The sequence below is a fragment of the Amborella trichopoda genome, chromosome 3 (assembly GCF_054954075.1).
Source record: "Amborella trichopoda isolate Santa Cruz 75 chromosome 3, AtrichopodaSantaCruz75HAP2 v2.0, whole genome shotgun sequence".
Classification (NCBI taxonomy): domain Eukaryota; kingdom Viridiplantae; phylum Streptophyta; class Magnoliopsida; order Amborellales; family Amborellaceae; genus Amborella; species Amborella trichopoda.
In genome coordinates this window covers 23,633,276-23,705,364 of record NC_142338.1, presented here as the reverse complement: position 1 = coordinate 23,705,364, position 72,089 = coordinate 23,633,276, and the positions used below count along the sequence as shown (strand labels likewise).

Sequence of the window (72,089 nt, the reverse complement as noted above, 5' to 3'; positions counted from 1 at the left end):
GGTTCAGGATGATACTCTTTGAGAAAACATTAGAGTGCCAAGGATGAAGATGCTTGCTCGATGAAGGTGGAGCAGGCAGGAGGAGGATTGAGTCACGAGATGGGCCAAGTCCTGGGCGAGGGGACGTCTGTGATGGCCGCACGTGTGCACCCCTTAAAGAAGAATTACGAGAGACTTGGAGTTCATCCCGGAGTCGTGCAAGTGATCTAGCTGTAGGAGGCCGAGAGCTACGAGCAGGTGTCTGTAAGAGAACAGGTGTAGGCCTGCCCCTTACAGGGTGAGCGTGTGTGTGCATAGTAGGAGGATGAGGAGGTCATCTGCTGTGTACTCGGGTTGGCATAATGATGGCGTTGCCCTGAGCAGTGAGATGCATGTGATCAACATGCACAGGATCTGACCTTAGAAGGTTCTATCTTGGACATAGACTCGATGTAACAGACGGGTTGCCCTGAGGTGAGACTTGAGTGAGTAACCCACGAGCCTATCAGTGTGTGTGAGGAGTGGAGACGGTGGGGTTTCCACCTCGATGTGTTGAGCCTTTAAGAATAGAGACCAATGGTGAAGAAATGTAGGGGGTAGCCTTATGGTGATCCATAGAAGGAATGGCCACTTGTTAGCCTTTTGCAAAAAGGGACTGGGCAGCCTTCCGACGTACCTCAGGAACACGACTGGCAAGTGACTTACCTGTGGCTCAGTGCATGCTATGTGGGGCAACATATGTGCTGCTAATGCAAGGCACCTTAGTGGAGTGAGATGGGGAGTGAGGGATTTTTAGGTCCTGCCTCACACCAGTCCAGGTTAAGACCTGGAAGCTAGACAAGCACTCTTTACTCAAAAGAATGGTTGAGAACAAAGCTGAAGGAACTTGTTCCTTAGGGACACTCTCGAATATAGAGATAAGAACCCGACTCGGATAAATGGGTTACAAAACCCGCAAGCCATAATAAAATGTGAAAAGATAATGAAAGTAGATAATAGAAGAAGAAACTACCCAAACGAGAACGATCTGACTAAGGGGTAGTAAGTCCCCAATGCAGTCGCCAAGCTGATTAGGTTTCTAGATCTCGCCCTCCAAATCCTCTTGGGATCGGGCGGCACGCGTCTCGGGTTTCGGGAGAAGACCCAGGATGTTTTTGAGATCGCTCTCTCGAGAACATCGTTCGAGAATGCGGGCAGGTATTACCAACCAGTGAGAGAGGAATTTAAAGGTGAGTTCAGGACATACTCGGGCTGGCTCACTAAGGCACCCTCTTAGATCACGAAGAAAGTCCCCCCAGTAAGAAAATTGATTCGGAATCGCCTCCCTTGGCTTATATTCTTCTTATGTTCTGCAATCACATAAATATATGACAAAGGTCATAAGAATTGTGGGTCAAACCTCACCATTTTCCTCTTTGATGAACGTAAACAAGCATGCGCATTCAAAAAGAAGAAGAGAAGAAAGACATGGGAGAGAAGAATTCGAATGAACGAAGGAATAGAGCGGTGACGAAGATGGTGAGTAATTAGCCTGACGTGGTAGCAAAACGGGCTCAATAACTAAGTCCGGCTCACCGGATTACTACTAGGCGTCATTACCATTACTAACTAGCTAGGAACGATGGTCAGTCTGTCGTGGCAATAAAGCCGGCCGAGTAATCCTGGCACAACAACATTACGGCTAGATGACAATACTACAATGAGAGGCTAACCTCAATCTCTCTTAGTCGAAAGAAAGAGTAGTAGAATGATGGTTATGATGAAGTAAGAGCAGATGGGAACAAAAAAGAGAGAAAAGAAAGGAAGAGAAGAGTATGAAAGATGAGAGAGTAAAAGAGAGAGAGGGAAGGAAGATGCAGTCGAAACCAAGCATTACCGACTGTACTAAAAGGAAGAGAGAGAGAATGCAATCGGCGTTAGGCTTTTCCTACTGTGTTATACAGTAGAGGAGAGAGAAAATGCAGTCAGCGTTAGGCTTCATCAATTGTGTCAGAAGAAGAGAGAGAAATCAAGTCGACGCTAGGCTTCACAGACGGTGACAGAAGAGAAGAGAAGAAAATCCAGCCAGCGTTAGGCTTGCGTCGGTTGTGATGGAAGAGAAGCAAGAGAGAGAGATTGAGATGGAGCTAGGCTTTACTGACCGTGAAAGAAAAGGAGAGAGAGAAATCGAACCGGTGTTAGGCTTTGTCGACTAGTTTCAGAAGAGAAGGAGAGAGAGAATCCAACCGCCTCTAGGCTTCTTCGACTGGCTTCAGAAGTGAAGGATAGAGAGAAATCTAGTCGGTGCTCGGTTTTGCCGACTGTGACAAAAGAGGGGATAGAGAAATTCAACCGGCGCTAGGCTTCACCGAATGTGACAGAAGAGGGGAGAGAGAAATCTAAAGGGTGCTAGAATTCACCGACTGTGATGAAAGAGGGGAGAGAGAAATCCAGCCAGCGCTAGGCTTCACCAACTAGCTTCAGAAGAGGAGAGAGAAAAAATCCCACCCTGCACTGAGAATGAAAGAAGAGAAGAGAGAAAAATCCCACCATGCGTTGGGAATGAAAGAAAAGAAGAGAGAAAAGAGATATAGAGCTAAGAAGAGAGAGAAAAGAAGTGATAGATATGACGAGACAGAGAAAAGGAGAGAAGAGAGATAGAGACAAGAAGAGAGGAAAGAAGAGAGAGATACGAAGAGATAGAAAGAGATAGAGATAGAGATGAGAAAGAAGGGAGGAGAAAGAAAGAGGGGAGGAGAGAGAAAGTTACCTGTTTGAAGGGTACCGACCCTTTTTCTCTCTCTAAGACATACCCACAGGCTCAAGCAAGACATAATTTTATTGATTGATCCAAGAAGAATGAATTCATCCTTTGTACAATGAGGCAGTGCCTATTTATGTAGAATTGGGCTAAAACGTGGGTGTACGCCCAAAAACTACCTGAATTTGAAGATAATTACAATTTAATTGAATTTAAAGAAATTCTAAAAGTGGTTGCAAAAGGATCGTTTTTTCCCTCCCTAACAATGTGTGGAATTTCAGAACAATCCATGTTGCTACTCGAGAACTTGAATGATCTTTCTTGGCTGACCCGAGGTCGATCTGATGCCCATTTGATCGAAAGATTGTTGTTTTCTTGTAAGACTCGGCATGGCGATCATTTTGATACCAACTTCGAGCCATGAATCATGTTCTTGAGCCATGATCATGAGACTTGAATTTTGGATGAATCTTGAAAAGTTCAGATGGATTGTGTTCTCATTCCTGATGTTTCTTCATGACTTCTTCACTGAATGACACTGAGCATGCCGTCACGATCACGTTGCAACAAACACAACTCGATTTTGTGTACCACATATCGAATTATTCATCTTGATGAGACGAACACACTCACCAAATTTGGGAGTGATCTGACTTCTCACAAGTGAGATATAGGCCCCGAAAGTGACTACCCATGACTGTAAAAACAATAACTTTTAATGTTGTTTTGATGTAGAGTGGCCACATGAAAATAGTGTGTGGATATCCCTTTTCGGTATTTTACCTGTAACTTTGTCATGGAGTGCTCGATTAAGCCAAAATTGATCCATAAGGGTTTTTTTAGTGTACCAAATCTAATGACGGTGGTCCCACAGTTGTTTGACGCACCAAAAGTATGGCTCTAGTTACAGGGTCCATTTCAGGGTGCTAGAGACTGATTTCGTTGAAATTGTTTCTTTGTGTTCAAAGCCTTAGACATGTTTGATCGTGATAAAACTTGGCAGGTGGTTTTTTGAAGTGCTAACGAAGATCTTGACCAATTTTGGGGCATTTTTGAGACAGTAGGGAATTTCCACTGTTTTATAAGCTTTTATTGACCTGCTTCCTACCAGGGACCAAGGTGCTGAAAAATACGTTCAAACAAGGAGACCCTTAGAGTTGGGTGCCCTGAATTTTCTGATCGACTTCATAATCAGAATGTGCAGTCCTCTGTCTTGCTTGAGCTTTAGACTGCGATAGAACTCTCTCCCGAACTAAGATTGGGGTCGACATTGACTTGTCCTCTAAGAACATGAGATGAGCATATCCATAAGATGGGGCAGCGAATGCAAACCTTAGATAGGGGCTAACTTTGGCCGCTGCCTTGGAAGTTGAAGAACTTCATCAATCATCAGGCCTTGTCCCCAAGCTCCTTTGTAGGCTCTAGAGGCACAGATGACATGATGAGGCTAACTGACGATGATACTCTTAGGGAAAACCTTCGAGTACCATGTCTTGAGATATCCATCGGGAGGGCAGAAGAAGAGGAGACCGACTCTCAATGTTATTTGGGTCGGGAGAGGGCAGTGGCCTAGGAAGGTGGCTTGTGTACGCCCCATGGATAGCATTCCGGGTGACTTGGGCGTCAGCCGGAGCACGAATAGGTGGTCTGGCCTTAGGAGGCCGAGAACTGCGAGCACATGTTTGTAAGGAAATAGGTGGAGGCCTGCCCCTTACAGGGTGAACAAGTGTCTCGATATGTTGCGTCTCTAATCATAGAGACTCCAGGTGGTGTAGGAATGTAGGACTGGCCAGCCTTCAGGCTTACCCACCGAAGCAACAACAATTTTCTTGCCCTTTATAGAAAGGGACTAAGCAGCCTTCTGGCTTACCTCGGCAATACGACCGATAAGTGAGTTCCTATGAGTGGTAGCAGATGTACTACTAATGCAGGGTGCCTTGGTGGAAGTTCCACCAGGGTAAGGAGATGGGGAGTTAGGGACTTTTAAGTCCCTTCTCACACCAATCCAGGTTAAGACCTGAGCGCTAAATCTTAAGTCTTTCCTCAAAAGAAAAGTTGGGTACGAAGTTCGAGGAACTTGTTCCCAGGGGAAGCTCGCAAATACGGGGATGAGAAAATCCCCTATCCAAATGAATGGGTTAAAGAACCGGGAAGCCATGGGGTGTGTGAAAAAAAAAAACAAAGGAGAAACTAGCCAAAAAAGTACGATCCGACAAAGGAGTAATAAGTAGCCAGTGGAGTCGCCAAGCTGGTTAGGTGTCTCGATCTCACCCTCTGAATCTGGATAATCTAGCATCCCAGGTTTCAGGGAAACCCGGGACTTGAGATCGCTCTCTCGGGAACCTTACTCAAGAACAATCGATAAGAGAGGAACTTAAATTGGGTTCAGGACTTACACGGGCTGGCTAGCATGGGCGCCCTCTTAAATCAAAACAAGTGGGCCAAAAGACCCCACCTTGTCTTTGGGCGAATGTACACAGGCATGCACATTCAAAGGAGAAAAGAGGAAAGATGATGAGATGAGGGTTGAAAGAAAGAAGAAGAGAGAAGAAAAGAAAAGAAAGTGATATTTGATCGGGTGCCTAGCCTAGCATAGTGGCTAGATTGGCCTGATGATTGACCTGACGTGGTAGCAAGATGGGTATGATAACGTAAACCGGTGCAGCGACAATACTACTCAACGACAAAACACGAACACCAACCAGTCTGGCACAACGGTTAATTCGATGCGGCAACAAGACAAGCAAGGTAACTTAGACCGACACGACGACAGTACTGCTCGACGACGAGACTATTATGACAGTGCTAGACTTGTCCCTTGATCAAATGAGAGAGAAAAAAGAAAGTAGAAAGAGAGAAAGAAGAGAGATGAGGGGGGCATAGATAAAAAGAGAAGGGGAAGAGAGAAAAGGGGAAGAGAGAAAAGAAGAGAGAGAAAGGAGAGAAAGAAGAGAGAGAAAAAAGAGAAAGAAAAGATAGAAAAAAGAGAAAAAAGAAGAGAGAGAAAAGAGAGAAAGAAGAGAAAAAAGAGAGAGAAAGAAGAGAGAGAAGAGAGAAAGATGAGAGAGGAGAGAGAAAAGAAAAAGAAAGCATGGACGACGATGAGCTTCCACCGTCCACGGTAGAGGGAAAAATACAGCAATAGAGAAGGGAGAAGAAAGGAGAGGAGAAAGAAAGAGAAGGGAGAGGAAAAGGAGGCGAGAAGGAAGAAAAGAGGAAGAAAAAAGATGAGAAAGGGAAAGAGAGAGAGAGAGAGAGAGAGAGAAACATGCGCAGTGCTGGCCGCTGCCGTGAATATTTGAGAGGGAACTGAGAGAGACAGAGAAAAGAAAAAGAAGAGGGAGAAAGAGAGAACAAGAGACATGCACAACGATGGTCATTGCCGGCCATGTTTGTGAGGGAGGTGATCGAAAGAGATAGATTAGAGGAGGAGAGAGAAAGAGATAAACAAGAGGAGGAGAGGAAAGAGACATATGAGAGGAGACAGAAAGATAGAGATGAGGAGAGAGAAAAGAGGAGGAAAGATAAAATTACTTTCATCGAGGGTACCAAACTTTTTCTTGTCTCTCCTCTCTCTCTCTCTCCAAGACGTGCTTACCAAACTCAATGGAAAAGCTCAAACTTTATTCATCAATTAAAAGTATGAGGGGGGGGTCAGGGAAAGACCCTTTACAATGAGGTTCAGCATGTATTTATAGAATTGAGCCCAAACATGGGTGGATGCCCAAAAAATATCTCCATTGATGATAATTACAATTTAATTAAATAAAAAAAAAATCTAATAATGGTGTAAAATGACTATTTTACCCTTACAAAATAGTCCCTACTGCTGCCCTAGATCTTCCGCAGATGATCTAGGGTTGCTCTGGTGCCCATTTGTCCAAAAGCTGATTTTTTTCTTATAGGGCTCGGCATGGCGATCGATTTGATACCAACTTCAAGCCACAAATTGTATTTTTAAGCCACGATCATGCGACTTGAAATTCATGCGAATCTTGAAAACTTTCGATAGATAGTGTATTCGTTCCTTGATGTTTTTCCATAATTTCTTCGCTCGTTCACACTAAGCATGCCGTCACTATCGTGTGGCGACAAACGAGGCTGGCTTTTGTACTCGGACGAAGATTTTGTAGTCTTGGGTTTTTGGCATGAATCTGAATTCCAGCAGTCAAAATTTATAGAAACTTTGACACGCTCGTGTGTGGAATCCGACTGCTCATCACGTATGGGGCAGACCAATGGTAGCCCCGGACCTTACGCGCATGATGGAATTTGTCACACCCCAATAATTTACAGTACTGTTATTCCTGAGATGTGACAGACAAAACATATATACATCTATTGGTAGGACAAATTTACAGTGGCGAGGTCTTACAAAGTAAATAAAGAAAGCTAGCACAACAACAGTATCTTCCAAGGTTGATCTTGACTAGCACTCAAAATGAATCCGCAGTTATCCTGAAAAAATGTTTACCATAGTTTGATGAGTTTGGCTACTCAGTAAGTGATCATCATAATCCTAAAAATAATCATGATTGAAAGATATCAATATTTTCCAAAATGAGATCTATTAACAGAAATGCATCAACAGTTTCACTTTCAATAAATGCATAATTAAGTATAATCCGAGTAATTGAAATGCTTATAACACTTTTAACAGCAGTACATAATTCAAAGGATTTCACAAAATACGCTACTGGCGTCCCAAGTAGGTCACCTATATACCCCATCAGCGTCCTGATGGGTCCATTTAATCCCTATCGGGGTCCCAGATAGGTCCACTTAATCCCTGCTGGTCCACTTATATCTCACCGGCGTACCGGATGAGTCCACTTAATCACTATCGGCGTCCCAGATAGGTCCACTTATACCTCACCGGCGAACCGGATGAGTCCACTTGCATACGTAAATTATTTCTAAATCTCTTTAAACATTCGAAAGCAGCAATATCATGTACTCAACATATCACTGAAATCATACTCAACATATCACTGAAATCATTAATATGAATTTCGCTTAAACCATTAATAACAGTCACTCTCTATAACATTTCAAAAATAACCAATCAAATATTTTGGGCTCAAATTTAGAAAGGTAGCAGTTTGTAAAGGCATTCTAGCATAATTGCCAATTTAATATGTATAGAAAAACGCTTATATAAATTCAAGAATACGGAATTATCACAATATATGGGATATCAATCCACAAATAAACATTTCACAACAATACTATAATCAATTGCAAAAATGTCAATTTTTTTAAATAATAAGGCAGTCATTTGCACATGAATTTTACAATGTCTAAACATTCAGAACAGTAGAAAGAAATATCACAATTTTACTAAAAGCCGAAATATCACATTTATTTCTAACAATAAACAAGAAAAATAAATAAATTTATTTTTCTAATTTACAGCATTCAAAATTTCTAACATAAATAAAATATCACAATTTTTATTAAAAAGATTATTTTTCAAGATAATGAGGTCACGTGCGCATAAAATTTATCGCGCCTAAAATTCATGATAATAAGCAGAAATAATTATTTCATTTCATTTTTAAAAAGAATGGATTATTTTTCGAGACAATGGGGTCAATTACACACAAAACTTATAAAATAAAGATCCTGGAGGGAAATATCACTATTTATTAAAAACAGACTATTTTTCAGGAAGACGATGTCACTTACTCACAAATATTTGAGAGGGAGCTTCCGATAAAAATTCGGTTCGAGAGAGGAGTTCACTGTGTTTCGACTAGAGAGAGAGAGAGATCTCAAAATTTTCTAGGGTAGGAGTGCTCACCTCCCCTATTTAAATTCTTATAACATATTATTATATTATGTTATTACGCTCTACCTCATACCTGAGGTGTCGCGTTAAGAGTCTGCTTTTAACATACGAAAACCACGTCCACTAAAGGACGTGGAAAGCAGCAAGCAGCAGCAGGCAAAAGCAGCAGCAAGCAAAAGCAGTAGGCAAAAGCAGCAAGCAAAAGTTTAAACCGAGTGAAATTTTAGGATTGTTACATTCTTCCCCCCTTAAAGAAATTTAGTCCTCTAAGTTTGTGTACCTGATTACTGAAAAAGATTGGGGTATTTTTCTCTGATTTCGTCTTCTCGTTCCCAAGTCGACTCTTCTCTTGAATGGTACTGCCATAATACACGGACCAAAGGAATCTCCTTGTTACGCAACACTTGCACCCTTCTATCTAGTATCAAAATTGGCTGCTCAATGAAGGATAGGTCCTTCCTGATCGGTAAAGGTTCATATTTTAAGATATGGGATGGGTCGGGCTGATATTTTCGTAGTGAAAATACGGAAAGACATTATGGACATTTGCCAATTCGGGTGGTAAGGAAAGTCTATAAGCGACACCTCCGATTCTTTCCAGGATTTCAAATGGTCCGATGTAACGTGGGCTCAACTTTCCTTTCTTGCCGAATCTCATAATGCCCTTTATTGGTGAGATTTTTAGGAAACCTCGATCACTTTCCTCAAATTCAAGATCTCTCCTTCGGTTATCGACATAACTCTTTTGCCGACACTGATCTGTCCTGAGCCTTTCACGAATTAATGTTATTTTATCTGTGGTTAACTGGACAATTTCTGGCCCTAAAAGCTTTCTTTCACCAACCTCGTCCCAACATATGGATGACCTGCATTTCGTTCAATACAGGGCTTCATATGGTGCTATCTGAATACTGGCTTGGAAGCTATTATTATAAGCAAACTCAATCAGGGGTAAATGGTCATCCCAGCTTCCTGTAAGGTCAATAACACAGGCCCTCAGCATATCTTCCAAGGTTTGGATGGTCCTCTCCGATTGTCCATCAGTTTGGGGGTGAAAGGCAGTACTAAAGGTGAGTTTCGTCCCCATGGCTGACTGTAGTCTAGCCCAAAATTTAGAAGTAAACCGAGTATCCCTGTCCGATACAATACTGACAGAAACTTCATGCAATCGCACTAATTCCTTAATGTACAACTGAGCCAGTCGATCCAAAGTGTACGTCGTGCGAATCGGTAGAAAGTGGACAGCTTTGGTCAACCGGTCCACAATGACCCAAATGCTATCATGTCCTGAATTTGTTCTAGGCAAGCCAGAGACAAAATCCATAGAGATGTGCTCCCACTTCCATTCTGGCACGGGTAAAGGCTGCAACAACCCAGCGGGCCTTTGATGTTCAGCTTTTACTTGCTGGCATGTTAGGCATTTAGACACAAATAGTGCTACATCTTTTTTCATATTATTCCACCAAAAGGTTTTCTTCAGGTCCTGATACATTTTAATACTTTCGGGATGTATCGTACAACGAGAATGATGTGCTTCTTCTAAGATAGCTTTCTTTACACTCTTATCATTCGGGACACAAACCCGACCTTTGAATCTTAGCAAATCCTCACTACATATAGAGAATTCATCTCTCTTTCCATGCTTCACCTCTTCTATAATTGTTATAAGCTGAGGGTCTTTCTTTTGTGCCAATAGAATCTGTTGGATTAATTGGGGTTCCGCCTTAATATTGGCAATCATACTTACCACACCATTAATGGATGGAGTTGGATGCCAATCCACTATTTCCTCTAACAATCGCATTTCTTGGATCATTAGATGAGCTAAGACTCCCGTAGATTTTCTACTTAGAGCGTCGGCCACAACGTTAGCTTTTCCTGAATGATAATGGATTGTACAACCATAATCTTTTAAGAAATCCATCCATCTTATCTGCCGCATATTTAAATCCTTCTGAGAGAAAAGGTATTTCAAACTCTTATGATCCGTGTATATTACGAATTGCTCACCATATAGATAATGCCTCCATATTTTCAAAGCGAATACTATTGCAGCTAGCTCCAAATCATGAATTGGACATTTTTTCTCATATTCTTTCAACTGTCTGGATGCATATGCCACTACTTTCCCATATTGCATTAATACACAGCCCAAACCTTTATGTGAAGCATAACTATAAATCACAAATCCCCCACTCCCCTCAGGAATAGTTAAAATAGGTGTTGAAGTTAATCGAACTTTTAGTTCTTGAAAACTCTACTCACATTCACTTATCCACTCAAATTTGACATTTTTCTGTGTCAATCGAGTCAATGGGATTGCGATTCGAGAAAATCCTTCTACAAATTTTCTGTAATATCCTGCCAATCCCAAAAAGCTTCGAACTTCAGTCACATTACTTGGTTGTTTCCAATTAACAACGGCTTCAACCTTTGAAGGATCAACTGATAGACCTTCCTTTGATATGACATGTCCTAAAAATGTCACTTGTTCAAGCCAAAATTCACATTTACTAAGTTTGGCATACAATTTCTTTTCTGTTAATATTTGCAATACCATTCTTACATGCTGCTCATGTTCCTTCTGATTCTTGGAATAAATTAAAATATCATCGATGAATACCACAATAAATTTATCCAAAAAGGGCTTAAAGATCCGATTCATCAAATCCATAAATGCAGTTGGTGCATTGGTTAATCCAAAAGGCATGACTAAAAATTCATAATAGCCATACCTTGTTCTGAAAGCTGTCTTGAGTACATCTTCACTTTTAATCTTAAGCTGATGGTATCCAGAACTAAGATCAATTTTTGAAAACACTTGTGATCCTTGTAATTGATCAAATAAATCATCAATTCTAGGTAATGAGTACTTATTTTTCACTGTCACTTGGTTCAACTGTCTATAATCAATACACAATCTCATAGTCCCATCTCTCTTTTTGACAAACAGTACTGGAGCACCCCAAGGTGACACACTGGGCCTGATAAAACCTTTATCTAATAATTCTTCCAATTGTTGTTTCAGTTCTTTAAGTTCTGCAGGAGCCATTCTATAAGGTGCCTTAGAAATTGGTGCTACCCCTGGCAATAATTCAATTTCCCTGTCAGGTGGTAATCCAGGCAATTCTTCAGGAAAAACGTCGGGAAATTCTCAAATAACCGGAGTGATATCCAAATTTATTTCTTCCTTCCTATCTTCTTTGATATAGGCAAGAAAGCCTTGACACCCTTTTCGAAGGAGGCGATTAGCTCGAATACAAGAGATTAAATATGATGGGGAGTCTTCTTTGACACCATTGAAGTAAAATACGGGTTGATTCGGAATACTAAAGGTAACAATTTTCTTATAACAATCAATACTTGCATGGTATGCAGAAAGCCAATCCATGCATAAGATTACATCAAAATCTTGAATTTTCAGGAGTATTAAATCAACCAACAGTTCCTTTTCTTCTATCTTTATTACACATGATTTGTACATTATATTGGTGTTAATTGAATCTCCTATCGGTGTGGCTACCTCTAGAATGTATTCTAATTGTTCTGGTTCTACCTTTAAGTGGAATGCAAAGTGTTGTGACACAAATGAATGAGTAGATCCAGGATCAATCAAAACATGAGCTACTTTTTGGAAGATAGTAAGAGTACCTTGGATCACTGATTTTGAGGCCTGAGCGTCTTGCTCGGTAATCGCAAATACTCTTCCCTTCATCTGAGGCTTTGAAGCTATCTCTCCCTGCTTTGGAAGCTGTTGTGTTTGTAAGCTAGGACATTATTTAATCTGGTGTCCCAATTTTCCACATTTAAAACAAGCTCCGGTATTCCAATAACAAGGGCTTGATCCATGATTTTTCCCACATTTTCTACATGGTTCTATTGCATTTTGAAATGGCGAGGGCCTTGGCTTCTTGTTTGGCCTTTCAAACTGTTGTCGATTAGATGATGTAGGTCTAACATGACTGTTCTGATTTTTCATCTTTTGGTAATCTTCAAAATCTTTTTCGACAATTTGGGCACGATCCACTATTTCAGCATAAGTTCTTAATTTCAAGACTGATATTCTACTTCTAATAGCTGGCCTGAGACCCCATTCAAATTTCTTCACCTTTCTTGCCTCATTGTTAATCATATGTGGTGCAAACCTGGCCAATTCAGTAAACTTGGCCTCGTATTGTGCTACTGTCTTATTTCCTTGGATTAATTCTAGAAATTCCATTTCTTTTTGGTCTCGAATAACATCTGGGAAATATTTTTCATTAAATGCCTCTAGAAATACTTCCCAAGTCAAGGTTTTATTTTCTTTGACCAATACTCCTTTTTCCATTCGCCACCAGTGTTGTGCCTCACCTTCTAACATAAAAACTGCCAAGGCCACCTTCCTATCATCAGGATATTCCATAACCTCGAATATTTTTTCCAATTGCATAATCCATCCCTCGGCTTCCAGTGGGTTTACAGCACCCTTAAAAGAAGATGGGTTTAATTTCTTAAATTGTTCGATATTACTCCCACCATTTCCTGTAACTGGCTGCCTGGGTGGATTGTTGTTTTCCATCTGATGTTGCATTAGAGCAACCATATTTTCCAAGGCTTTGTGAATTCCTTCCATATTGGCTTTAGCTCTTCTGGATCTTGACTTTATCCCGGTCTGTACACACAATAAATGTGATTTTAAATACATTCTTTTTAAATTTCCTAAGGATCTTAAACCTATTGCTCTAATACCATAATTGTCACACCCCAAGAATTTACAGTATTGTTATTCTTGAGATGTGACAGACAAAACATATATACATCTATTGATAGGACAAATTTACAGTGGCGAGGTCTTACAAAGTAAATAAAGAAAGCTAGCACAACAACAGTATCTTCCAAGGTTGATCTTGACTAGCACTCAAAATGAATTCGCAGTTATCCTGAAAAAATGTTTACCATAGTTTGATGAGTTTGGCTACTCAGTAAGTGATCATCATAATCCTAAAAATAATCATGATTGAAAGATATCAATATTTTCCAAAATGAGATCTATTAACAAAAATGCATCAACAGTTTCACTTTCAATAAATGCATAATTAAGTATAATCCGAGTAATTGAAATGCTTATAACACTTTTAACGGCAGTACATAACTCAAAGGATTTCACAAAATACGCTACTGGCGTCCCAAGTAGGTCACCTATATACCCCATCAGCGTCCTGATGGGTCCACTTAATCCCTATCGGTGTCCCAAATAGGTCCACTTAATCCCTGCAGGTCCACTTATACCTCACCGGCGTACCAGATGAGTCCACTTAATCCCTACCGGCGTCCCAGATAGGTCCACTTATACCTCACCGGCGAACCGGATGAGTCCACTTGCATACTTAAATTATTTCTAAATCTCTTTAAACATTCGAAAGCAGCAATATCATGTACTCAACATATCACTGAAATCATTAATATGAATTTCACTTAAACCATTAATAACAGTCACTCCCTATAACATTTCAAAAATAACCAATCAAATATTTTGGGCTCAAATTTAGAAAGGTAGCTGTTTGTAAAGGCATTCTAGCATAATTGCCAATTTAATATGCATAGAAAAACTCTTATAAAAATTCAAGAATACGAAATTATCACAATTTATGGGATATCAATCCACAAATAAACATTTCACAACAATATTATAATCAATTACAAAAATGTCAATTTTTTTAAATAATAAGGCAATCATTTGCACATGAATTTTACAATGTCTAAACATTCAGAACAGTAGAAAGAAATATCACAATTTTACTAAAAGCCGAAATATCACATTTATTTCTAACAATAAACAAGAAAAATAAATAAATTTATTTTTCTAATTTACAGCATTCAAAATTTCTAACATAGATAAAATATCACAATTTTTATTAAAAAGATTATTTTTCAAGATAATGAGGTCACGTGCGCATAAAATTTATCGCGCCTAAAATTCATGATAATAAGCAGAAATAATTATTTCATTTCATTTTTAAAAAGAATGGATTATTTTTTGAGACAATGGGGTCAATTACACACAAAACTTATAAAATAAAGATCCTGGAGGGAAATATCACTATTTATTAAAAACAGACTATTTTTCAGGAAGACGATGTCACTTACTCACAAATATTTGAGAGGGAGCTTCCGTTAAAAATTCGGTTCGAGAGAGGAGTTCACTGTGTTTCGACTAGAGAGAGAGAGAGATCTCAAAGTTTTCTAGGGTGGGAGTGCTCACCTTCCCTATTTAAATTCTTATAGCGTATTATTATATTATTTTATTATGCTCTACCTCATACCTGAGGTGTCGCGTTAAGAGTCTGCTTTTAACATACGAAAACCACGTCCACTAAAGGACGTGGAAAGCAGCAAGGAGCAGCAGGCAAAAGCAGCAGCAAGCAAAAGCAGGCAAAAGCAGCAAGCAAAAGTTTAAACCGAGTAAAAACTTTTGAAAATAGTGATGGTCCCCAAGGACCATCATACTCAGACAGACCATCACCTATTTAAAAGCATCTTTTTTCCTTTTTTTTTTTTTTTTTTTTTAAATTTTAGGATTGTTACAGAATTGGTCTCGTGTCTATCCCATGCTCGAGCGTCGTGATTTGGTCTCTCAAGCGAGGCGTGTCGCTACTTTCTTCACAAATCGACAACTTTTCTCTAGCGTTTCTCCACGCTCGGGTGTTGTCACGAGGCGTGCCACATAGCAAAACACTCGTCTTGATGAGACGAACAAGCTCACAAAATTTGAGTGAGATCCGACTCCAGACAAGTGAGATATGGCCCGCGAAAGTCACTGCCCTAGACTGCAAAATCAGTCACCATTAATGGTGACATGGGGCATGGAGGGCGCACGGGAATAGTGTGCAGCCTACCCCTTTTCGGTATTGTCTTGGAGTACCTGATTAAGCTGAAACTTGACCCATAAGGGTCTTCAACCGTTTCGAATCTAATGGCGATGGTCCCACAGATGTTTGACGCACCAAAAATATAGTTCTAGTTAGGGGGCTCGTTTTAGGGTGCTAGAGGCTGATTTTTCCGAAATTGTTTCCTTGTATGCACTATCTTAGACATGTCAGATTATGAAGAAACTTGGCAGGTAGAATTTTGAAGTGCTTATGAGCATTTCCACTTGTTTTGGGACAATTTTGAGACTCTCGAGAATTCCACTGTTCTTCAGGCTTTATTGACCGGCTTCTTTTTTTATTCCGTGTCGGGGACCTAAGGTGCTGAAAAATGTCTTCAAACACCATGGTGAGCCATTCCATCGTCCATACTCACTGTCTACTAGTGGGTCACCGCTTATCCATCTTCCATCCAAGTACAATCTATCATTCACAGAGGGTCTCGTGCCATCACCCCAAACTGAGTCAAACCACCACCATACTCATCCCTATGGCCTCCACAGATTGTCATCCATCTTCGTTATGGTCCAATTGTATGACCCTAAGCTATAGTGCACATCTTGACCGCATGACATTAAACTGCTTCTCAACGGTCCAACTGTATGACCTTAAACTATAGTGCACGTCCTGACCGCATGACGATAAACTGCTTTGCTGAGGTCTCGGAGGCATGACCTTAAAAACGCCCCCACAAAAAAAAACGGGCATGGGGAATGCCATGAGTAAAAATGACGGACGTTCCTGGTCACCAAACCATGAGTAAGAGAGTTCCGTAAATAAAAACAGGGCACGGTGAAAACCCGAAAGGGCACCATGAGTAACAATGAAGAGAAAGGCAGACATGGCCGTCAGGTCATGGACAAAAGAACCTAAATAAAAAGGAGGTTGGTGAAAACCGTCTCTACGCCACTGCTTCCCCTGTCCAAGTGAAAACCCGAAAGGGCTTTCAGACTAATAAGCAAGTTGATGTAGCATTTGCCACCATAGGAGGCTTCAGCCGACATTTCAAGAAAAATTCTCGATAGCAGAATGCCCTGTTATCGGGACTCAAAAACAAGAGCTTCAAGAAAAGTCCGACAGTTTGAGTCCTTTCATGAAAGGACCCAAGAGTCAAAAGAATCGCTGAGATGGCAAGTTAGGCTCCATGCTTTAGGACCCCATTCCCAAGAAGTCAACCAAAAAACAAGAAATTCATCGTGATAAGCCAAAGACACTTCTACATGCAAGAAACTGTCAAATCAAGTCAATACCTACCCACAGAAACCAGGGTGAAGCCAATCGAGTCCGCCTCACCAAAACCTTTCCCTAGATGGACCAGACATTCGGTGTACACCAACAAAAACCCCCGGCTGGGCTCAATAGGGTAGGATCAACGCAGGTACTCTGCTTGTCAAAGCTAACCTAGTGTAGCAACAAAATGCCCACAAAGGGCTCCTTGGTTGTCTATCCAAAGCATATCTCCTTTGATTGACCAAGAAGAAAGCCCTTAAGAAAGGCCTCCGACTATCACACAAGCTTGGATTTTGACCGACTGGGTCTACAAGCCCTTAAACAAGGCCCCCAGTTGTTAAAACCAAAACAAAAGCGTCCAACGGGGTGTACTCGTTAAAATCATCCCTCCATATCCCACACAGACAAGCAACTCTCAAATCAGGTCAATACCTGCCTACAACAACCAGGGTGATGCCAATCGAGGCTGCCTCGTCGAAATCCCTCCCTGGCCAGACTAGACATTCAGGGTATACCACAAAAAACCCCCAATTGGGCTCGACAAGATGGGGCCTACAAAGGTTCCCTGATTGTCAAAGCAAACCTGGTCTAGCAGCAAATAATGCCACCAACAAGAACGTTGAGGGTGATGACTTTAAAAGCATCTTATACATCCAACATGGGTGAGGACTTTAAATACATCCTTTAAAAGTCTCCACCTCTGGGGTAAGCCATCAAAACCCTCAGCAGTTTGAGTGCCTTGGTCACCCCTACTGGAAACAGCTTGCATGAGTATCCCTTTGACGTTCATGTGATCTGGTGACCAGGAAGAAAACTGATGTCAAAGGAACAATTTTGTTCAGAATGTTGTACTTCTCGCTTCTCTCGAAGCATGACATTCGACAGGATAAGCTGTTTGAGGTCATTTTTCATCACTTGTATCCTCGATGCAAATAAGGAGAGTGTAGTTTGTGACCTAGGTTTGTAGGTACCAAAATGCTTGTGGACAACAGAAGTCGTAGGACAATAAGCACTGATCCTGAAGTGGAATTTTTCATCAGTCTCATAATGGCCCAATAATGTGCAATAACGTGGCTAAAAGTCTCTTAAGAATACTTGTCAAGTTTCGTCGCAATCCGACAAGTTTAAGGTAGTGCAGACGATAAAACAGTTTTGGGAAATCTTGCCTCTATCATGTGGGAAATGGGCTTTGAACTACAGCACCATTATCGAAGGATCAAATGGTCTCCAGACCATCGCCATTGGATTCAAAACAGTCGAAAACCCTTGTGTATCAATTTTCGACGTATTGGGAAGCTTCTGGAGCAAGTTATAGCAATTTACCTACAATGGGTAGGCTATACACTATTATGGTGCGCCTTCGGCCAACCAGTTTCCATTAATGGTAACTATGCATCACCAATTCGGATACAAAATTTACAAGGTCATATCTTCTTCATCTCGGGTCAGATCGAGCCCAAATTTTGGGAGCACGTTTCTCTCATCGACCCGATCGATTTGATATGTGGCACGCACGGTGACATGGCCGGAGCAGGGAGAAATCGAAGAGAGAAGTTCACCCGAAAAAACCCAAAAGTTGCAAGGAAATTCCAGCCATGCGTTTCACCTATCAAACTCCCATATCACAACGCTCACATGTCCGATCGACCTTAAACCAAACCCATTATGAGAACGAGGTCAGAGGCTTCAACTGAGTCGAATCTCGCTCATGATGGACGGTCAAATTCAACGGACAATGAGTTCAAAGTTGCTACAATTCCAGCCACCGAAATCCAAATTCCGACCAAAGTTTCCCAATTTGGAAAATGGTCACCCCACACCAAATCGAGTCGTTCTTTTTGCAGTATGATCATTGCGACATGTTCGTCATGTTTCAATGAAGAAATCAGCAAAAAACATCGAAAAATACGATGAATCTTGAATGTAATATTGTACATTTTTCCATGTTTTTACCGCGTCAAGATCATTGTGTAAAACTCAGATACATGTTTCGAAATGGATACCAAATCAATCGTCTCCTCGAGCTCATTAAGAGTATGGTATTATTTTGGTCGGATGGTAACCAGAAAGGTCTCGAATGAGCCATAGAATGTTGGCATAAAAAAACAAGGACAGATTTGAAATTTTACAGATTGATGGGACAAGGATAAAATCATCATTTTGTCCTCAATTTTTAAATTTTTTTTAATTTATTTAAATTATAATTTTTATCAATGAGATTAAGTTTTGATTATGCACCCATGTTTGAGTAAATTTTTTATATATACATGTATTGACATTGTATAAAAAACCAACTTTGGCTTAATAAAAATTGCATCTTTTGTTCACCGTTAGGTCAATTTGTGGTTGGTACCCTTGAGCTTAGAGTAATTCTCTCTCCTCATCTCTTTTTAGCCCTTCATTCTGCGCTCTTTCTTTATTTCTTCACTCTTTTTTCTTTCTTCCCTCCGTCTGGCTCCACACGACGGTAGTCAGACACTTCTCTTGCTTCTCTTTTTCTTTTTTTTTTCTCTATTTTCTCGTTCTCTCTTCTCTTTTTTCTCTCCTTTCTTTCTCTCTCCTCTCTCTGGCTCAACTGAGTATCCACCACCGAACGCATGTCTTTTTCTTAAAACCTTTACTTTTCCATGTTCCCTCGTGACCACCCTTTCCGTCTCTCTTCTTGTGCTCCTTCGTGTCTTCCTGCTCCCTGTGCACCTTCGCATCCATGCTCCCTGTGTACCCTCGCGTCCACCTTGCCGGACCCCTTTCCTCATCTCCACTGCTGTGCACCACCGAGCCCCCTCCGAGTTACTGTCGTGCGCTCATCTTGGTCGTAGCCTCTCTCCTCACAGCCGTGCCCTCAGCTAAACAAGCACAGTCTTCACTGCCTTTCCCTTAATCACTGCCGTGCTCCCTTAACCCTGTCAAGCACGCCCACTTCCCACTACGGAGCCCACTCCTTCACCCTGCAGTTCATTTTCCCTGACTTTAACCATCCCACCTCCTAGCATGTTGTTCCCTACTCTTCACCCACATGAACCACTGACTTTAACCATCCCACCTCCTAGCATGTTGTTCCCTACTCTTCACCCACATGAACCAGGCGGCAGCAGAGTTGCTATCTCCACCACCTTGCATCCCCCACCCTCCCGTTGTTCTTTCTCACTCTAAAAAAAAACCCACGAACCCCCTGCTCTTCTCTTCTCCAATTCCACTCACCTGCCCTCGCTATCCCCTTCACTCCACCCGAAATCAAGCAGCAGCCTGGCTGCAGCATCAGCTGCCACCATCTCTCCACCCCACACCAGTCACAACCCATCGTAGCCAGCCATCGCTCTCTCTCTAAATGAAAACCCAACAAGCTTCCAGCCATCTCCGCCTCTCTCTTCCAACATCCTTCACACCATTTCCGCCACCTCATGCAGCTTTCTCCGCCACTTTGCTGCTCCACCCTCCGCCACCGTCGTTCACCTCCATTTCCGCCTCCTTGCTGCCCCCTTTCCTTCATTCCCGACCACCTCTTCTTTCTTTCCTGCAACCAGTCCCAACTGTAGCCACCTCCTCTGCCCTTTTCGCCACACCTCCACACCACGCCGTCATCCTCCACTCTCTGTAACTCTTCCATCCCACCACTCCGTTTTCTCTCTCTGAAACCTATAAACGAACAACCCCCATTCCCTGGTTTTCTTTTCTTTGTTTCGTTTTCAATGTTTCGTTTCGTTCACCCCTCCTTTCACTCTATTTCGTCTAAGCTTTTCTCTCAACTAACTAATGTACTCTTTGCCCCTTTTTCATCTCACGCTAACTTCCCTTCTCTTCTTTTTTTTTTTTTTTTTTTTTTTTTTTTTTTTTTTTTTTTTTTTTCAACTAACTTTGTCTCACTTCACTCTATCTTATTCCATTGTATTGCATTCAATACCTTTATTTTATTTTATAGTACTTTACCTTACCTTATTTCATTTTATTTTATCTCATTTTATTCTACCATATTTTATTTTATTCTATTTTATTTTACTTTATTTATTTATCTTACTTATTTCATTTTACTTTATCATATTTTACTTTATTTACCTCTTTTATTTTTAATTTACTCCACCATATTTTTTTATTCCTTTTATTTTATTTTACTTCACTACATTTTATTTTAACTCCATTTTCCAGTTTAATTTTATTTAATTCATCTCTTTCATTTTCATTTCATCTCATTCCCTCTTACTCTTATTTCACTCTCGTCTCTTCTCCCTCTTTGGAAGGTTCAGCGAGAGCCAAGCTTACCTTCACCCCTTATCTTCCTCTTAGTTCATTTTTGTCTCTTCATTCTTTTGGAAGACTTAGCGAGAGTCAAACTAGTCTTCACTTCTCTTCTTTCTTTCTTTTGCTTGTTTGCCAGAGAGCAGGCTAAGCCTTGTGCTGCCGTGCCAGTCTTGTCGTCGAGCAGTTTAGCTGTCTTGCTGGTCTGAGTTACCGTGCCCATCTAACTACCGCATCATACTAGCCGTTGTGCCAGACCAGCTGTCGTGCCAGTCTTGTTGTCGAGTAGTTTAGCCGTCGTGCCCGTCTGAGTCACCGTGCCCGTCTAGCTGTCGCGCCAGGCCAGCCGCCGCGCCAATCACGCCGCTACGCTAGCCTAGCTGCCTAGCCAAACTTCTTCTCTCTCTTTCACCACTTTTCTCTTTCCCTTCATTGTAAAATATGTACTAAAAGTCTCGTGTCAAGGAGATGTCGTACGGCTGTCGAATTGACACAGACTTCATTATGTTAATTCTTTCATCTTCTTTTGAGTATATAGACATGTGTGCACTCACCTTATGATAACGTGGGGTCCTCAGACCCACTTGTCTGTACTCTAACATGTGTGTACGTAGGAACACAAAAAAACGAGTCAAAGGAGTTGAAGCTGAACCAGCCACAGGTATGGGGGACATTCTTCGTGATCTAAGAGGGTGGCCACGTGAGCTAGCCCGAGCGTATCAAGGACCCATATGAAGTAAGGCCCGCCTCATGACCCTAATTCCTCTTTCACCGATTCGTACTCCCACCCAAGAGAGCGGTCTTAGGTCTTGGGTTCATCTCGTGCCTAAAACCCGCCACCAGGTCAACGCGACCCAGAGGGTGAGATCAAGGCATCTAACCAGCGCTGTGGCAACTCACAAGCTTGTTGTCAATCCTCACATCAAGGCGGTAAAGCAGCCTCAAAGGAAGTTCCATCCGGATATAGCACCTCAGATTGTGGCTGAGGTTAACAAAATAGTTAAAGTCTTTTTATTAGGGAAGTCTTATACCTTAAATTGCTTGCTATTGTTGTATCAGTCAAAAAGAAGAGCGGACTGATAAGGGTATGCACTGATTTTCGCAACCTCAACTCAGCTTGCCCTAAGGATGACATTCCTCTGCCTCTCACTGAGATCATGATTGATTCGACTGGAGCATGTGAAACCTTCCCATTCATGGAAGGGTATTTCGACTACAATCAAATCAAGAACGCTCCTGAAGTCAAAGAGTTTAGGCCTTCAAGACCATGAAGAAGATATATTGTTACAAGGTGATGCCCTTTGGATTGAAGAATGTTGGCCACGACGATAATATTTGAAGAATATTATGTCAATGACCTTGTTGTCAAATCAAAGGACTGGTCTGCTCACCTCATGGATCTAGAAGCCGTGTTTAAAAGGTTGAGGAGACATCAATTAAAGATGAACGCCTTGAATTGCACCTTCGGGGTGAAATCGGGGAAATTCTTGAGCTTCATTGTGAGGCATTGAGGAATCGAGATAGACCTTACCAAAATACACGGCATTCAAGAAATAGCTCCATTGAGGAACCTAAGGGAGTTGAAATCTCTCCAAGGTTGGTTGGCATACATCCGAAGATTCATTCCAACTTTTCAGGTCGATGCAAGCTATTTTCTAAACTCATGAAGAAAGACGCCCCCTTTGAGTGGGATGGGTCCTGCCAAAATGCTTTCTAAGACATCCAGGACTATTTACTGAACTCGCTGATCCTCACAGCTCCTGTACTCAACAAACCACTCATTTTATATGTGACGGCTTTGGAGGGATCATTGGGTGCCCTTCTAGCTCAGAACAATGAAGAAGGGAAGGAAGTAGCATTGTACTATTTGAGCCGCACTATGATGCCAGCCGAGCATACTTACTCTCCCGTCGAGAAAATGTGTCTGGCACTAGTATTCGCAACTAAAAACCTATGACATTATCTGCTCGCTCACCCAGTGCATTTGATTTCTCAGCTGATCCAATTAAATGTCCAATGACAATACCAGTCCTTTCTGGTTGAGTAGCTTAGCGGACATTATTCCTTATGAAATTTGACATCATCTATGTCCCACGGAAATTTATCAAAGGGCAAGCATTGGCCAACTTCTTGGTCACTCATCCATTGCCTGAAGGGTCCCCTTTGAATTAAAACCTGCCTGATGAGGAAGTCATGTGCATGAACAAACTTGCCTCATGGCAAATGTTCTTTGATGGTGCTTCGCAAACCAAAGGCGCTAGAGCGGGTGTGATATTCGTTACACCAGAGAAGGGAATCTTACCTTATGCATTCTCATTAGATGAGAGGTGTTCAAATAATGAGGCATAATTCCAGGCGTTGATCATCGGTCTAGCATGGCTTTCAATCTGAACCTGAGATCTCTTGACATCTTTGGCGATTCCCAAGTGATTGTCCGACAACTGAAGGGAATATACGATGCCCACAAAGCATGAGCTTAAGCCATATTACAACACCGTAAGATACCTCTTGGGAAAGATATATGAGGCTATTCGGACCCATATTACTCGAGGATCAAATGTTCAGTTTGATGCACTAGCCAAGTTGGGAGCCGACATGATTATCGAGCCTAGAGTACAAGTTCAAATCGCGTACAAGAATGGCGATCCATCCTTACGATGGGAAATGAAGACTATGAAGACAAAGAAAATCTATGTACGGAGTTTCCCCCATACCCTCAAGGAGCTATGAGGAAATTGATCGAGGAACCTACCCTTGATGATATCGTTGCAGTGGCAGAGGAAATCCGACCTGATTGGCGTCAACCTTTCCTAGAGTACTTCGTCCATGGCCAACTCCCTGACGTCAGAAAAGAAAGGCTAGCCCTTAAAAAGCGAGCCACGAGATTCACCCTTCTCGATGATCAATTATATAGAAGGTCATATGATGGAATGTTGCTGAGATGCCTTTTGTACGAGAATGGACAAGCGGCATTAGAGGCCGTGCACAATGGAGTATGCAGCATGCACCAGTCATGACCCAAACTAAACCTTCAATTACATCGGTTGGGTAATTTCTGGCCCACTATGGCAAAGAATGGAGTTAAATACACAAAGAAATGTCATGCGTGTCAAATACACGCTGACTATATTCACCAAGCACCAAAACCGTTTCATGCCACTCTCATGGCTTAGCCCTTTTCTCAGTGGGGAATGGATATCATGGAACCCATTACCCCAGCATCAACAAATGACAATTTATATATATTAGCAGCCATTGACTGCTTACTGGCAAGATAGTGGCGCCTTTGTCCATCACCATATCGAGTTTCGGTTTGGGGTTCCGAATAGGATTATATCTGACAATGGGTCTCCATTCAAGAATGATCACATTCGCCAATTTACAAGTCACTTTAATATCGACTAGAGGTATTCGTCCATGTATAACCCAAGGGAAAATGGACAAGCCGAAGCCTTTAACAAAAGCCTTTGTCAGGTCTTAAAAAAGACCATGAAAAAGGGCCAGCATGATTGGAGCAAAAGACTCCCCGAGGCTTTTTGGACTTACCAGATGATAAAAAGAATACTACCTCAACAACCCCATATTCGTTGGTTTATGGGGCAGAAGAAAGATCTTTGAATACTGACTCTACAAGGCTCTCAAGATCCTCAACAAGCTCAACCAAGTCCTCCACGGGATCATGCTCTGACACCTCAAGGACTTTGGTAGTGCTCAATTCCTTCCCACAGTTGCAGTGACATCACCCTTTGGAGCTCCCTGCAGTACAATGGTATCAAAAGCGGCTTGAGAGGTTTGAATTGTAGCCTCGTCCGTGGTCTAAGTAAAGACCAAGCCTGAAATCTGACAGAAAGTAAGGAATAGAAACTCGACCAATTAGTTCCTGAAAAGAAAAAAAAAACAACAAGTTTTCAAATACTTGGAAGTTTGGTCCTATCAAGCCTAGTTGATGGGGCTGGAAGTCCTAACTCAGGCGGATCACCATAAGAGAACTCGCCTCTCTTCAATAGACCATGAACCATAGCAAGCCCTGCATTTACGTCAGCTTCGATGAGCAATGATGTAGCTAACGAGCCCACTTTCAACACAATAACTACAGTGGACAAATCAACCGCTAGAGGATCCTCCTCCTCGATACGGGTTTTTCCTTTTGCTATTCATAGTTCATCCATTGCAAGTCTAGCCTCCAAAGCAAGACTTTATGTTTTGCTCTAATCAGAAGAAGAGCTCTCACTTGACCATGGGAAAGGGTCAAGACCCTACAAGGCATCAATAAGCCCCTCTTCTCGGTCCATTGAAGTCTCCATTTTCTCCCCAACAACTGAAAAGTTTTCCCTAGGCACCTCTGAGTCTAGAGCTAGAGAATCTGGACAAGAGAAGGGTCTATTGTAATAACTCCTAGTTTTGCAGACTTCTTAGCGTCACCTTTTGATGAAGCCCCTACGTAAAGGGAGCCGCCCTAACCACATAATTCCTTGTGATTCTGCTAGGAATGGCCAGGCCGAAGTAGTCGATGGAGGAGTACAAGATGTTTCCCTAAACCCTTCAGGAAGGCTTGAGCTCTTAGCCTTTTTGGAAGACCTATTTGAAGGAGAAGGGTCGTCTAGCTTTCTCTTCCCTTGAGAGTCTGTATCGACAGATTCTAGTGCCTCCCACAAAATTATGTCTGATATGAAGGTCGTTTTGGCTAAAGGAGCAATGTCACGAGCCACACTCAGCCTCTCATATATTGACTTTTGGCTCGAAGCCCGAGCCCCACTAGTTTCTTTTGGATTGATGGAAGAGGGAGAATGTCCCTTCCCTGATTTTCTCACCACCAAGTTTCCTTGAACAAAAGGAGGGCTCGACCCCTCTTCTTTGCTCTCTCTTCTATGCTTAGATAGAGGCTAACTTGATGAAGCACTTGGACCTTTACGCGACTTATTGCCTGCGAGTTTGACTATTAAAAATGAGCCTGGCGAGGCCCACCAGAGCCTCTTATCTTCTTGAAGTCTCGAGACTGATGAGATTAACCCTAGGTCTTCGGTTTAGGAGTTAATAGATCATCAAGATGATGATAAAATGAGGCTCGAGTCTCTTAAATTATCCTTAGCGAAGCCTTTTGTCCAAGGCTTCGACTTGTCCATTTACCCTTTTATTGTACATGGACGAATACCTCCAATCGATATTAAATTGACTGGCCAATTGATGAATGTGATCGTTCTTGAATGGGGATCCATTGTCTTATATAATTCTATCCAGTACCTCGAACCGATACACAATGTGGTGGCAAACAAAGTCAGCCATTGTCTTGTCGGTTACTCTCTAGAGAGGGATGGCTTTAGATTAATAGTCAATAGCTACCAATATATATAAATGGCCATTTGCTGAGGCTGAGGTAATGGGTCACACAATATTCATTTCCAACTGAGAGAAAGGCCAAGTCATGAGAGTTGGATGCAACAGCTCCGGTAATTGGCAGATATAGTTAGTGTGTTCGTGGCATACGTGGCATCTCTTTGCATACTTAAATGCATCTTTCACCATAGTGGGTCAGAAATACCCCATCCGATGTAGTTGGTGGTATAACTTGGATCCGGATTGGTGCATGTCGCATACCTCATCATGCACCTCTTTTAATGTTGTTTGTCCTACTTCATGTGAGAGACATCGTAACAACATTCCTTCATATGACCTACTATGTAGTTGGTCATTGAGGAGTGAATCTTGTGGCTCGCCATTCAAGGGCTAGATGTAAGGATTGAGCCTTTTCCCAGCCAGAAAGAAATGAGCAGCAGGAAAAGTCTGATGGAGAAGGAGCACGGGCGGCTATGAGTTAGTGTTACCACCACTCATGCTATCGGTGACAGTGAAGAGAGAGAGAGGGCTATCGCCAACTGTGAAGAAAAAGAGAGAGCGCACGGCGAAGTGCACGCAGCAATAGGAAGGAGAAGAAGAAAGAGCATGATGCGATAGGAGAGAGGAAGAAGAGAGAGCACGCTGCAAAGAGTGCGTGGTGATCGGAAGGAGAAGAAGAAAGAGAACGTGGTGAAGTGCGAGTGACGATAGGAGAGAAGAAGAAGAAACATCGCGCGGTGAAGTGCGTGCAGTGATAGGAGAGAAGAAGAAGACAGAGGGCGTGGTGAAGTGCACACGGCGATAGGAACAAAGAGAAGAGAGAGAGAGTGGCAAAGTGCACGCGGTGAAAGGAAGGAGAAGAAGAGAGAGAGCATGATGAAGGGCGCATGGCGATAGGAACGAGAAGAAGAAAGAGCACGGGGCGAAGTGCGCATGACGATAAAAGAGGAGAAGAGCTCGTGACGAAGTGATCAAGAAGCATTGCCATGTACGTAGCGCCGGCTGCACAATGCCTGCTGCGGCACTATGACACATGGGTTGTAAGTTCCACTGTAGAATGCATGCTGATGTGGGAGCCACCAATCCATATTTTATTACCTCTTGACGCCACTTGGACAGCCACCCCACCCTCATTAGTATTTAAGCCTCCTCTATCACCCACGCCACTCACTCTTCCATCATCTCTTCTCTCTCTCTAAGGCAAGTTTGGAGAAATAACTTTGGAGGGCAGCCATTGTTGGGTGGGTGAGAGTTGTAGAAGGAAGATTGGAGAAGGCACGATTGTTGTTTAAGTAAGTGGATTTCTACCCTTTGCATCAAGTTGTATGAAGCATGAATTTAATCATGTATGAAGCAAGATTTAGCCATGAATGAAGCTTGAGTTTAAGCATGAGATGAGACATGAGGTTGTATAGAAATTGGGTAAAAGAATAAGATGGCATGAACGTATTTGAGCTCTATTTTTTCAGAAATTTGACATTCTTTGTATGAATTGTTAGACACTGTTATCATTCTATTGAGCCTAAAAATTTCTGGTCAGATGCTCTTGGTAGTCTAGTTTAAGCTATATTTGGTTTCATGTTCTTATCTTGGATGGATTGGAAGTTATGGAATAGGTTTTGGAACATGCCATGCTTACACTGTGATTTTCCAGAAATGTTACCTGCAATTGTGATGAGATTTTGACAAAGAAAATGACATCTGATTGGCCTAAAATTACCACGATTAGAAATATCTATGAGTCTATTTTGAGTTTGGTGTTTATGACTAGTTGCCACTCTCGATAGTTTGGAAGATGTACTTTATTTTATGCATATATGTCACTGTTAGCAGACTGCGATAATTTTCAAGAATATTAGTTCTGTTGAACTGAGACTTCGACTAAGAAATTGAAGTCAAAATGACACCAAGTCAAAGCCATTAGAAATATTTATGAGTTTATTTCATTGTTCATGTTTTCATCTTGTTCTGATTCTTCATGTATGTAAAGTTATAGTTCAAAATATTCTAGTAGGTCACTGTGGACAGTTTCAGTAAAATATAGAATCGATGTCCCTGATGTCATGGATTTTCACTGACCAAAATGTGTCCATTTTCTCCCAAAATACTGCCATTTGAGCAGTATGTACGTAAGCTTCAATTCACATCTTGAGAACTTTTGGAAATCTCTTCTTGATTTCGTGTTATGGATTAAGTTTTAAAGACATGTCACTGCCTTCACTGTACGACAGATTTTGGATTTAATGTCTCTATTATTTTATACTTTTGAGGGGCCAAACAAGGTTCATATGCTTTCAATCTACCCTATTTAAAAATATGGTTGTGTCTAGCACAAAATTGATTTTGGAACTATCTTTAAATTCCAAGTGAATTGAAAGTTATGACCCTATTTATAACTAGAGGTCACGGCTTGAAATTGCAGCCGTAACACTTATGGACACTATTACTATTATTCTGTGACACCAACATCGAGGTTCTATGACTGATAATGTTATCATGCGATACCGATACCGGCACCCTGTGTTTGTGCTACATGGTTTCTCTCATATGAATAATGAATACTGTCAAATGTGATATGAATACTGATATTTGAGTGCTACGCAATTCCATTGGTAGTAGACCTTCTATTTCTGATATGATTACTGATATCTGATAGCTACGCAATGGGTCCTCCATTGCTGGTAGACCTTCTATTTCTGTTATATGGATATTGATATCTGCCTTCTACACAATGGATCCTCCATTGGTAGTAGACTTTTTGTTTTTGTTATATGAATACTGATATCTGACTGCTACGTAATGGGTCCTCTATTGGTAGTAGACCTTATATTTTTGTTATATGAATATTGATATTTGACTGCTACGTAATGAGTCCTCTATTGGTAGTAGACCTTATGTTTATGTTATATGAATACTGATATCTGACTACTACGTAATGGGCCCTCCATTGGTAGTAGACCTTATGTTTTTATTATATGAATACTTATATCTGACTGCTATGCAATGGGTCCTCCATTGGTAGTGGGGTATACTGTACCTCGACTCCTATGATAGGAGTGGAGTCCAGATGTAATTGTAATTAACTAAGAGGGTCGCGCCTTTCAAATTTTCATGGGCACTACATATTTGGTTCTCCAATGGTAGTGCAACGCCCTCTTGCCTAACGGCACAAGAGAGGAGGGTCATGTTTTGCAAGGCCTCAGCCTATAGAAAACCCCAAAGCGCGCAGGGGATGTGTGCGTGAGTGAGGATATTACAAAGTGGGACCTCCACTTGTCATTATCCTCCCTTCTGAATGAGAGTAGAAGTCCCAAGTTTCAAGGTTAACTTGACCTGATCGATGTGACTTTTACTTCGGGAGTAACTTATTATGTTCTGCTTATCTGAATTCGTCTGTTCTGCGTATTTGAATTATGTATTTTGTATGAACATCTGACTGTATCTATACTTTTTACACAGGTTGAGGTCCTCTTGAGAACAAGAAATGCTCTATTAATTGAATCCTACCATCTTTATACAATATTCATATAAACTCTAATGTGTGATCATACTCTGTGAGACAAATGTGATTTCTGACAAACCATGGACATGTTATTATGCATTTACTGATAGTCAGGAATGTAAGGGCAGTGATCTACTTATTGAGCTTATTGATCACTTTTCTTATTTCATCTGTGTAGAGCATTAGTGCCTGATTGCGTGTGGTGAGCAGCGTACCGGTGATAGCAGGTGTTCGAAGTTCAAACCGCTCAGGATTTTCTTCTTGGCTTTGTAGATGTCAGGTGGCGTTGCCACGTATTATTCTTTTTGATGCAATATTTTGAGATGAATGTTAGGCTTGTAAGACTCAAACGTTATTGTAAAGACTTTTGGAGATAAATGAAGTTAATGGTTTAAATTTATTATGTTTTTTATCGCTTGATGGATGAGTTTTATCTTCTTATCGTGGTTTGCTTTGATTCCACACTTATAATACATGTTGATACCACTCCCACCTGAGTGACATACGCGACCTTTGGTTGCAATCCTACACTCTGTCACCCTCCGATGGGGGTCAGGGGGTGGGGTCATAACAGTTATGGTATCAGAGTAGCCAGGATAGGGTTTTTGGCCTAGGGAGTTAGAAGTGTCTTTAAAATAGTTTTGGGTAGATTAGTAACTAAGTGTTTTTATCTTAGGTTGAAGATGCAGATGATACGGGCTAATAATGCAAGCTCTAGTAACGAAAACATTAATGCTCTCAGAGAGTTTGTCAGGACTTTAGGGGGCATGACACTGATGATGAAGGAAGCTATGCTAGCCCCATCTACCCCTACCCCTGGCTCGAATGATAGTATCTTGATAGAGAAGTTTAGGAGGTTGGCTTCTCCGAACTTCTTAGAGCTTGGGAGAGTAGAAAAGGCTGAGAGGTGGAGAAGACAGATGGAGAAGATATTCAAAGTTTTAAACTGTACTGATGAGTAGAAAGTAAGGCTAGGAACTTTCATGCTTGAAGGGGACGCTGAGCACTGGTGAGACTCAATGAAAAAGTCTTGGGAAGAGTCCGGAAGTACATTGTTGATTCAGTACGAGAAAGAAAAGAAGTAGAGTTTATCAAGCTACAATAGGGAAATTTAACTCTGGAACAGTATGCAGCAAAGTTTACTAAGTTGTCGAGGTATGCGCCACACATCATCAATACTGAGGTGAGGAAAGCAAATAAGTTTGAGAGGGACCTTAGGTCAAAAATAAGGGGCAAGGTGATATCAGCGAATCTGAATGCTTTCTCCCCTTTGGTAGATTTAGCCATGAAAATAGAGAGGGACTGCAAAGAGTTCTGGGTTGGTGGAAACTAGAAGATGAGACCAGCCCAATTTGGAAACTTGGGGAGAAAAGCTCGACTACCGAAGAGACACTTTAGAGGGGGGGGAAGAAATCAAAGAGGCAAGAAGCCGGGCGATGTAAGAGAGATTCGGCGCCCGATGTGCCCACACTATGGGAAAGAAAATCACTCGACAACTGATTGCCGAAAGAAGACTAGGGCATGCTTCAGATATGGCAAGCTGGGCCACCAAATTAGAGATTGCCCAATAAGGGGACCTGAGAACCAACTAAAGACTCAAGGTCGGATGTTTGTTCTCATTGAGAAGGAAGCTAAGGCATCAACTTCAGTTATCAAAGGTATGCTCTCCGCTTGCGGCATTGAAGCTAAAATTCTGGTTGATCCTAGATCTACACACTCTTTTGTTGTACCTCACTTTGCATGCCATATAAGTGTTAGACCTTCCTTGCTTGACTGGACATTGGTAGTGTGCATAATTGGGGGAATATATAGAAACTGATACTATTTATAAACATTGTGGGGTATTGCTTGAAGGTTGTATACTACTTATAGATTTGATATTGTTAGATATCCAAGACTTTGACATTATTTTGGGCATGGATTGGCTATCCACACACCATGTTACTGTGGATTGTCGTGATAAGACTGTAACCCTTAGATGCCCAAACCAGCGTGAGTTAAAAATTTTTTGTGTTAAGGATGTTTCCCATCTGCATTTTATTTCAGCTATTCGGGTTTCCCAATTACTGGCTAAAAGATGTGTTGGGTATCTAGCTTACGTAGTGGAAAATCGGGATAACCGGTCTAAGTTAGAAGAAATATAGAGGGTGAGAGATTATCCAGAGGTCTTTCCTGAAGAGTTAACCTCTCTACCCCCAGTCAGAGAAATAGAATTTGAGATAGATGTGGTCCCTAGCACTGCCCCCATCTCTAAAGCCCCTTATAGGATAGCCCCAGCAAAACTGAAGGAGTTGAAAGAACATTTGCAAGAGTTATTAGAGAAGGGATTTATCCGACCTAGTGTGTCGCCCTGGGGTGCACCTGTTCTATTTTTTAAAAAGAAAGATGGTTCTTTGAGGTTATGTATAGACTATTGACAGCTGAATCAAGTCACTGTGAAAAATAAGTACCCTTTACCTAGAATTGATGACCTTTTTGATCAACTCCAAGGAGCCCAAGTATTTTCCAAGATTTACCTTGGATCAGGTTACCATTAGCTGCGATTCAAGGAAGAAGATGTCCCTAAGACCGTATTCAGAATTCGTTGCAGTCATTACGAGTTTTTAGTGATGTCGTTTGGACTAACGAATGCCCCGACCTTTTTTATGGATCTAATAAATAGGGTTTTTAGGCCCTTCCTGGATGACTTTGTAGTAGTCTTTATTGATGACATCCTGGTGTACTCAAGGAATCGAGAAGAGCATGAACGAAATTTGAGGATGATTCTTCAGATTCTGAAGACAGAAAAGTTATATGCCAAGTTAAGGAAAAGAGAGTTTTGGCTTCCAAGCGTGGTCTTTCTTGGACACATTATTTCTAAGGAAGGGGTCGTAGTTCACCCTCGTAAGATTGAAGCCATGAGTAAGTGGGGAAGGCCAACAAATGTTTCTGCTCGCAGTTTTCTCGGTCTAGCGGGATATTATAGGCATTTTGTAGAGAGCTTCTCGAAGATAGCGCTTCCCCTGACTCGCCTAACCCAAAACGAAGTGAAATTTATATGGTCAAATGATTGTGAGAAGAGCTTTCAAGAATTAAAGAAGAGATCGACTATGACCCCAGTACTAACCTTGCCCGAAGGAAACGAAGGTTTTGTGGTCTACACTGATGCTTCCCATAAGGGACTGGGGTATGTGTGAATGCAGCACGAGAAAGTTATAGCCTATGCCTCTAGACAATTAAAGGCGCATGAGCAATATTACCCAACTCAAGACTTAGAGCTCGTGGCCATAGTCTTTACCTTAAAGGTTTGGAGACATTATCTCTATGGAGCCCAGTTTAAGATATTCACAAACCATAAGAGCCCCAAGTATTTGTTTTCTCAAAAGGAGTTGAATATGAGACAAAGAAGATGGATGGACATACTAAATGACTATGACTTCACCAACTATGACTGTCTGATGGCCCGAGAGATGAAACTGATAAAAGATGCAGTAGAGTGGCGCCTGACTTTACCTCAGTTCTGGGGCAGGAATACTGCGGGAATAAGAGTGGAACCTCAGCTCTTTCAACAGATTCGGGAAGTACAAAAGACATACCCCCAGCTTATGAAAGTATTGGAAGAATTACATCGAGAAAGAAAGGAGGATTTTTCTGCTAACAGTGATGATTTATTAAGATTTAGAGAACGAGTATGTGTCCCAAATGATGGGAATATCAAGAGGGCCATTTTAGAAGAGGCACACCACTCCAGTTATACTGTACACCCAAGAATCAAAGAAATGTATCGGGATTTAAAGAAGACGTTTTGGTGGAATAATATGAAGAGGGAGGTGGCACAATTTGTTTTTAAGTGTTTGACCTATCAGCAAGTAAAGGTTGAGCACCAGAGACCTGCCAAGCAGTTGCAACCCTTGCCTGTGCTTGAGTGGATGTGGGTGCACATCACTATGGACTTTATATCCGGGTTGCCAAGATCAGGCACTGGACATGACAGCGTTTGGGTTGTTGTGGACTGATTAACTAAGGCTGCACATTTCTTACCAGTCCGCACTACCTATACTTTAGATAAACTGGCTCAGCTATATGTCAAGGAAATAATAAGGTTGCATGGGGTACCTGTTAGTATTAAATCCGACAGGGACTCTAGATTTACTTCGAGGTTTTTGAACAGTCTGAAAATAATCTTGGGGACGAGACTTACTTTTAGTACTGCTTTTCACGCCCAAACCGATGGACCTTAGAAAATATGTTGAGGGCCTGATTTACAAACTTTAAAGGAAACTGGGATGATAACTTACCTTTGGTACAATTTTCATATAACAATAGCTTTCAAGCTAGTATTCAAATGTCACCTTTTGAGGCCCTGTATGAGAAAAAATACAGATCGCCAGTGTGTTGGGAAGAAGTCAGTGCAAGGAGACTGTTAGGGCCGAAAATTGTTCAAGTAACATCAGAAAGATCTCCCTAATTCGAGAAAGTCTTAAAACAACTCAGAGTTGGCAGAAGAGTTATGCCAATATTCACCGAAGGGACCTTGAATTTGAAGTAGGTGATCGGGTCTTTTTGAAAGTGTCACCAATGAAGGGAATTATAATGTTTGGCAAGAAAGGGATGCTAAGTCTGCGATTCATTGGACCCTTTGAAATATTAGAGAAAATCAGAGTCGCGGCATATCGGCTGGCCTTACCGCCCGAACTGGCTAATATTCATGATGTTTTCCATGTTTCATTATTGAGGAAGTATCAACCTGATCCATCCCACATCTTGAAGTATGAGACAATGCCAATCAGGGAAGACTTAACTTATGTTGAGTAGCCACTTAAGATTCTGAACAGAAGGATTCAAGTTTTGCGCAACAAAGAGATTCCCCTAGTTCGGATTTTATTGCAGTATCATTCGAGGGAAGAATCAACGTGGGAACAAGAGGATGAAATCCAGGAAAAATACCCCCATTTATTTAACAAACTAACCATTTTGAGGACAAAATCTTTTTAAGGGGGAGATGATGTAAGGACCGAGCCTTTTCCCAGTCAAGAAGACACGCACGGCAGGAAAAGTTTGTTGGAGAAGGAGCACGCATGACTATGAGTTAGTATTACCTCCACTCTTCTATCGCCGGCTGTGAAGAGAGAGAGAGAGGGCTATCGCCGACTATGATGAAGAAGAAAGAGCGCTTGACAAAGTGCGTTCGACAATAGGAAGGAGAAGAAGAAAGAGCATGTAACGAAGTGCGTGCGGAGATAGGAGAGAAAAATAAGAGAGAGCACGCGACAATAAGATAGAAGAAGAAGAGAAAGTGCACGGCGAAATGCCCCCGGTATTAGGAAGGAGAAGAAGAGAGAGCGCACGACAAAGTGCGCACGGTGATAAGAAGGAGAAGAAGAGAGCGCACGGCGAATTGCGCGCGTGAGAGGAAGGAGAAGAACAAAGAGCATGCGATGAAGTGCACACGGTGATAAGAGCGGAGAAGAAGAGAGAGCACGACGAAGTGGTCAAGAAGCATTGCCGTGTGCTTAGCGCTGGCTGCAGCACTGCCATGCGCAAGTGCCACTTGTAGAATGCATGCTAACGTGGAGACCACTTGTCCAGATTTTATTGCCTCTTGACGCCACTTGGACAACCACCCCACCCTCATGAGTACTTAAGCCACCTCCCTCACCCACACCACTAACTCTTCCCTCATCTCTTCTCTCTCTCTCTAACGTAATTTTGGAGCAATAACTTTGGAGGACAGCCATTGTTGGGTGGGTGAGAGCTGTGAAAGGAAGATTGGAGAAGGCACCATTATTGTTTAGGCAAGTGGATTTCTACCCCTTGCATAAAGTTATATGAAGCATGAATTTAAGCATGTATGAAGCATGATTTAGCCATGAATGAAGCTTGAGTTTAAGCATGAGATGAGACATGAGGTTGTATATAAATTGGGTAAAAGAATAAGATAGCATGAATGTATTTGTGCTATGTTTTTCCAGACATTTGGCCTTCTTTGTATGAATTGTTAGGCACTATGATCATTTATGTTGAGCCTGAAAATTTGTGGGCTGATTCTCTTATGAGTCTAGTTTAAGCTAGATTTAGTTTCATATTGTTATCTTGGATGGATTGGAAGTTATGGAATAGTTTTTTGAACATATCATGCTTGCACTGTGATTTTCTAAGGAATTTACCTACTGTTGTGATGAGATTTGACAGAGCAAATGATATCAGATTGACCTCAAATTATCACCTTTGGAAAGATATTTGAATCTATTTTGTGTTTGGTGTGTATGACTAGTCGATATTCTTAATAGTTTGGAAGATATGATTTGTTTTATGCATATATATCACTGTTAGCAGACTGTGATATTATCCAAGAATATTACTTCTATTGAACTGAGAATTTGGCTAAGTAATTGATATCCAAATGACACCAAACCATAGCCATTGGAAATATTTCTGAGTCTATTTCAATGTTCATGTTTTGATCTTGTTCTGATTCTTCATGTATGTAAAGTTGTAGGTCAAAATATACTAGTTTGTCACTGTAGACAGTTTTAGTAAAAAAACAAAATCGATGTCTCTGATGTCACGGATTTCTACTGATAAAAATATGTCCATTTTCTTCCAAACCACAGCCATTTGAATGGTACATAAGTAAGCTTCAATTAACATGTTGAGCACTTTTTGAAATCTCCTCTTGATTTCATGTTATGGATTACTTTTTCAAGACACATCACAGCCTTCACTGCACAGAAGATTTCAGATTTAATGTCTCTATTATTTTATACTTTTGAGGGGAGAAAAAAGGTTCAATTTCTTTCAAACCATTCCTATTTGAAAGATGCTTGTGTTTAGCACAAAATTGATTTTGAAACTATCTTTAAATTCCAAGTGAATTGAAAGTTATGACCCTATTTATAACTAGATGTCACAGCTTGAAATTGCAGCCACAACACTTATGGACACTGTTACTATTATTCTGTGACACCTACATCGAGGTTCTATGACTCTGATAATGTTATCATGCGATACCGATACCGCCACACTGTGTTTGTGATACCGAGTTTCTGTCATATGAATAATGAATACTGTAGTGATATGGATACTGATATCTAACTACTATGCAGTGGGTCCTCCATTGGTAGTAGACCTTTTATTGTTGATATGAATACTGATATCTGACTGTTATGCAATGGATCCTCCATTGGTAGTAGACCTTTTGATTCTGTTATATGAATACTGATATATGACTGTTACGCAATGGGTTCTCCATTGCTAGTAGACATTATGTTTCTGTTATATGAATACTGATACTTGACTGCTACGCAATGGGTCCTCCATTAGTAGTGGACCTTTTATTTATGTTATATGAATACTGATATCTGACTGCTACGGAATGGGTCATCCATTGGTAGTGGGGTATACTTTACCTCGACTCCTATGATAGATGAGGAGTCGAGATGTAATTGTAATTAACTTGGAGGGTCGCGCCCCCCAAATTATCATGGGCACTGCGCATTGGGTCCTCTAATGGTAGTGTAATGCCCTCTCGCCTTAGGGCACAAGAGATGATCTTGTCTTGCAAGGTCTTAGCCTATCAAAAACCCCAAAGTGTGCTGGGGATGTGTGCATGAGGGAGGATATTACGAAGTGGCACCTCCACTTGTCATTATCTTCCCGTTGTCCCCAAAGCCTATCCTTCCTAATCTCAAGGAGATGGCCATGGACTAAGTAGTTTAGGAAAGGCTGACACCAATCTGGCTCGGGGGACTCCTACCACTGCGACGATTTCATAGGGGGTAGGTTCATCTATTAATTTACTCATAGCTCCTTGAGGTTATGGAGGAAATTTCGTCCATAGATTTCTTTGTCACTTGGATCTGCCTTTTCCATCATAGGGATTGATCACCATTCTTGTATGGGGACTTGAAGAGTTACCCTAGTCTAAATGGTCATAGCGGCTCCAATCTTAGCTAGCGCATCGGCCTAAACATTAGAATGAAGGAAAAGAAAATAAATAAGAGAGAGGAGGAAGCACCAACCCTGAAGGTTTCTTAGGATCAAGGAAGAAAGGGCATGAAAGTGAGAGAGAAAGAAAGAAGGGAGAAGAACAGGGGGAGAGAGAGAGAGAGAGAGAGAGAGAGAGAGCGAGAGAGAGATCGTGCGAGTGAGAGGGGAAAAGGAGAGAGTAGAAGACGAGGCAAAGAGAGGAGAAAGAACGGGAGAAGAAAAGGGAGTGAGAGAGAGAAAGAGAGAGAGAGAACATGAGAGTGAGAGAGAGAGAGGGAAAGAAGAGGGGAAAAGAGAGAAGGGGAGAGTTTGGGGCAACGGCTAGGACATTAGCCCTAAGGGGAGAGAGAGAGAGAGAGAGAGAGAGAGAGAGGGAGATGAGGAGAGAGAAGAGGAGAAAGAGGGTCAGGACAGTGGCTAGGTCGTTAGCCTTTGAGGATGAAGAGAGAAAGAGGGGAGGAGAGGAGAGAAAGAGAAGAAGGAGAGAGAGCCAGGACAGCGGCTAGGCCGCTAGCCCTAAGAGAGAGAGAAAGAGGAAAAGAGAAGAGATGAAGAGAAAGAAAGGAAGAGCTGGGGTAGCAGCGAGGCCGCTAACTCGGGAGAGAGAGAGAGAGAGAGAGAGAGAGAGAGAGAGAGAAGAATTGAAGGGCAGAGGATCGAGGTAGCAGCTAGGCTACTAACCCTAAGGGAGAGAGAGAGAACATGAGAGAAAGAGAGGAAGAGAGAGGAGAATAATAAAAAAAAGAAAACGAAGAAGAAGAAGAAGAAAAAGAAGAGAGAGAAGATAGGGCATTGTAAGACCAGGTACCTAGATGGCAAAACGAGGACTCGAACTTGAAAGGCACGGCTTGGTCCGACTAGGCTAGGTCCCAATGTTATTTGACGTCCTTATTCTGGAGAGTAAGCAGTAATGGTTAAGGTGGGCTAGGAGATATGGGTCGAGCTAGGATGTATGATTGATGTAGGTTGAGTAAGGTAGGGGTGTATAGTTGTTGTAGGTTGGGTAAGGTTAGAGTGTACAGTTGGTTTGAGTTGAGTAAAGTGGTCTAGGGACAACGGTTTGGGATAGGCTATGGGTTACCGAAGTATGGACTATAGGTTAGGGGAGTATAGATGGTAGGGAATATGGAGTATGGGTGGTATGGTCTATGGTCTAGTGGAGGATGAGTGGTAGGGAGTATGGAGTATGGGTTGTATGGTCTATGGTCTAAGGGAGGATGAGTGGTCCAAGGTTTGGGTAGGGTGGTCCAAGGGGTATTCTCTCTTTGGTAAAATATTTCTCTCTCATCGCTCTTGAAGTGAAGAATAAGGGCACAACACAAGAAAAAACTCAAGCTTATGCACCTAACTTTCAAATTATCTTCAACTTGTCAATCCTTGTGGTTCAGGGCTCTTTTGGGCACTTTTCAATGTGCTTTCGAACGATCCAACACCATAAAAACGGTCGTTGCACGGAGCTAATCGATTTGATATCCATTATTGAGCTTGAATTGAACTTTTGATGTTGATCTCAAAATCTAGCTAAACCCATAAACTTGTAATTTTGATTATTTGATTTAGCTTGTCTCTCCTTGTTTTTTGTCACTTTCTTTATAACAAATCAAATGGGAGGTCATTGTGATTGTTTTGCAATGAAAACCTCTTAATTTATTGCTCATTTGATCACTTTCGTATTTTTGGAGGTCATCGATATATGAGATTCCAGCGATTGGAAAATGTGACTTGTTGCAAACTCTAATCGGGTGCATTCTCGAACTTAATCTTGTGCAAATCTTACCTTAAATCGAAGCTCTTCGCATCACGGTCGTAATGAACCAATATTTTATGCTATCCGATGTCGGGGCTTCGAGATATGGCCATTCGAATGGATGGACGTTCCTATTTGAAATTTTGCAAAACATGAGTTTTCAGGTTCATCTTCTCTCTACGATTGCTCTTATTTCGGATGTCATTTCAAGCCGTGTCTTGTATCAAAATGTGCGGCTTGATGAGATCTACCACATATCGAAATTTGGGCTCGATTAGCTTCCGGAAGAGAGAGTTATGATCATTATAAGTCAATCCTGAAATTGAATGGCACAGTTACTAAATTAAGGTAGCATCCAAATGCCAAAAATTAATATCCAAGGGTTTTTGAGCCTTTCGGATCCAATGGCAGTGGTCAGACGCTCATATGAGATCTTGGCAATGTAGCTCTAGTTATGAGGTAGTTTGCAGCATGGTGAAGAATGGTCTTGCGAAATGTAAATTTTTTCTTGATCCACTTTATCTTGATCGGATTGGGACGAAACTTGGCAATCACTTTGAAAACATCAAAATGCCACCTTCCTTGATCAAGGCTTCCATATTCCTTAGGTATTTTGGTACCTGCGGGTCTAGGTCGCACTGGCTTCTCTATTTATCGCACCTGGGATACAAGTATGTCAAAAATACCCTCCAACAATGGTTTTTTGTTGAGGTTTTGGTTCTCGTCTCTAAAGGCCAACCATCATACATAAGGGATGACCCAAAAAACCTTCATCGGTTTTGTTCCAAGCCCAAGTACCATGGGTTTTCCAACTCGAATATCCTAGCACATCAGGCCAAGTCTGAGAATCAGTAAATATCATTTGCCTAGTATAGTCCACTGAAGATCGTACTCCCACTTAGTTTATGTTACACTATCAGGATATTAGTTACAAGCTCTTAGAAGGCCTTTAATGGCCACAGAAACCCAACATATATTTATCAAAAATTTGACAAATTTTAATTTCAAGAATATCATGCTTCAGTCATATTTGCGTTAGTGTTTTTGTTTTAAAAAAAATATTGGGTGTTAAATTTAAAATGATATCCTTTCAAACCACAGTATTTGTAAATTATATTGTTGTAGATGAAAAAGTATAGGGCTTTTAATCCTACATTAGCGAATGGAGAAGGGAATGTGATTCTTATATATGAAACCTTTCTTTTATTATGTTCTTAGAATAAAAGGGAGGGTAAACATTTGCCATGTGTGCACATGCATGTGCCAGGTCGCTCGACTTTGCATTTTGCATACTCGCGTTGTGTATGATTGCATGACACCGTTGTGCAATTTTTTGAAAGATATGTTGTGGCTGTTGGACAACAAGTTACATTGACAGCTATAACTAATGAATAATTGATGTCCATTAAACTGTCAACAGGACTGTTTGTTAATAATAATCATACAAAATGAACAACTACAAAGAACCCATATTTTGAAAATGTACTCTCTTTATAAAAGAGAAATGATTTCACACTCAATGCATGCCTTTCTTCACACTATTTCTTCCTTTCACATTTTTGCTCTCATAAAAAGCAACTCGAGATCTAGTTGTACATTGAACAAGCAAAACAAGTGTTCAATCTTTTCATATTATCTCTCCCTTTTTTAATGACTCTTTCTCCCTAATATAAAAAGTAATTTTGGTACTCTAAGATCTACAAATTTCTGTGCACTGAATAATCAAGATAAGTGTCCATCTTATATTTTCAAGTATTCTGAGGACAAATTTTCCTGGCGGACCTTATACACTCTAATTATTACCAGAATGGGTAACTATTGTTTTGAGATAGTGCATTGACACACCTATAAATAAAGGAAAATGTTTATATAGAGCTGGGGCTCTAAACAATCAAATTAGTGCCTACCTCGAAACTTTCAGAAGATGTTGTTTTGATGTTTAAATATCCTCAAATTGATCATCTTGATATCAAGATGCATGGGCATGAGAAAAAAATGGATTTGAAGTATTGGAAATAGTTCATCATGTAACACATTTTGGACCGTTAATTTTCAAGATTTTTGAGTTTTCATAAATATGCTCAATCTACTCTACTTTTTAAATTTTAAATTTTAGAATTAAAGATGAAAATATCTTGAAGGCTTTCACAAAGATTTCCAATATTGAAACCGCATTTCTCGACACTATTTGAAGGTGTACCTTACTTTGATTGTTTAGAACCTCAGCTCTATACAAACCTCACCCATGATAAAAAAGATCCCTCAAATCATTTGAGTACAAATTCAATTAATGCCCCCATTTCATCGACACTAAGGGCACGATTTGGTTCATGGGAAATATTTTCATGTTAAAAGATTCTCACATGTGGTTCGTTCTCGGAATATTTTCACATCAATTAACTGTCAATTAATGTGAAAAGATGTATTGGGATCAATTAAAATATTTTTATACTTAACCATATGAAAGAATTCATTCACGTTAAAATATTTCTCAAAATATATTTTTCATGTAAAACAATCAGACCCTAATTGGCAATCAAAAGAAGCATAGTGCATTCGTTTTTAAGCAAAAAAAAATTATATTCAGAGCTAGCGAAGCCAACTCTCTCGGATTTGACCTTTTATAAGGACGAATTAATAAGCTTCCCTAAGGGTTGGCAAGATCCCAGAGGCCCGGCCCTAAAAGTTTAAGACTAGATCCATGGCCTTGAGGGCTGGGCAAGGCTGATCCTGTGCCTGGGCCAAGATAGGGCTGGCTCAGTACAGCCCAGTCTTGCTCTTATGCTTTTTATTTTTTTATTTTATTTCCTCCTCCTCCCATTTGACCCAGCCCGCCTGTCCATGACCTGACCCCGCCTTTTGTAGGGACATATTAATAAGCTTCCCCGAGGGTTGGCAAGGTCGGAGAGGCCCGGCCCTAAAAAATTAGGACTTGATCCATGGCCATGAGGACTCGGCCGGGCTGAGCCTGGGCCAAGATAGGGCTGGTGCAGTTGAGCTCATACCTGCCCTTATGTTCTTTATCTTTTTATTTTATTTCTCCTTTTCCCATTTGACCCGGCCCGCCTGTCCGTGACCTGACCCGGCCTTGATAGGATTTGCGCCAAGGGCTTTTTGATCCTTGTTTTGATTAATTGTTCATTCCAATTCCTCAGGTTGCTTCAATTGAAAAAACCAGTAAACCATGCACTTCAGCGTGAGATTTAATATATAAAACGGCTCTTTGAAACCGTGTTGGTTCAGTGAGACAGACGCCCCAAGTAATGTGAAAAGCGGGGGAGGACGGACTTGAGTCTGGTTCAAGCGGCCTAACTCCACCTTTGCTTCCTTTTTCCGGTTCTTCCCCTCTTCCTTTCCATGCAAACATCAAAAGGCTTCCCCCTTCGTGCTTCATGCATTTTCTTCCGTGCCCTCGAGATTTGAGCTATGCGCAAAATGCCCATTAAAGAGCTTTAAATCATTCATGCTTATGCTGAAAAATGGCTGGAAGTAAGTTCTCTTTGTGATTAGAAGGCAAACAAAAAAACCCAAAAAAAAAGAGAAAATAACTTATATATCCTTTATATTTAATGTTATTATGGAATTACTGTGATGTTTCCATTTTTGCATGTATACCCGTTCTTTCAACTTCATAACATTTTCTTAAAAAAAGATAGAACTATTCTTTTCATTTTTCGAAAAACCAAAATGTTTAAACATTTCGATTTTCAAAAACCAAAAAAGTCGTGTTTTTTATTTTTCAATAACTGAAAATTGGATATTTTTGGTTTTTCAAAACCGAAAACTATCTTTCATTTTTCAATAACTTACTTGAAAATTTATTGGAAAGAGGTAGTTTTCAGTTTTTGAAAAATCGAAATTATCGTGTTTTTGGTTTTTCAAAAATAAAAAATTAGATACTTTTGGTTTTTCAAAAACCGAAACTATCTTTCATTTTCCAGTAACTTATTGGAAAATTTACTAGAAATAGACAGATTTTGGTTTTGTGATAAACCGAAAATGTGGTGTTTTCTATTGTTCAAAAATAAAAAATCTGTCTCTTTCTAGAAATTTTCTAGTAAGTTACTGGAAAATGAAAGATACTTTTCGATTTATCAAAACCAAAAATTGGATATTTTTGCTTTTTCAAAACTGAAAACTATCTTTTATTTTCCAGTAACTTACTAAAAAATTTGTTGGAAAGACAAATTTTTGGTTTTGGACAAAAAAGCTAATTTTCCGATTTTTCAAAAATCGAAAAGAGAAGTTCCGTCTTTTTTTAAAAAGAAAAATTTATGAAGTTAAAAAACGGGTATATATTCCATGCAAGGAAAAAGATTAGATTAGCCCTATCACACATCCCTTCAGCTGTGCCCAACGGTCATGATGACGAGCCTTTTTTTTTACAGTCACAATGCAGCATTTGTGAAGCCTACCTTTTGTGTTAAAAAACGAATTTTTTAATAAAGTGTCTGACAAAACAGGACACTGCATTGCATTCAAAATAAGATTTTTTAAATCGTTTGAATGAGAAATCGGGACGGTCGTCTGACACATCGGTCTGACGTCTGAGAAAACTGGACGGCCCTCTCTCTCTTTCTCTCCTCTCATATTGTTTTGCTCTCTCTCTCACCATTTCATAAAACTGTGTATTTGGGTAAAACTTCTCTGCCCCACTCGCTCTGCATCTTTGGCCATGGTCGCTGCTTCCCCTGCTTGATGCACTGCCACAAGAGCCCGTTCTTTCCACTCTTTCTCTCTCTAAAACGCAAATTTTTTTTCAAGTGAAACCCTAATCTCTGTCACACCATCTCTCCAATCTTTTTCTCTCTAAATCCTTGTGGGCTTTTGGGGGTCAACCCTCATCTCTCACACACCATCTCTCCACTCTTTCTCCTTCTAAATCCTTTTTTTAGGTAAAACCTCAACTATCTCTCTACTCTTTCTCTCTCTGAATTCCTGTTTTTTTTTGGGGTAAAAACTCATCCCAAAGCCTTGCTCTCTACGTGCTCGCGCGCGTCTCTTAAAGCCCAAAACAATACAGGGAAAGCCAAATCCTCAAGCATCAGGTATGACTTTTATTTCTCTTTTCCGATGAATTTTTTAGGTGCATCTTGATGAATTACCTTGAATTACAAAGTTTAAAATGGTCTGCTGATAAGGTTAAAGTGCATCTTTTTTCTCTTATATTTACGATCATAGTGCTTGAGATTGAGAACTAAAATTTTAAGGCAAAAGTTCCATCTCTTATAAAAAAGATACCACATGTTTGCCTCTGCTGTCTACCCATTTTTGAAAGCGTAATTTTGTTTACAAAAATATGGAACCACATCCTCAATTCATTTGAAAGGATCAAATTTCATGTAATTCTACGCAAATTTCTTCAATATTGGCGATGTTGGAAGAGTGCTAGAGCATATTATTAAACTAATAGAAGCCATGGCAAAATCAAAGCAAGGTCAATTTGGTGGTTAGGCACCAAAAAGGTTGGCCCGTGCGCACCAAAATGGAACACTTTCAAAACTAGCCGCGGTACCCGGCTTCTCGCTTTCCTTAGTGCGGCCGCGGTTAGCCCACGCCCACACCACCCATCCCCGCTCCTCGCGGAACCAAGCCCTGCCCCTACAACCTTACACTATAAATAAGCACCTCCCTCCTATCTATTTCCTTAGGAACTTTTTCTCTTTCAACAAAAAGTTCCTTTTCGACAACCTCAACATCAAGCCCTGATCTGCATCGCTCGATTACACGTACAAGTCCTTTTTGGGTCGGTTTCAGATATTCAAATTTTTAGAAATCTAAATAAAATTACTGAAAGGCCACACCATCGACAACAGGACAGTGATGAGGTCCGCACAGTGGCGTCGTCTCTTGTTTATGGCGGCAGCCATGGCCCTTGCTATTGCAGCAGCCGCAGCAGCGTCATCGCTTGAGCCAGCTATGACGGTCCATGAAACAACCCAACAACCACACGAAGAAGAAGATGAGCGCGAGGAGGAGATGTACACTATGCCAGAAATAGGAGGATTGCATGGTGGGAGCCGATTCCTAGCTGAATTCAATCCCCACAAGCGGTTGAAGTGCAAGCACAGTCCCGATATCTGCAAGGTGTGGGGCAGCCCCGGCCCAGACTGCTGCAAGAACAAGTGTGTGGACATGGCCACCAACAGCCACAATTGCGGACAGTGTGGCCACAAGTGCAAGTTCATTCAGGCCTGCTGCCGTGGGCAGTGTGTGGACCTCGCCTTCGACAAGCGCCACTGTGGTCGGTGCAACAATCGCTGCACCAAGAGTGTGCTCTGCATCTATGGACTCTGCAACTACGCCTGAATTTGGCATTCATTAGTTATTATGAATCTCTCCTTCTACGAGTGTGTATGGTTTTTCTTTTTTTTTTTTTATTTATTTATAAATACTGAGAAGGGATTTATGGATTATGATGATTTATGGTTTAGGAAGAGGGAAACAGCAATAAGGTACGCCCTGTGAGATTTGGAGATCATGGGTTATGCTCCAGGTGTCCAATATGCATTAAACAGCATGATATTTATGGTTGATCCATCACTTATAAATATTATTGAATTATGAAATTTTTTTCGTGCTGTACCCCTCTGTCTCTCTGTGTTTGTATTTGCCGGCAAGTTCTTCCATTTAGGGTGTGAAAGAATGCAATGGGACTAATTGGGGTGAGAAAGCTCCCACAACTAATCACATGGGAGTTTTATGTGATAACAATATTTTTACGTGTACTAAACATGCCCCAAGTGTAAGCCATTGTCCCGAAGGAGGAGTCTTTCCATTAAGTTATCATTAGTGTTTGCGATATCGGTCAGTTCAACTCGGAACCAGCGAGCTAGATTGGAATCGGTCATTTGCCGGTTTTGCTTTTTGGTGATCCAGTCGAGTATTTTAAAACAAAATTTTAAAAAATTTATATAAAATCTCAAAAATGAAAGATTTGTTTGTAATGCATTTTTTAATTTTTTTTATCATTTTGGCAAGATTGAAAACTATTTTGACCATGAATATTTATTTTTACATTTTTTTCATTTTTTTAAATAATTTCAAAAAATATCCCTCAGGACAAATCGATTTTTTAAAATCTATTTTTTTTTTCACTTTTTTTCTATTTCATTTGGATGTTTTTTGTTTAATCATGTTTAAATATACATTTTTTTGTATGTTTTTGTATTTTTTAAATTTTTTTAACACTTTTTTAACCGGTGGGGACTTGCCTAAGCTCGTTGAATAGACGGGTTTACCAATTACTTTGGAACCTTAACTGGTTTCGGGGGCCGGTTCATAGAGGTTCTCACACTCCCATTTCTTTACAAAGCCCAGGCGATCACTATTATGCTACTTTTTATGAAATGAACAATGTTGTTATGGGGAGTCGATTTTGAGTATTATTTGAGATGGTTGGGTGTTTGTTCGCGATAATTTGGTGGTGTGATGGAGGCAGTTTTGTCCCTTGAACAATCTTGAGAAAGGCAACGTAGCTGTCAACTCAAGTCTTGAAATGGAATCTGGACCGTCCATTCCATGGTTGAGTTTTCTTATTACGATCCTGGACGTAGCTTTCCATGCAATCGTTAAAAGCTAAAAAGCTTATGCTACATCAAAATTTACGGCAGCTTCATGTTCTAAATGATGCAAAAAGCAAGTGAATCCCTTTTCTTCTAATTATTTTATTTCTCTTTTCTTCAACTTCATGGAATGAAATGCAAGCAATTAACTTCACAATAACTCATCAAACCATCATAAGGGTCAAATTTGAAGAAAATTTTGAATTTGATTAAAAAAACCACAAACGTAATGACTAACTATGATCATTAAGAAATGAGTAACGTGGGAGAACTTAAATTTTAAGTTTTGTTTTTTTTTAATTTTATTTTAAGTTAGGGTGGTCAAGAGTTAGGTTATCTTAAGTAAGCAACCAACACATAATTTTATCAAAAGTTATCATGAATCCCAAACATACAATATTTGTTTATGCTAGGGCAAGATATAGTTTTTAATAGAGCAGAAAAAAGTATGAGAATTCATGCAGCTGACCCTAATTAATGAGCAAATCAGTTGAGTTTTATATATTAGTATCTCTCTTACTCTCCTTTCAAAAGAAGTTGTCTTTGCAAAGCCGAAGAGGAGCAAAAAACAAGGCCAGGTCCAGCTGCGCACTTCGCAAAATCTAATAGCGGCAGCATCATTCAAAAAGCAAATTGAATAAGCACGAAACAAGAAATATTTTTCAGTTCAAAATTTCGATTTATTTGTGACCAAGTCCTATTTCTCACTGGGATTGTATATAATGATATCATTTATTTTTTTATATGGGTCACAATTATTACTAGTCATTGGATGTCAAATTGGATAGCTTGGGATGTGTGACAAAGTTCAATAAATGTTTTTTGAACTTTGAGTGCAGTCATGATACTCACAACCACCCGATTTGAAATCTCATGGGCAAGAGTGATTGTGGCTACTTGTATTAAAGGTAAAGAAAAACCTTTATATAAAGTTATAACCTTAAAATGTAGAATTAAGGTGCATCTTAAAAATCCATCGAAATATGCTCTTTTAATGTTAAAAAACTCTCTAATTGATCATCTCAAAATCGAGATGTATGAATATAGAAAAAAAAACATTTAAGTCCTAAAAATGGTGAATCTTGCAACACATTATTTAGGCCATCTATTTTCAAGATTTTCATATTTTTATATATCTACTTGATTTGAACCATTTTTTAAATCTAAAATTTTATAATTAAAAATAAAAATAGATTTTCAAGCCATCCTATGAATTTTTCATATCAAAAGTATATATTATGATGAAATTTGGAGGTGCGCATTAATTTGATTGTTTAAAGTTGCACCCTCGTGCAAACCATACCCAAAAGTAAATGTTCTTTGTGTTCTTTTCGTTTCTGAAAATATCTTTTTATTTCATATTTGCCCCTCAACATGAGTTTGGATGATCGAACTGGTGAAAATATTTATTCATTCCAAATTTTCCTTGAATACAATGAATAAGGAATTTGGCGACACTCCTAACATCGAATCAACCTTTTGGGACTAAAGGGCACTTAAGTGGCTTGCAGTGCCTTATGTCCAACCCTGTCGTTTCAAACCCCAAGAAATACATATTCCCAAAGGCATAACCACTCCAACTTTTTGTCTTTCTTCTTTCTTTTTTTCCCTTTTTTTTCTTTTGGTGTGTGTGCTAGGTGGGTGGGGAATGGATACATTGAAGGCAGTTTGAGGAGAGCAGAGAACAACATCGAACTGCCCAAACCCAATGTTTTTTCATTTTCGTACACAGTTCAATGTTAGCAATCTCAAACTGCCCAAATTTGGTTTGCTTATGCGGTTCGATTTTACCTACCTAAAACCATATTAAAAAAAAAAAGTCTGGGCAATTCAATCTTTCGATTATTGAACTACTTTCTAGAATTGAACTATGGTTCATTAGTCGCACACTCGAATCACATTACCATTGTTTTGAACATGACCGAGTTACTCGACCTCAGCCTATTGGCGAGGCCAAGTACTATGTGTTGGGCGTCCCATTCCATGAAGGAGGGACACCAATGGAAATTGCCTAACTAGAAAATGGCAATTTTGGAAAGTCAAAAAGTGATGACTTTGACTAAGTCATTATCCCATGAAAATGGGAAGTAGAGATATCATCTTATCTCTTAGTTGAAAAAAGATAGAGATAAACTACCTTTTTGGAGGTTATGAAATATTCTTTTCATAATTACCATTATCTCATTGACACATACAAAAGAAAAAACGTAGGAGGTTGTTGACTTCTCTAAAGTTATACTTCTATCTATCCACTATAAAAGGCCCTCACGTGGGTGGGTTGTATTTTCTGTTAGAAATATATTACAGGGAAATAGATTACTAGAAAATATGACATTTACACTGTTTGGGTCCATTTATTAGTAAGAAAATGAAAATAGATTACACACTATTTCCCCAAATATCGTGAAATCTATTACACGTGGGGAGGGCTAAGAAATCTTTTACGCACGTGAGGAGTAATGTACTGCGCGTGTCTTAAAACCATTAGACCGTTTTCCCTCTCTCCTGCGTACATCCTCTTCTCCCTCGCCTACCCACTCTCTCCTCTTCCTTGCTTCCTCAACCTTTTCTCTCTTCATCTCTCTCTTCATCAACCATTAGACCATTTTCCCTCTCTCCTGCGTACATCCTCTTCTCCCTCACCTACTCACTCTCTCCTCTTCCTTTGCTTCCTCAACCTTTCTCTCTCTTCGTCTCTCTCTTCATCAACCATTAGACCATTTTCCCTCTCTCTTACGTACATCCTCTTCTCCCTCGCGTACCCACTCTTTCCTCTTCCTTGTGTCCTCAACTTTTATCTCTCTTCATCTCTCTCTTCACCAGTCACTGCGTTTGTGGAAACCAAATGTTCTATGTATCTCTCTCCATCAGTTAGTGTGTTCATGAAAACCAAATGTTCTATGTTTGCCCTTCTGATATAGTCAGTCATCTTTACTCAGCCTCTCTCCTCTTTTACTCAGCCTCTCTTCTCTGTCTTTCTTCGAGCCTCCATTATCTTCCTTGTTTCGAGCTTCCCTTCTATGCTCTCTCTCTTCAAGCGATTCCCTTCTCTGCTCTCTCTACAAGCGAGCCGTGTGGATAAATTATAATGACTACTAAATATTTTGAAAAAATAAAAAAATGATTTTTTTGGGATTAGGGTCTAGATCGAGACCAAAAAAAATAAAAAAGTGATAAATGTATTTTATTTAAAGTATAATGATTACTCTTTTGAAAAAAAAATGATTTTTTGGGATTAGGGTCTTGATACAGATAGAGAAGAGATAAATTACTTACACATGGGCTTCTTCCAATATCTCAAACTAATTTTTAAAATACTTTACCATTTCACAATAAAATACATTACCATTTACTATTTAAACTATGAATTAACGATATTTAAAGGTCGTGACTAAAATAGTTCACTTAATATTTTTGACTAATATTAATTCACACTATTAAGTTATTATTCTTTGAAGCATGGCAAGCATGGTATAGTCATGCTATATATACCTATGCATTTCAATATTAAATAGGAATGGAGGTCACAATCATTCGCAAATATTAGATGTCAAATTAGATGGCTTGAGGTGTATCATGAAGTGAATTTTTTTTTTAAAATTTTGTATTTATTCAATGACACTAGCACAACCACCCATTTTGAAATTTAAAGGACAAGAATGATTGTGCGTACAAAAGATAAATGGTCTCTTTGAATACAATTCCATATTATATCGCTATGTCTAGTAGGAGCAATGTAGGAGAAAATTTATGGTGCAATGTAGATAATTCCATATTAAACGGTGTCAAGTAAGAGCAACGTATTTCCCAGGTTGCATCTGAATACTACTATTAATCCATTTATATGTAATGTACTATGCAGTAATGTATTACGCCAGTAATATATTTCACAGACAATATATTTCCAAGTATCTAAACGACCCCTTAGCGTCTAACAAAAGTCACATCTCTTGGGTCATTTTTGGGTGTGCATCTCTCTTGGACCATTTCTTTAGGCGGACTCTTCTTGGTGTATTGAAAAAATATACAAGGCCTTCTTTTGCAGAGAAGAAGAAGAAGAGAGAAAGTTATCCTTCTTTTAGAGAGAAAAAGAAGAAAGAAAGAGAGTGAGTTATCATTTTCTGATAGAGAAGAAGAAGATGAAGGAGAGCCAGTGATCCTCTACTTAAGCCTTTTTTTTAAGAGAGAAAAGAAGAAAAAGAGAGAACATCTTGTTTTAGAGAGAGAAAGCCACTAGAAAGAAAAGTAGTCTCTGAAAAAGAAAAGAACTTTAGAGAGAAAAAACTTAAGAGAGTAAATCTCTAAAAGCAATCAATGATCTCAAGAAAATTTGTTTCTTAGAAAACTATTGTAACCATTGAGTTAATAGTGGATTCGTCTCTTTCTACCGTGGATGTAGCCTGAATTGGTGAACTACGTAAATCTCGATGCTAGTAAGTTTTATTTCCTTTATTGCATGTTTTCCCACTCATACAAACACATATTGTCTTTGGAATATTTTTGTGTCTCATATATTCGCGCCCCGTTGCGTGTATCTGCATTCGTGTGAGAAGGCTCTAATTGGGCGAGCCCAATAAGTGGTATTAATGCGCATTTCCCACACTGCTCGGTCCACCCTATCACCGTCTCTCGGTGTAGCGAACCTAACGATCGTAGAACGAGTAAAGAAGAAAACAAATCTCACTCCTTTAAAATTGGCCACTGTCCGAGGACTCTTCCCTGACTTGAATTTTGATTAATTGGGCTCACAAGATCTTTTAGGATTCAAACCCTCATGTCGGAGCTGTGCCAAAATTTTGTGAAATTTTCTACAAAGGCTTAACTAATGGTGAATGCCCTAAGACACAGGGTATAAGCTTAACACACAGTGTATAAGCTTAACGCATGGGGTATAGCTAACCTATGGGCAATAGCTAACCAACAGACGATAGCTAACCTACAAGTGATAGCTAACCGACGCGCGATAGCTAACTAAAAGGGTATAACTATAACATACGGGGGATAACCATAACATACGGGGGATAACCGTAATATATGGGAGATAACCATAGTCGACGGGGGATAACCTTAGCTGACGAGGGATAACCATAACAGAAGGTGAAAGATAAGGTGTGTGGATTTAGGAGAGCATGATTATATCGCTTAATAGGAATAACTGAATCATCTAGAAGTCAAAGATGGAGGATCTACTATACTGTGGGGACTTGTACATGCCCATTAGAGGGATAAAGCACAAGCTCGAAAGTGTAAGAGACGATGAGTGGAAGAAACTTAATCAAAAGGCTCTCGAAACTATCCAACAATGGTTGGAAGAAAATGTCTTCCACCATGTGTTGATGGAGATAACTCTTGAAGTCATTGTGGGATAAGCTACACGATTTGTATGAGAGGTAGAATGCTAGAAATAAGGCGTTCTTGATTTGAAAATTTATGAACATGAAGTTCAGTGATGGGGGTTATGTTGCAAAGTATCTATATGAGGTGCAAAGCATTGTTAACCAATTTGCAATGATTAAGTTACTCCTAGAAGATGAGCTACAAGCTCCGTTTTTGGTTGATTCACTACCAGACAGTTGGGAGACCTTAATAGTCTTTGTGAGTAACTCAGCACCTAATGGGATAGTGATCGTGAGTCAGGTCACTAACAGTCTACTGAATGAGGAGATGAGAAGAAAATTCTCTGACACGTCGAACTCGCAAACCCTTGTCACAAATCTAAGTAGGTCTATGAATGAGGACCAAATCTGATCAAACCGATCTAAGGATATTGACGAGAAAGGGGATCACATGTTTTCATTGTGGCAAGCAAGGGCATATCAAGAAAGATTGTCACAAGCTCAAGAACGAGCAGAATGAGGACAATTTCAGGAATGATAGCAAGCAAACACTGCAATGACCACATATATTGGTGTGGTCAGAATCTGTGGTGAAGGGTGCATTAATATGGCACCACACAACTCAGATTGGTTTGTGGATATTGGAGCATTGTTTCATGTTAGTCCACAAAGACGCTATTTTTCTTCTTACAGAGCAGAAGACTTTGGCTCTATAAAGATGAGAAACAACAGTCCTCAAAGATTGTGGGTAAAGGAGATGTATCCATCTCTAACCCCATGTGTCCACTATCTAGTAGGCAAACAACATAATCTTTTTCTCCAAAAGGCTCTAAGGATATCCTAGATCGGTTGGATTCAAATGTGTGCGGGCCCATGGATGTCAAGTCGTTTGGTGGTGCATCATACCTCGTTGCCTTCATCGATGAAGTTTCATAAAAGGTATGGGTAAAATCAAAAGATCAAGTGTTTGATATCTTTTAGGAATTCTATGCTAAGGTGAAAGGGAGACAAGCAAGTTGCTAAAGTGTCTCAGAGTTAGGAGCATATCATCCACCACCAAGCCTTGATATCGATTCCTGTTATTTTCTCAAGATTGTTAGATCCTAGAGAGAGTTTGGACCAGAAAGATATCTCTTATTCACACTTGATGGTGTTCGAGGCATTAGTGCACGTGCCCAAGGAACAAATATCAAAGTTGAATGAGAAAGAACTCTTATGCATCTTTTTAAGGTACTCAGATGAAAAGTTCAATTATAGGCTGTGGGATCCTAAGTACAAGAAGCTGATCAAGGGTATTATTGAAGACATGAAGAATGCAACAAAGCCACAAATCTTTAATGGTTCATAACTTGTCATAATTCCTCCCACCGTGGAAAATGAAGATGGGGGAGAAGTGAAACAAGAGGATGGGTCCAAAGATCTGACAAAGATGTGACATATCAGTTTTGAGTGATGTCGAACAAGAGGAGAAACCAGTTTCAAGAAATGCCACCTATAGTTGAACTGAGAAGGTTCTCTAGGAGGCATAAATCCTCTGTCAATTATGTCGCATCAGATCTATCAATTACCTCGCATCCTAGTATGTCCTATACATTGAAAGGGGTAGATAAAAAATCTACCAGGGAGTTCAAGCCGACAAACACAAAGGGGTGTGGATTAAAAGATGAGACATACCCTTGCATAAGAATCACACCTTTGACCTGGTAAAGTTATCGAAGTGTAAGAAGGCATAGGAGTTAAGTGTCAAGTAGATCCCTTCAACCAAGAGCAAGAAGGAAGAATACTGAAATTTCCTTATGGGTCGGCTGTAGTAAGCACATGCAGCACAAGCATGGTGAGCAGATTCATCACTAAACTTGGCAAGGAACACTTAGTAATAGTCAATTGGGTATTTGGATATCTCAGAGGAACATCCAAAGTATGTTAGTGCTTTAACAGAGGTAAACCTGCATTACAATGGTACATAGATGACGATGTGGCTAGAGAATTAGATTCCTGAAAGTCAATCTCAAGATACTTACTTTTGCAGGGGGAGTTGTTGTATGGCAGTTCATATTGCAGAAAGGTGAGAAACTGTTGCAACTACGGAAAATCCATATCGACCGGAGTATGTTGGATATGATGACAAAGACTTGGTCAAAGATAAGCAACAGTCATGGAGAAGCATGGTTGACATGACTGTCATTTGATCACTTGGTTGAGCTATGAAGGGAAACCTCCTATTAAGATTGGAGGGGAAGATTGTTGGGCATCGCATTCCATGAGGGAGGGGTAATAATGGAAATTTCCTAAAAAATGACAACTTTAGAAAGTAAAAAAAAGATAACTTGTTGACCAAGTCATTATCATATGAAAGTGAGAAGTCTTACGTGATTGATATGGGTAGAGATATTCTCTAATCACTTAGTTGAAAAGAGATTAAGATAAGCTACCTTTTAGGAGGTTATGTGATATTCTTTCCATAATTGTCATTATCCCATTGAATCATACAAAGATAAAAATATGCAAGGTTGTTGCTTTCTCTAAAATAATATCCTCATGTGATCCTCCACATGATATGAGATAAGGATAAATAAGGTGGTCAAAGATGCCACCTCTATCTATCTTGAGAGAGAGAGATAGAACACACCATAAAACGCCCTCACGTGGGTGGGTTGTGTTTTCTCTTAGTGTTCAACTAAAGCCACCTTGCTTGGGCCATTTTGGGGCGTACATCTATCTTGGGTCATTTCATTGGGTGAACTATTCTTAGTGTATAAAAAATTATATGAAGCTTTATTTTGCAGAGAAGAAGTAAAAAAAGAGAAAAATTTATCCTTCTCTTAGGGAATATTTGTTGTTCGGAAAGATTTCTTTCAAAAATAAATATTTCAAATTTTCCAAAAGTTCTACGACACACAATTTCCATCTAAAATTTCAGAGAGTAATGTTTATATGTCATTTTTTACGTACTTGTATCCTTGGGGCAAATAAAGAGAGAGTCAATAGTAACCTGGTCCCGTTGGTGCCCAAGACGCTGTTAGACCACAATAATATTGTAGCAATAAGCCTGAAACTGGGTAACTTCTGAAGAAGTACCGTAATGGCCTCAAATTGCATGAGAGCGTATTTTTGGATACCTTGAGCACACCCACAAAGTTTTGTCGCATTTTGATATGATCAAGATGAAACTTAGTTTTCAAATCCAGTTCTTCTCATGCAAAAAATGGACTCTATAACTAGAAACCTATTTTTTGGGTCTCAAAATACTATCAAACCACTTCTATTGGATTTGAAAGATTGACAAGGCACCAGGTACCAAATTTCGGCTCAATCGGACCCTCCGGGACCATTCTAGGCCATAAAAGGGTGGGTTTTACACGATTGCGATGCAACTTCGGTGAATCAGTTTCTATTTATCGAAACTATGTTTTCTCATTTCGAGATGAATTTAGAATGCTCATAACTTGTCGTTTTCAATCCAATTAAGCTCAAATTTGGAGACGATCGAAATCTTGATGACTCACTCATTTTGACATATGGCACGTATCATGACGTGGCTCGAAAAGAGATAATTTCTAGAGAGAATATGTCCTCAGAACATGAAAATTCAGATTTTATAAAGAAGCACTTCCAATTCTTTGAAAGGCCATAGTTCAAGATCCCGATGTCAGATCGTTGCAAGTATGGGTCTGTTGCGACCATGCTTTGAAGAGCTACTGTTTGATATAATTTTTATATACGAACGGAGGCCAAATGACACAAATTTTTAGTTAAAAAATGGCATATTTTTCCAGTCGTCGGAACCCTATTTTCTAGCGACTTCCCAAAATTGGAACATGCTCAAAAGGAGACCAAAATAGATGAAATTTATTGCAAAATGATCGTGATAGTGTCTTCTTCAATTTGTGATCAAAATGAAGGCTTGGAACGTCATAGATCGTGCCAGATTGGTGGTCGAATAATCACAAGTTTATGGGCCGAATTTTGGGTCATTTCTAAAAAAATATGTTTCAAGACAATCAAGGGGTACCAAAACATGTCCAATAGTCCAAGCATTGATTCTACAATTATTGATCGCCCAAATTACCGCCGTAAGCATTCGAAAAAACTCCCAAGGCCTAGCAATGGCAAGAGGCCCCTCATGGAGGGATGGTTTTATCATTTGTTGAAAAGTGCTTTGGGTATTTTAGTCATTTGGTCCAAAAATAAGATTAATATTTTAATTCATAAAATATGTATTTTTTGACAATTTTGGTAGTTTTGTTAGCATTCATCTGTTATTTTGTGGTTGCTCTACATAAGGAACTCAAGTCTTTTGTAATAGGGCTCTTGAACTCTCTTGAATTCTTAGTCATTTGCAATCAAAGTCTTGGTTGTTCTTTTACTTTTCTTTCAAGTTCAAGACTCAAGATGGGAGGAGAGAAAAACAATTCTTAGAGAGAGAAAATACCCTTAGAACCAGTCACTCCCTAGAATCCAAAAATTCCAATTCCTTTAGAATTCCCAACTCCATACTCCCAAGAATTCCTTACTTCCATACACCTTAGAACTCGTAGCTTCCAATTCTATTCCATACATCCTACACCCTACTTTAGCCTAGCCAACTCCCGACCTTAGTAAGTCGGGGAAGATAAATCGGAAATACGGAAATAAATTGTTAGCAAGTAGAATATATCAGCTACTCCATAAAATCGGAAATATATCGTCCTTAGTTAGCCTGCTTCCGACCTTAGTTAGCAAGTAGAATATATCGGCTCACTATAAAATCAGAAATAAATCGTTTTTATTTTAAAAAGTCGGATGAAAAAATCTGGTAAAAAATAAGGATATGCAAAAGTACTTTATGTAAAAATATCGCAAATATATTTGACTAGGCTCAAAAAATCGGAGTGAAAAAAATGGACATGTTTAAAATAAAATTAAGTAGAAATTAATATAAAATTACGTTGAAATAAAAAAATAAAAAAATAAGTTGCTGATAAATATACAATATGAATTTTCTCATTAAATCCTTTAACAAACATCATACATACTTCGTAAATAATGCAAAAAAAAAAAAAACGGGCAATGTTGGATAAGTAGAATTGAGTTGGGTATATTCATTTCTCTCTCTGTATGGTTACCGTCCTTTTATAACCATAGTGAAATATTGGGAAGATGTACACCTTTTTTGGTTCGATGAGCAGCAAACGCAGTAGACCAAGAAGAAACACATAACAAGAAGACGAGCATATCCAAAGTGAGAGAGAAGCAAACATAAAATCTTCTATAAAGAAACGGGAGAGAGAGAGAGAGCATGCATAGGAACTGAGAAACAAGATGGACATAAAATCACAGAGAATATGAAGAACACGCACGGTGGACATAAACCCTAATCCAAGATTTCCAGACATGCATTAGGTAAGGGGATTGAGCCCTAAGCTTGTTTTTTTTTTTAAAGTTTTGTTTAGGGATTTACTAATTGTCATGAAATTGGTTTGGGGATTGAGCTCTAATCTGGTTTTTTCTTTTTTTTAAGCTTTTGTTTTAGGGATTTAAGATGTTGTACAAACTGTGATAATTTGGGTCTTTGAGCCCTAATTTGGATGGATTCTTTTGTGGAATTTTGCCAAGTCAAAATTTGGGTTTTTTTATTCAATGGTTTTTATGATATGTTATTCTAATTTGATTCAATGGATTTGAGCATAAACCCTAAGATAATAAACGCTAACAAAATACTTGGGGATATAAATTTATTTTTTAGGGAATTTTTTTTTTTGTTTTTGGAAACAATATACTTTTTAGAAAGCATGGAAATAACAATTACATAAAGCAGGAAAAAAGTTTTCATCTTTTAGAAGAAAAAAAATACAAGTAAAAAGGCAAATTTTTTTGGATCGATTCTTCATAAAGATCAACAAAGCGCGTTTTAAACGTTTATGTGAAAAAACACGTATTTTTGCCGATCCTTTCAAAAAGTCACAGTTTTAAATGTTTTTGAAAAAAACTCCATATTGTTTAAAAAATCACGTTTTAAACGCCGACTGGGTAACTATGCTCCCGAACCTAAACCATACAACATATGGCACCATACACCATAGTGTCTTAGACAACCTAGCTTCCCTACACCCTAGTTTCTATACATCACACCTCAACCTAATCTACTTAAGCCTTAGACCCTAGTCATGACCCACCAAGACCAAGACCCCTCTCTCTCATGTGCATACAAAGAGACCTATGAAGATGCACCTAGGTTCATGCTCATTCTAAGTCTTCTCTCTCCTCACTCTCTCTTCTTTCTCTCTCTTCTCTCTTTCTTTCTCTCTTTCTTTGTCTTGTTTCTTTCTTTCTCTCTTTCTCTATTCTCTCTTTCTTTCTCTGTTCTCTCTTTCTATCTCCCTTCTTTCTCTCTCTTCTCTCTCACTCTCTCTCCTGCTCATACCCAAGGCAGGTCCAAGCCCTCACCCTCTCCCTCTCTCTTTCTCTCTCTTTCCCCTCTCTCTCTCACGTTCAAATTTTTAGACCCGCACTTAGCGCGGCCTCGGTACCCTCTTCCCTCCCTTCTCGCATTTCTCTCCCTTTCTCCCTCTCCTCTCTTCATTATCCCCATCCGCCCTACTCTCTACTTCACACCTCTCATCCGCCCTACTCTCTACCACATACCTCTCATCCACCCTACTCTCTTCCTCACATCTCCCATCTACCTCTTTCTCTTAAGCACTCCTACCCGCCCACCTCTATCTATCCCTCTCCCTTAAACACTTTCATCCTCCTCTCTCTCTTAAACAATCGCCGAAGGCAATGCCTCCTCCCGTTGGCATGGAGCCAAGCCTCATGCAAAAAACTGACCGACCAACTGACCGCAAACTGAAAGGGGTCCACTTAGGCTTATCCAAGCCGGGTTCGTGGATTATGCTATTGGTGCTTCTTCTAGGTAAACAGGCCCCTCTTGACTCTTCAATCCAGATGAACCACCTATGGCTCTGGCCTCGCCTCATACCTATGTTATTGGTCCAACTGAACCTCACCTCTTTCTTATCACCACTATCCGCCACTGTCCCTTAAACATTCTCATTCGCCCTCTCTCTTAACATCTTCATTCACCCCTCTCTCTTAATACCTCCATCTGCACTTGATTTGAGATCATCTTGAAATAGTACCCTAGAGTTCTAACTCTGGGATTGCTACTCTAACCATCAGCTCGTGCAGTGAAGTTGGGTCATAAGGGATGCTGATTCTCTTACACTAGGTCACTCGAGTTGGGGTCATCCTGAGTTAGTTTTCTTTAGAGTTTTGACCCTTTCGTTGCTTTATCCACCAAGTCACACAGTGTTTGTGTTGTGAGGGAGATTCATCTCTTTTTTTTCTCTCTCATTTTCTTCTCTTCCTTGATCACATTTAGGCGGCTCCTTGGTTTAGTGACAGACCTATAGGCTCAATCTTTTAACTCCACTTTCCGAATCCTCCGAGTACTAAGGCTTCATGCTTGGTACTTTTCCTTGTCTCTAATAATATCTCTTGAGAGATGTTATGCCGGGAGGCTATCCAATTTTCTTTGGGGCATCCATTGGCTTATTTTACTTCTTTTTTCTTCTTCTTCTCATCTCTAAACCAATTTCTTATCAATCTCCATTTATTCTTGTCCTACCACTCTACCCCGAAACTAGAACCATTAACCCATAAAACACATTAAAGAGGAGTACATTATATCTAGATTTCATTAGTAGTTTTCAAGTGAGAGTTGAGGTGAGGTGTTGAGTTTAGAGAGGGAGCCGCATTGAAACAATGTTCTTAGACAGTCGAAGGGCTTTCATTCATTGATTTAAGAGGGCGGTAGCCCAAGCTTATCCCATGAACTCAAGCTGCGGTGAGGTAGGTGCTCGAGTCAATCCCTTCATTGCTTTAAATTCTCTCATAGTTAGACATACCTATCCGCACGTTAAGCCTTCGTCTTTGCATGCTTCATTGGCCTAGGAGGTAAATCAACTCCTTCACTTAAAACAAACAGAGCTGAAGGGGATACATTTGGACTTGACAATGCCCTTTACCTCAAATGAGTGTTTTTTCTAGGAACCTCAGGTTCTACAGTGGAACTGAATTCAATGCTCTCTACTGTTTGGAGACATTTTTCTGCACTTTGGGTCCCCGATGCAAAATAAAAGAGAAGCCAATGAATAAAGCCTTGACTTACAGTGGAATTTTTTACAATATCATAAGTGTCCCAGAAAAGGTGAGGATCTTTATAAGGAATTCAAAAGGCCACCTATCAAGTTTCGTCGCAATCCAACATGTCTAGGGCAATGTAGACAAAGAAATGGTTTCGAAAAAATCAATCTCTAACACCCTGAAATGGACCTTATAACTAGAACCCTATTTTCAGGGCTTCAAATAGTTATGATACTACCACCATTGGATCTGGCACAGTTGAAAATCCCTTAGGGTCAAATTTCGGCTTAAATAGATGTTCCAAGACAAAGTTATGAGTAAAATACTGAACTAGGGTAGGTCGCAGGCTATTCCCGTGCACCCTCCCTATACCAGTCTCCATTAATGGGGACGGGTTTTCATTATCATGACCAGTAATTGTTGGGACTCATATCTCCCTTGTTACGAGTCGGGTCATGCTTAAATTTTTTGAGCATGTTCATCTCGTCAAGACGAGCGTTTTGATATATGACATGTCCCGTAACGATGTCCGAGTAAGGAGAAAAGCTAGAGAGAAGATAACAATTCGAGAACAAGAGTTGCAGAAAATCAGCAGTAGCACGTCCCACTCGAGCAGCCATATCACGACACTCGCACACCTAATCGATGCGAGACTAGTTGCATTGCGTGTGTAAGGTCTAAAGCTACCACCAGTCCAAACCCTGTGCATAATAAACGGTTAGATTTCGCGTACGATGTCGTTAAAGTTAGTGCACTAGTTCTGTCATCAGAATCCAAATTCTGATAAAAAACCTAAAATGGTAAAATCTTCGTCCGGGCATGAAATCGAGCTGTGTTTGTTGCAATGCGATCGTGACTATTGATCGAAGAAACCAACGAAATACGTCAAGAAGTGAGTGCACTATCGATTGAAAGTTTCCAAGTTTCAGGAAAATTTCAAGTGGCATGATCGTGGCCTAAAAACACGATCCGTGGCTCAAAGTTAGTATCAAATTGATCGTCATGCCTAGCGCAACGAGAAAGTAATCATCTTTTGGCCAAGCAGGCACCGGAGCAACCCCGAATCACTAGGAAAATCGAGCACGTTGCATGGTTGCAGCAGGGACTATTTTGAAATTTCATGTATTGTTGTGCAGGTACAACACCATAATTTTTTACACATTTTGAATTTTTTTTAATTGAAATAAATAGTATTTTTTAGTACTTAGGGTAAATTTTTGGCATCCACCCATGTTTTGGGCGCAATGCTATAAATACATGTTATCTCTCATTGTAATGGACTTTTCTAGCTTCAACGTGAAGAATAAAAATTGAGAGTTTTAGTCTTGAGATGTGGCACGTCTTGGAGAGAAAGAGAGGAGAGAAGAAAAGGTCTAGTATCCTTAGGTGACGGTATTTTTCTCTCTCCTCCTCTCTTCTCTCTCCTATTTTTTCTCTCTCCTCCCTCTTTCTCTCTCCTCTTCACTTTGACTCTCTTCTCTACCTCAAACATGCACGGCAATAAGCATCTCCGTGCATGTCTCTCTCATCTATTCTTTTTTTCTCTCTTCTTCTTTCTTTCTCTCTCCTTTTCTCTCTGCCTCTCTCTTATTATTCTTCTCTCTGCCTCTCTCTTCTTTACCTCAAACATGCACGGCAGTAAGCATCACCATGCATATCTCCCTCTCTCTCTTTCTCTCTTCTTTTGTCTTTCTCTCTCTCCCTCTTTTTTGCCTCTCTCTTCTCTCTCAACATGCACAGCGGTAGGCACCACCGTGCATGTCTCTTTTTCCCTTTCCTTTTTTCTATCAGCTCTCTTTCCTCTCTCTTTCCCCCTCTTTCCTAATCTTATTTCTCCCCTTTCCTTCTGTCTCTACTTTCCCTTCTTCTTGCTCTACTCTCTTTCCTTATCTCTTTCTGCACTTTCCTCTCTTCCCTCTCTTTCTCTCTCCTCTGTCTCTCCTTTTCTCTCTGTCTATCCTTTTCTCTCTCTCTCTATTCGCTCCTTTCTCTCTCCTCCTCAATCATACATGACGGTGCCCATCGCTGAGCATGACATCCTCCTTCTCTTAGAATATGCACAGTGAGTGGGGCCTTAACCCGAGTGGCGAGCCGGGTCTCTGTCTAAGTTTCTCTTTCCCTATATTGTGCACGGTGAGCCTCACTCCTGCGCATGACATTTCTTCCCCTATTCTCTGACAAGGACATTGAACTTGGCCCTTTCTCAAGTGGCAGGTCGGGTCGGGTCGAGTTGGGTAGGATCGTGTCTGAGAGTCTTTTGACATGCACGGTGATGTCTATTGATGCGCGTGCCTTTTCTTTTCTCCCTTATGTCTCTTCCTCTTGTCATGGATGGGCGAACATCGCTGTCTATGTTCTCCCTTACTCTGTCTGTCCTGTCATGGACGATGGAACCCATCGCCATCCATGTTCTCTCTTACACTCTCTCTCCTATTATGGATGGCAGAACTCAACACCGTCCATGTTTCTTCTTCCCTTCTCTCTTTCTCCCTCTCTCATGAATGGTGGAGCTCTTCACCGTCCATGTTTCTTTTCTCTTCTCCCCTTTCTCTCTCCTCTGTCATGGAAGGTGGAGCTCATCGCCGTCCACACTCCTTTCTTATTTCTCTCTCCTCCGTCATTGCCGTCCATGATATCTTCTTCCTCTCCCTCATGTCATGAACGGTAATGACCACCACCATCCATGACATATCTCTTGTCTCTCCCCTGATTTTCCTCTATCTTTCTTCTCCCTTTTCCCTCTCTTCTCATCTTCTTCTGTTCTTCCTCATCTCTCTCTCCTCTCCCCCTACTCTTTTCTTTCTCTCTCATACTTCCTGTTCTGTTCCCTCTCTCTCCAATCTTTCCTCTTTATCGCTTCTTTTCCTCCCTTCCCTTCTCTTCTCTCTTCTCCCTTATTCTTCTCTCTTCTCTTCTCCTTTTCTCTTTTCTCTTTCTCTCTCATCTTCTCTTCCCTTCTCTTCACTTCTCTCTTCTCTTCTCTTCTTCTCTTCTCCTTTTCTCTTCTCTCTCTCTCTTTTTCTCTTCCCTTCTCTTCACTTTTATGTTCTCTTCTTCTTCTTCTCTCATTTCTTCTCCTTTTTCTTTTCTCCTCTCTTCTCCTTTTTCTTCTCTCTCTCTCCTTATTTTTCTCTCTCCTCTTCTCTTCTCCTCTCTTCTTCTCTTCTTCTTCTTCTCTCTTCTCTTCTCCTCTTCTTCTTCTCTTCTTCTTCTCTCTTCTCTCTTCACTCTTCTTTCCTCTCTCCTCTCTTCTCTCTCTTCTTTCTTCTCATTTCTCTCTTCTTTCTTCTCTTCTATCTTCTTTCTTCTCTGTTCTTTCTTTTTTCTTCTCTTTTTTTTCCTTCTCTTCTCTCTCTTCTTTCTTCTCTTCTTTTCTCTTCTCTTCTTCTCTTCTTCTTCTTCTTCTCTCACCTCTTTTCTTCTTTTTGTTCTTCTCTATTCCTCTTCTTTTCTTCTTCCTCTTCTCTGTTTTCTTCCCTTGTCTTCTCCTCTTTCTTATCTTCATTTCTTCTCCTCTCTCTTCTGTCTTCTTTCTTAAGCCCTCTTCTTTTTCTCTCCTTTCTTCTCTCTTATCTCTCCACTCTTCCTCTTCTTTCTTTTCTTTCGTCTCTCTTATCTCTCCTCTCTCTCTTATCTTCTCTTCTCCTTCTCTCTTCGTTTATTTCTCTTTCCCTCTCTCTCTCTTTCTCTCTGCTTTTCTTCATTCTCTCTTATTATTCTTTTCTCACCTTTCCTCCCTTTTCTTTTTTCTCTCTTTATTCTCTCTCTCTTCTTTCTTCTTCCTTTCTCGTTTGACTAAGGGACAGGCTAAGTCTAATACTAGCATGGTAGTCTTGTCATCGAGCAGTTTAGCCGCCATGCCGATCTGAGTTATCATGCCCGTCTTGCTGCCACGTCAGACTAGCCATCGTGCCAGGCTGGTTGGTGTTAGTTAGATGGTCGAGTACTTAAGCCATCGTGTCGGTCTGAGTTACTGTCCATGTCTTGCTACCACACAAAATCAGTCACTATAGTAGTCTAGCCACTGTGTCAGTCTAGCCACTTGGTCAAATTTCTCTTTCTTCTCTTTTCTTTCCTCTATTCTACTTCTTCCTTCCCTTTTTATCACCCCAATCTTCATCTCATTGTTCATCCCTTTCTTCTTTTGAATGTGCACACCTGCGTGCATTCACCCAGAGAAAAGGTGGGGTCCCTTGGCCTACTTGTCTTGTAAAATAACCATGTGTGTGTGATCGCAGAAATAGGAGAGTACATGTCAAAGGGAGGTGATTTCGAACCAGTTGTAGAACTGGGGAGCTTTCTGCTATGATCTAAGAGGGCTTCTGTATGAGTTAGCCCGAGTGAGTCACAAGCCTAGGTGAGGTGTGTCTTGCCTCACATCAAATTACTCTCTCACCAATTGGTGTACCTACCCTTGTTTTTTAACATGGTTCCTCAGAGAGTCGTCTCAAGTCCCGGGTTCTCCTTGAAACCCGAGACACGTGCTGCCAGGTCATCCCTACACGGGGGAGAGATCGAGGCTTCTAACTAGCTTTGCGACTCCACTGAGGACACACTACCCCTTTGTCGAATCATCCTTATTTGGCTAGTCTCTCCTTTTATTTCTGCATTGCACTTACATGGCTTCAGAGTTCTCTAACCCATTTATCCAAATCGGGGACTTTGTGATCCTCACATTTGTGAGTTCCCCTCAGGAACAGGTTCCCCGAACTTCATTCCTGACCTTCTTCTTGAGAAAAGACCCAATGTCTAGCTCCTAAGTCTTGACCTGGATAAATTTGAGAAGAGACTTAAAGGTCCTAACTTCCCATCTCCTAGCTGTGGTGGAACCCCCACCAAAGCACTCTGTATTGGTAGCACCTCTGCTACCAGTCACAGCTTGCACCCTGTTACTGGCAAGTCTCTTACTTGTCATATTGCCCTGTCCTCTTCTATAAAAGCCAAACAAATTGTCGTTGATCCTGTGGGTCGCCGCAAGGCTACCTCCCACATTCCTCCACCACCTCGGGTCTCTATGCTTAGAGGCTCGACACAACGAGGAGGAGACCTTGGAGCCTCCTCCTCTCGCACACACCTTAGGGCTCGTGGGTCATCCACTCGAGCCACACCTCGGGGCAACCCTTGTGTTATCTCGAGTAAGGATCCAGAATCATACCTCCTTGAGCCGAAACCTATACATATGCATGTGCATTCCACCGCTCGGAGCGACAGCGTTGCTGTGCCAACCCGAGTACAAGGAAGAAGGCCCCTCGTCCTCTCTCTCAACACACACTAGCGCACCCTGTAAGAGGCAGGTTCCCTCCTGTTCTCTTGCAGACATGTGCTAGTGGTTCTCGACCTCCTAAGGCCAAATAGGTTGTTCGAGCGCAGGTCGACTCCCAAGTCACCAGAGATCCTTCTTCAAGGGGCCAACATGCGCCACCTTCCCGGACTACTGCTCGCTCCTGACTCAAAAACCATCATGAGCCGATCCTTCTCCCACTTGGCCCTTCACTTTCGGGCAAATTCCTTGAGCTCTGGTACTCAAATACCTTTCGTAAGAGTACCATCTTGAGCCAGCCCCATCAGCTCGGTCATGTCTCTAGAGCCCATAAGAGAGCTTGGGGCAAAGACCTAATGAGAGATCAAGTTCCACGTCCTCCCCAGCCTTCCCAGACTACTGCTCTCTCCCGACTCAGACACCATAATGAGCCGATCCTTCTCTCGCTTGCCCCTTCTTGTTCGGGCAAGTGCCTTGAGCCCTAGTACTCAAATACCTTCCGTAAGAGTACCATCTTGAGCCAGCCCCATCAGCTCGGTCATGTCTCTAAAGCCCATAAGAGAGCTTGGTGCAAAGACCTAATGGAAGATCAAGTCCTACATCCTCCCTAGCCTAGGTTGACCCCATATTCTGGTCCACACTCATTCCTTCATCTAATGGTGCGTAAGAAGGGCCGGCCAGTCGCAGTCCCGATCGCCGTTCTTCCATGAGGTCCATCAAAGCCTCAAAGCCAAGCTCGACAGGGGTCTGCAAATCCTGACCAGGGAAGCAACCAGGACAATCGAGGCAGCCATTCCTGGTGACCTTCTTCCCAAGAATCCCTTCCACCCTCTTCGAATCACAGATCCTAATGAGGAGGTGCGAGAATCCTGCACAATGGTCAATGTTGTAGAAGATGAACCGACCACTCAGCAGCCATGGTCCCAAGACCATTGAGAACCGATCCTCACGCAATCAGCGTATAAGACTTGATTTTAGTCGGGGCGTGCTGAGCCCTTGCTGACCGATCTACTGTGCACAATCTGCCAAGCTCGAAAGCCTTCAACTGCACTTGAGGCTGACGTCCCCGAAGAGACGGTCACCGTTATGGTCATGAACAAACCTAACAACAGCCAAGAAGAATGCATGGATAGGTTCGAACACATGGCACGAGCAATGATGGAGAAGATTGACCAACTGGAAACCATGCGATCCTTAGCCAATTTATCCAATCATGCCGCCAATTCCCATTCCCCGGAAGATGTCGCTCCAAAGTAGACTTCCCTGCCGATCTAGCAAGACAGTTCTTTCCCTCGAATGGTTTCATAGGCAGACATCGACGCCATGGTAATCCATAGCTTGAAGAACTGATAGATCCCGGGAATGCAGAGGACAATGCTTTACCAAAAGCCATACCCCTCCTACATTGATCAGGTGCTGTTTCCCTCGGATTACCAAAAGGTTCCCCTGTTCAATAGTACAACATCCCTGCACCAGCATATAGTGCATTTCCAAGCGGCATGTCGAGAGACAACGTTAGTTTGTTGAAGCTCTTGATGGCCCGACCTTTCACTGGTATGCTCGGCTTCCCTCAAATTTAGTACTTACTTGGGAGGAAATGGAGTGAATGTTCTACTAACGCTTTTATGAAGTCGAGAGAGAGGTCCAAACCATTGAGCTTCTCATCTTGACCTAGGAGCCAGACGAGCCTGTGGAAAAATTCATAGCCAGATGGAGGGATTTGGCTGCTTACCATTCCAATCCCATGACTGAGAAGGAAGCAGTCCAGACTTGTATACGAAGCATGTGACCCAAGATTGCCCTATATGTTGAGGCCTCCAATCCGAACTCCATGTCAGAGTTGATCTCTAAGTCATTTCGTACAGAGAGCTTGACACGCCACCATGGTGGATCACGTCAACAGTCTTCGAGCTCGAGAAACAACTGGGGTAGTGGTAATTCTCGGATCAACGCCCGGGGCAATCAGCAAAAAGGTGTAATCAGTGCGGCCGTCATTGTTAGTGATCCGAAGAAGGCTGCCTCTCAATCTTTAGACCTCTCCAAGGGGTAGGCACAACAAAGACGCAGACAGCCCCTCAAGGAGGCAAGCAGCAACAGTCATACAATCGGGTACCCCCACCTATAAACCTTAATCGAAACGACTATTGGGCCAATCATAAGAATAAGGTTTATCCTTTCGAAAAGGAATGGGTTCTTGCACTACTCTGGTTATTGCTGGAGTACAATATGATTGAGCTGCTTGAGATCATTTTTCCTCATCAAACTGGTCTTGATACACATGCAAACTATTGTGCTTATCATCGGAGGATAAACCACCCCACAAAGGAATGCTACACACTCAAAGACTTCATTGAGGCTCTGATTCAAAAGGGTCAGATAAAGGTCGAAGAACTTAAGAAACCATTCGAGGCAGTTGTGGCCTCTCATGTGGTGACAGTACAGGAGGAAGACGAAGGCCCGCACTCTTTCGTTGAGCAACCATCAGATCTCCTTCAGCCTCTGTTCAGTATGATGCTCCAACAGGAACTCGTCACACTAAAGCTAGCGAGGCAGCCCAGGCGCCTTGCTCAGCGAACTGAGAACCATTGGTGCCTGTACCATCAAATATGGGGACACAAGCTGAGCTAATTCTGTTGGTTTGAAGCTATGGTTACGAAGAAACTGTGGAGAGGTCACATTGCTTATGCTATTATATATAAACACCCGCAAGTCAGTGCTCTCATCTAGGAGAGTGTTTTAGTGTAAGATTTCCATGATGATACTTCTGATCCCGCTGAACCCTCGACTTCCCAGCCATGAAGAGTCTATCACGGGCGAAGCAACTCAAGTCCTTGAAGTGAGAGACAATTCGTCAAGCTAGGATTGCTCACAATCCTAATAAGACGGATCAAGCACCTCCAAAGGGAACTAGGAGGACATGAGCGTCAAGAACCACTCCTCGAAAGAACAAGACTCCTCAACCACCAGTCGAGCAGGAATTTCTCAAGCCACTTCCTCCATTACTGACCTTACAGGACTTTTTCCCCGGTTCACGTACCACCACTCCCAGAGATGATATTCCCGAGCTATCCTGCACTCAGAGCACGTCCAATAAGGGTGACAACGTTGCAAGCACCCCCCAACAGTCTAAGTAAGGGAAAGACCCAAAAGATCCCTTGCACACGCCCAATAAGCGTGACAACGTTAAAAGCAGCCCCCAATGGTCTAAGTAGGGGAAAGACCCAAAAGATCCCCTGCACACGTCCAACTCTGGTGATGATGTAAAAAGCTGCCCAAATGGGTCCAATGAGGGGGATAACCATAAAGGTCCCTCACGTACTAACCCCTCTTCTTCTTCTTCCTCTTCTTCTTGTTCTCCTTCCTCTTCTATATCCATAGCAGGTATAATTTGAGAATGTCCAGACTTCGAGACCCTTTACAAAGAACTCGAGGGAACTAATATCAGCAAGTCGCACCGGAGGTGGATGAGAAAGACTTTAGCCCAAGCAGCTGTCACCCAATCGACCCAGATTGCCCAAACCATGCCAGCTGTGCAACCAAGTCAGCTAGCAGCCTGAAATAAACCTCCTTCATTTAAACCTGACCCTCAACCTACCATATTGCCTAGACCCATGGTGGATACAGGAGAACATTAAGAAGGTCCTCATGAGGCACTGATTGTCTGCACGAGCACTAAGTCACAACCATCTCTGACCTCAGAGTGAATCCCTCAAGCGGATGCATCGGCCCTGCTAGAAGTTGATCCTTTCATCGGTAAACAAGATGAGGATGCAAGAGCCATGTTCCATAGCAAAGCCTGGCTAGAAGAAGAATTGTCAAGAGTATGGGTGTTTTCACCAGAGTTTAATGAGATATCCTCCGAAGCCAATGATGAGGAGTTGCAGGAGGCCTCAGAAGAATGGGAAGAAGTTGGTCAAGCCACAGTCGATGAACTCGAATAGATAAATCTAGGGGATGAAGCCGACCACGGGCCTACTTTCATCTCAGCAAACATGTCGCCGGAATAGAAAGAGGAGTTTACTGCCTTCTTTTGAGAAAACCAGGATGTCTTTGCCTGACATTATCATGAGATGCATGATTTAAATCCTCAAGTTGCAGTTCACTGTCTCGGCATCGACCCATCCGTCAAGCCTGTCAAGAAGAAATAAAGGAGGTTCATACGTGATCTCGAAATATAGATCGATGCTGGGTTGAGCAAGCTTCATTCGTGAAGTCAATTACCCAAAATGGCTGGCGAATGTTGTACCAGTCAAGAAGAAAAACTACCAAATTAGGTTGTGCATCAACTTCCCTGACCTGAATGCCGCTTGCCTGAAAGTTGAATTCCCATTGTAGTTTACGGAGATGCTTATTGACTCCACAGCTCACCGTTAGATCTTCTCCTTCGTGGATGGATACTCTGAGTACAATCTGACATGGATGACACTAGAAGATGAAGAAGCCACCGCATTCGTGACTCCAAAAGCGATCTTCTGCTACATGATGATGCCTTTCGGGTTGAAGAATGCCGGTGCTACATATCAGAGAGCAATGACAAACATATTCAAGGACATGATGCATAAGAAGATGGAATGTTATGTGGATGACTTGGTGGTGAAGTCCGAAAGGAAAGATGCTCATATACGAGATCTTGAAAAGGCCTTCATCAACTCAAGATGAACCCGTTGAAATGTGCTTATGGCATGTGTTCAGGAAGGTTCTTGGGGTTCATTGTTAGACACTAAGGGCAGAAAATTGAGTCAGTCAAGATCAAGGTAATCCAAGAAATGCCACCACCAACTACATTGGGAGAGCTGCGGTCCCTTCAAGGGCAGCTGGCTTATATTCGTAGGTTCATCTTGAACCTCTCAAGTCGTTGTAAGCCTTTTACACACCTGTTATAGAATGATACGCCATTCATTTGGGATGAAGCATGTCAGGCGGCGCTTGATGACATCAAGCAGTATTTACTCATTCCTCCAATGCTCTCTACAGCGGTGCTGGGAAAATATCTCATCCTGTATGTGACCACTCTTGACAAGTCACTAGGGGCACTATTGGTGCAGAACAATGACGAGGGGGAAGAGGCCCTGCTATACTCTCTCAACCGCAGAATGCAAGTGGTTGAGAAGAATTATCCCCTGATTGAGAAGATGTGACTGACCCTAATCTTCGTGGTACAAAAGCTCCATCATTACTTGCTCTGTCATGAAGTAAAGCTTATATCAAAAGCTGACCTTGTAAAGTTTCTTATGACACGCCCATGCTTGTCGGGATGCCTTGCTAAGTGGGCATTATTGTTGATGGAATTCAACATCACATATGTACCACAAAAGGCCGTCAAGGGTCAAGCTTTGGCTGATTTTCTTGCAGCACATCCAGTACCAACAGAATCTCCTTTATCAAGTGACCTCCCTGACAAAGAAGTATTCTACACTGAACTTGCTCACGAGTGGGAGATGTACTTGGACGGAGCCTTCCAATTTGATAGAGCAGGTGCCGGAGTTGTATTCCTGACTCCGAAAGGTGAGGTATTTCCTCTATCCTTCTCTCTCACTGAAGTCGGTTCCCATAACGAGGTAGAGTATCAAGCCCTTATAGTCGGGATGGAGATCGCCCTGAATATAAACTTGGAGCAGCTCGATATCTATGGTGACTCTGAGTTGGGGATATGACAACTCAACGGGATCTATGATGTGAGAAAGGACACTCGTAAGCCTTGTCATGATACTGAAAAATTCTATATGGCTCAATTTGATGATGTGTCCTTAAGTCATATCCCCAGGAGGTTAAACTTGTAGGCTGATGCACTCGCAAAGCTTGGAGCTACCATTCAAATGTCCTCACCAGGTCCCACGCCTATTTGGGTAGCAGAGTAGAGATACATTGAATTGAGAACCGAAGTGAACGTGGATGATGAGAGAATTCTCTTCCTCGAGTGCCCACCATATCCATTCGGGGCACTTATATCAGCCAAACAAGTTATTAAGGCCGAGCAAGAAATGGAACAGAGCTCAATATGTGCCGAAATTGAGCAGGAAACAAAATTTATTTGGGGCACTTCTATCAACTGAAGTTCAGAAACAAGAATGGGAATTCTTCAACCAAATATGTGCAGAAATCAAGCAAAGAGAGGCCATCATTAACTTTATAAATCATGGTAGACTGCCTGAAGATCGTGCCGAGCACAATAATGAGCATCGAATGTCTACCAAGTACACCCTCCTTGAAGGAGATGCTCTCTTCAGACAGTCTTTTGACGGTATTCTTTTCGGATGTGTAGAAGCACAAGAGGCAAATAAGGTGTTGGAAAAAGTACACTCACGCATCTATGGATTGCATCAGTCCGGCCCTAAGCTCTATGAACGGATACACAAATTGGGGTATTATTGG

General features: G+C 41.0%; 1 long non-coding RNA gene across 1 annotated transcript; it reads left to right on the top strand.

Moving 5' to 3' along the window:
• The first annotated feature begins 41,026 nt into the window (after positions 1 to 41,026).
• LOC148782812 (uncharacterized) lies at positions 41,027 to 45,779 on the top strand. The gene is made up of 2 exons (XR_016052293.1): positions 41,027 to 41,240; positions 42,585 to 45,779. It is a non-coding gene; the product is annotated as an uncharacterized LOC148782812 (long non-coding RNA).
• Positions 45,780 to 72,089: the final 26,310 nt, after the last annotated feature.